At 26.5% G+C, this 66,108-nt stretch overlaps 4 protein-coding genes across 5 annotated transcripts; 2 read left to right on the top strand and 2 right to left on the bottom strand.

The window, feature by feature from the left end:
* Positions 1–6,462: 6,462 nt before the first annotated feature.
* On the bottom strand, positions 6,463–26,392 carry LOC107456834 (regulatory particle non-ATPase 6). 2 transcript variants are annotated; one of them, XM_043056848.2, is made up of 12 exons: positions 25,976–26,392; positions 23,397–23,489; positions 21,879–22,003; positions 21,341–21,412; positions 19,511–19,568; positions 18,428–18,539; positions 15,789–16,016; positions 14,537–14,660; positions 13,767–13,892; positions 9,817–9,852; positions 9,234–9,285; positions 6,463–6,701 (listed from the first exon to the last, which is right to left on the bottom strand). In XM_043056848.2, the coding sequence occupies exons 1-12, from the start codon at positions 26,061–26,063 to the stop codon at positions 6,559–6,561; spliced, it is 1,257 nt and encodes a 418-aa protein (XP_042912782.1). In that variant the 5' UTR covers positions 26,064–26,392; the 3' UTR covers positions 6,463–6,558. The 2 variants fall into 2 exon arrangements, with proteins under 2 accessions (XP_042912782.1, XP_042912786.1); XM_043056852.2 differs by lacking the exon at positions 25,976–26,392 and adding an exon at positions 25,756–25,863.
* Positions 26,393–26,552: 160 nt separating this feature from the next.
* LOC107456835 (Peroxiredoxin 4) lies at positions 26,553–34,625 on the top strand. Its single transcript, XM_016074800.4, has 6 exons — positions 26,553–26,991; positions 27,514–27,631; positions 28,474–28,590; positions 30,675–30,797; positions 33,186–33,351; positions 34,443–34,625. Exons 1-6 carry the CDS (start codon positions 26,784–26,786, stop codon positions 34,494–34,496), a joined length of 786 nt encoding a protein of 261 aa, XP_015930286.2. The 5' UTR covers positions 26,553–26,783; the 3' UTR covers positions 34,497–34,625.
* Positions 34,626–40,214: 5,589 nt separating this feature from the next.
* On the bottom strand, positions 40,215–50,420 carry LOC107456832 (uncharacterized). Its single transcript, XM_016074796.4, has 4 exons — positions 49,775–50,420; positions 46,366–46,513; positions 44,489–44,934; positions 40,215–41,255 (listed from the first exon to the last, which is right to left on the bottom strand). Exons 1-4 carry the CDS (start codon positions 49,956–49,958, stop codon positions 41,080–41,082), a joined length of 954 nt encoding a protein of 317 aa, XP_015930282.1. The 5' UTR covers positions 49,959–50,420; the 3' UTR covers positions 40,215–41,079.
* Positions 50,421–50,473: 53 nt separating this feature from the next.
* Positions 50,474–55,668, top strand: LOC107456833 (novel acetylcholine receptor chaperone). The gene is made up of 3 exons (XM_016074797.4): positions 50,474–50,716; positions 51,588–51,723; positions 55,362–55,668. The coding sequence occupies exons 1-3, from the start codon at positions 50,606–50,608 to the stop codon at positions 55,619–55,621; spliced, it is 507 nt and encodes a 168-aa protein (XP_015930283.1). The 5' UTR covers positions 50,474–50,605; the 3' UTR covers positions 55,622–55,668.
* Positions 55,669–66,108: the final 10,440 nt, after the last annotated feature.

Raw genomic sequence — 66,108 nt, 5'->3', positions numbered from 1 at the left:
TATATATATATTTGGGAGCCGCTGGTCTTTGACATGAAAAAAAAATGAGAGATAATCTAAAGAAATAACTAAAAAGTTAGGCACATTTTGAAATATTCCACATATAGCGAATTTTAGGGTTTTTTTTATAATCACCAGAGGAAAATAACATGCAAAGAAACACATAGCTCATTAAAATATAGCTGCAAATTTAAACTAGCAGCAATATTTGCAACTACGTATAAATTATTTTTTATTGCTATTTGCCTATATTTCAATTCATAATTTCGAATAGCAGTAGGTATTATACTCATGTAAACTGGTTATAACTTATTTTTCAATGACAAATGGCTGAAAATTATCATAATCACGAAAAATGAATATTTTTGAGCTTATTTAAGAAAATAAAGCTGTCTCAATTTTTTATGTCACTAAAAGCAGTGTTAAAATAAGAGAAGAAAAGTGGATATATTTGGCTTCATTTTTAGAACAGTTATTAAATAAATAGAAAAATATTTATAATTTAAAAGTTATTACACACTAAAATTTTACTTTAATTCTGCTTTCCTTTTAAGTCTAAGGCTCTCAAAACTATTTAATGAATTTTCTACCACAAATAAAATTAAAACATTTATAAGTTGTTTACGATTTTTATGAGAACTTTACAATTTATTTAATCGCCATACGTTATTCATAAACTGTATCAATGTGGAAAGCTATGTGCTATTCTTTTATTCATAAACCGCGGGAATACGAAGAAGGTTAGTTATAGCTAAAACAGTGAATCAAGAGAAAAAGATATCAATCCGAACATCTTTTGTTCTAATGATCGGATTATTACGGACTAAGTACCAATCTAATGGAAAGACAGTTTAATCTCAATTATGAAAATTAATTAGAGATTGTTGTTGATTAATTTAAAATAATCATACCCTAATAAGTACTTTCTCAGAACAATCACAATTTTTTTCGGGGAATTTAGATCAAAGGTTATCAACAGGCGGCCCGCGGGCCACATCCGGCCAGCGAACTAAAATATATTAGTTGTCATTTTTTTTGCTGACTATTTTCGTAAAGAATCTGTATGGGTTTAAAATACTTTTCTTTCGTTAAAAAAAAACCTAATTTCTTCGTTTCTGTGAAATTTAACATAACCAACGGAGCAAAAAAAATTATTTCTCAGGTAAAAATCTACTTCTTATTTTAACTTGTTATTCAATACTTTTGTTTTGTACAACTTGATAAAAGTCTGACAGTAATATTTAATGTTCCTTCAAACATAAAAGAATTCTATATATAATTTTGATAAAGTTGTGGCCCGCCATTTGACTGGTGTTTTTAATTGCGGCTCCCGGCCTCATGTAAGTTGGAAACCCCTGATTTAGATGAGCCACTATCTGGAAAATGTGATCCTAATAGTTTAGCTAGAAGAGTAATCGAAATTTTACATTTTGTACAGTTCGCCTAATCTTCGAAACTTTTAAAACGAATTTAAAGCTTTTACCAGGCAAGTAAAAAACTCGTTTATAAACTCAGTGCATTAACGGGTATTATAAAAAAAAATAATAATAAAGTGTCAAACTTATAATAGCGATTTATAACGTGCTCTTTATTTTCCTAAATAAATTTTTTTTTAATAAATTTAGAAGAGTATTCGAAATTTTAAGCCCCTGAATAATAATTTTACATTTTGTATATTTCGCCTTATTTTGGAAGCTTTTATAGAGAATTTATAGCTTTTAACTACGCAATGCATAATAGAAAATTATTTAAAAAAATTTCTAATTTACCTTTATTACAGCGATTTATGACTACGTGCTCTGGATTTTCCTACATAAGATGTTTTTTTTTTAATATAACACCTGTATTTTTTAAAAAGAAAGAAGCTAAACAATTAATCATAGGGTGCATGATATTTTAAAAATATTGCAAAATGTCCAACTTTGTATTATTAATTAGATTTCATATTTAGACTTAACGTGCTTTAAACAAACTAACGTTTTTCTACAAGTATTTCATGTAAAAAATGAGCATTTTCGGTAAATAGGACTTTATTTTAAAAATGAAACCAATTATAAATTATGAAAAATTATAAAGAAAATGGCAAAATGTCCAACTTTATGTTAACAGCATGAATGCCTTGGACTTGGCATGTTTCAAATTAAATAAGATTTTTTTCACTGTAAACATTTCTTGTATAAATGGGTATTTTTTGGAAAATAAGCATGACTACCGTATTTTGANTTATAGCGCGATCTGTGTGAAGTCTCAGAACAATCACAATTTTTTTCGGGGAATTTAGATCAAAGGTTATCAACAGGCGGCCCGCGAACTAAAATATATTAGTTGTCCTTTTTTTTGCTGACTATTTTCGTAAAGAATCTGTATGGGTTTAAAATACTTTTCTTTCGTTAAAAAAAAAAACCTAATTTCTTCGTTTCTGTGAAATTTAACATAACCAACGGTGCAAAAAAAATTATTTCTCAGGTAAAAATCTACTTCTTATTTTAATTTGTTATTCAATACTTTTGTTTTGTACAACTTGATAAAAGTCTGACAGTAATATTTAATGTTCCTTCAAACATAAAAGAATTCTATATATAATTTTGATAAAGTTGTGGCCCGCCATTTGACTGGTGTTTTTAATTGCGGCTCCCGGCCTCATGTAAGTTGGAAACCCCTGATTTAGATGAGCCACAATCTGGAAAATGTGGTCCTAATAGTTTAGCTAGAAGAGTAATCGAAATTTTAAACGCTTAATAATAATTTTACATTTTGTACAGTTCGCCTAATCTTCGAAACTTTTAAAACGAATTTAAAGCTTTTACCAGGCAAGTAAAACACTCGTTTATAAACTCAGTGCATTAACGGGTATAATAAAAAAAAATAATAATAAAGTGTCTAACTTATAATAGCGATTTATAACGTGCTCTTTATTTTCCTAAATAAATTTTTTTTTTTTTTAAACTAAACTAGAAGAGTATTCGAAATTTTAAGCCCCTGAATAATAATTTTACATTTTGTATATTTCGCCTTATTTTGGAAGCTTTTATAGAGAATTTATAGCTTTTAACTACGCAATGCATAATAGAAAATTATTTAAAAAAATTTCTAATTTACCTTTATTACAGCGATTTATGACTACGTGCTCTGGATTTTCCTACATAAGATGTTTTTTTTTTAATATAACACCTGTATTTTTTAAAAAGAAAGAAGCTAAACAATTAATCATAGGGTGCATGATATTTTAAAAATATTGCAAAATGTCCAACTTTGTATTATTAATTAGATTTCATATTTAGACTTAACGTGCTTTAAACAAACTAACGTTTTTCTACAAGTATTTCATGTATAAAATGAGCATTTTCTGTAAATAGGACTTTATTTTAAAAATGGAACCAATTATAAATTAGGAAAAATTATAAAGAAAATGGCAAAATGTCCAACTTTATGTTAACAGCATGAATGCCTTGGACTTGGCATGTTTCAAATTAAATAAGATTTTTTTCACTGTAAACATTTCTTGTATAAATGGGTATTTTTTGGAAAATAAGCATGACTACCGTATTTTGATCTGACACAAAATTTGGGGGCAACAGAAAAAAAAAACGACTTAAAGCTTTGAACTTAACTTGCTTTTGTTTATTTGCAGTTTCAAAAGAAGTCCGCATTGCGAAAAGTTAAAATATTCATAAATTGTCTACTCTTATATAAACGCTGAACTATAGATTGTTTAGTGCAATATATGTTGCGGACTTCGCAAGTTTTTTTTTTTTTTTAATTTGCGGGTTAAGATTTATTAATAATTTTCTAAAAAGATTTCTAGACATATAAGGTTATTTTCAAAATTTATGTCATACTCATTTCAATGTGAAACCAATTTCTAAAGAATCCCGCATTTCAAAAAAAGTATGTTTCTAATGTTAAGCGTTACATGGGCTTTAGACTGAGTTTGGGATTAAGAATTGTTTTTAACATTTTTTATAAATATTTTTGGATATATATAAATTTTTATAGAAGATATGACTTCTACATTTCAATATGAAACCAGTATCACGAGTACCGCAGTTCGAAAAATAATAAAAATTAAACAAAATTCTTAAATGCGTTTTTTAGGCAAGCTTTGGACTCAGCAAGTTCTGGATTAAATAAGATTATTTTTAAAAAAATTGATAAACAGTTTTAGAAAAATATCGGTATTTTCAAAAGATATAAAGTCTATATTTTAATATGAAACAAAAATCCTCTATTGCAAAAATGTTTTAATTGTCCGAGCTTTTATGCTAGCACTATTTGTGCTAGCATAAGTGGGTTTAGGATTAATTACGATATTTTTTAGTTGCTATAAATTTTTCCAGGTATATAGATGTTTTCAAAAAATGACCCCACATTTTTTTTAAAAATTAATCACGATATACAAAAAATTATTAATGTCTAAAGTGTTATGATTATATTAGCATAATTTTTTTTTTCATGTGGCCAAAAGAATAAAAAAGAAAAAGCAAATAATGCCAAGTGTATATCAGTGAATAGTAATGGATCCAAAGAGGTGCAAAAAATTTACAGGAGAGAATTCATCATACTTCTAACATTCAAATATAATTAGTAAACATTTTTGTTGGTCTGAAATTCTATGTCGAATCCTGGAAGCCAAAGTTGCTACTGATGCAAGAAATGTTTTAAGAAAATAATTTTGGCATATTATTAATAAATTTTTGTTTTTTGCATTGTTTATACAATTTTTAAACTAAATGTATACAAACAGAGGCTAAAGTTTGTAAAATCAGCCATAAGTAAAACATTTATTAAATGCATAATAATGTTAGTACTCATTTATTGTATATTATATTGTTTCTAGAAAACATTAAACAATATAATTACAATAAATATACATTTATTGTAATTATATTGTTTCTAGAAAAATCTGATAAAATTTAAAAGCGCTAAAAACCTTCTATATTGTGATATTTTTCAAAATAATTGCAGAAAAAATCTGATTTCAAAATAAAAACATCGATATATTATTTTTTATTTTAATTTTAAAAAATTTAGAACATTGTTTTTTTTATTTTTTAACTGAACTTACATCAATCACCTTTTGGGGTAATGTTAATATAGATTATCCTATCAATAACCTAAGAGCAAAAATAATTCAACAATCTACAGTTCATCTGTCAACTTCCTCTAAGAATCAAGAACTTTTTACGAATTTTCAAAACCAGTAAGACTCTTGAACAGTTTATATCAATATGTATTTCATTATGCTCGAAATGTGAACTTAAATGTGAAAATAATAATAAGAAAACACGATTTTCTTAAATTATCAAGTAAAAAGTTAATAGTCAGAAGCATAAGTAAATAGTCAGAAGCATGAAGAAAAAAACTTATGAATAATTAAAATAAATTTCAGTTCAACATTTTCTTAAAAACAGGCATCATAATCATTACTTTTTAAACATAGACTTTTTTGAAAAAGAAATTTCAGAAACATTTTAAACTTATCTATTCAATTTTTATAAACTTAATAATTTTCAATTAAACTTAATTTGTTTCAATTTTTAATATATTTTTTTTTAATCTAATGGATTTTGAGATACCATTTTAATTTTCTCAGTTATAGCGCGAATAATCAGAATCAGCAATAAAAAATAGGGGCTTATATTTAAGATTTCAAAGTTACCCCAATCGCACCCCTGGCGGGTGGAATGTCGAGTTTTGCATCATTGGAGAGTATTTTTAACAAAATATTGAATCCAATGCATATTTCTCGAGATATTTTACCGTTTCTAAACTTTTTTTACATTCTGTTCATAATGCGGCACAGGTGCACAGAAAGACTTTTTTTTATCTTTCCAAGTTTNTTAAAATAAATTTCAGTTCAACATTTTCTTAAAAACAGGCATCATAATCATTACTTTTTAAACATAGACTTTTTTGAAAAAGAAATTTCAGAAACATTTTAAACTTATCTATTCAATTTTTATAAACTTAATAATTTTCAATTAAACTTAATTTGTTTCAATTTTTAATATATTTTTTTTTAATCTAATGGATTTTGAGATACCATTTTAATTTTCTCAGTTATAGCGCGAATAATCAGAATCAGCAATAAAAAATAGTGGCTTATATTTAAGATTTCAAAGTTACCCCAATCGCACCCCTGGCGGGTGGAATATCGAGTTTTGCATCATTGGAGAGTATTTTTAACAAAATATTGAATCCAATGCATATTTCTCGAGATATTTTACCGCTTCTAAACTTTTTTTACATTCTGTTCATAATGCGGCACAGGTGCACAGAAAGACTTTTTTTTATCTTTCCAAGTTTAATTTAGTACATGATGATAAAGTAACTTTACAACTTTTTCAAAAAATCTTTTGTCAAATGTTAACATTGACTTTTCTAGCACTAAATCAAAGCAATCATGAAAATTTTTTTTAATGTGTGTTCTGTAATTGGATAATTTTTAATAATTCAATGAAGTTCTGAAAATATGCATTTAATACAAGAATTTTTTAATACAGTAAATTTCCACAAAAATTAAACAGAATATAAACAAATTCGGACTCTTAACTAGTATTAGGATATTTTGGTAACTTTCTGGTACAATGCATCTACAACTTTTCCTAAACTTTGTATTGTCTGTAAAGCACTATCATATGTTTTATTTACAGCAGTATCTTCAAATATAATCAGAACTCCCTCACCCTGATCTAATATACCTACAAAGAAAACAAAAAAGATAAATTAATAATAATGTTCTTATAGACAACAAAATCACTCACATCAATAATAGAAACAAAATCACTCACATTTTTAATAATTTCAATTGACATATTTTAAATAACGCAACTTAGTAATTTATCACTTTTAATGTGTTTTTACTATTAATTAATTTAATGAATGTTTGTAAAAGCAGAAATATTTTCTTAGAATACTACATGTGGAAATTAAACTTAGGGAAACTTAGTTTATCTGGAACCGTCTTTCTCCCCCCCCCCAGGAAGGATTTATTCGATTAACAAAACAATAATGAAGATAAACAAATTTGTGAAGGGTCCCATTAAAAGAAAAATTATTTTGTGAAAGGTCCGTTTTTATGAAAAGATTTTTCTGAAGGGTCTATTTTCTTCTAAGACAACAGTTTTATTTTCTGAACAGTTATACAAATAACATGTCGTTAGAACTGAAACTACATATTTATGAATCAGTTCTAAAAATAATGTTATATATATTGAAAGAATAATTACTATTAGTACCAAAGTAATGTTTATACAAGATGCAGTTATTAATTTTCAGGACTGACATTATTATGCGAATTAACATACGCATTCAATATATTTTGAAGTAAATTTCACATGCTGGCATGTACTTGTATAAGTTACAGAATCAACTTTTAACAGGACTGTACACCATGGGAGAAACATTCCATTGAAAATTCTCTTTCACTTTCATAAGTAATTTAAAGTAAGAAAAAGTGAGTTTAGACAAACCTAGAAAAAGCCACGAAGTTTTAAATACTGAAAGGAAATTTTCAAAACATCATATTGAAACAAATTATTAGAGGATAAATTAGAATTACATAATGGAGAAGATTTTTTCCAATAAATTGTTTGCATTTTGATATTTATATTTAAAAAAAAAAATCAGCAATTGAAACTTTATAGCTCATTTTAGTTTTGCCTGAACGTACTTTTTCTAAAGTTTAAATTAGTTAGGGAGATGAAACAAAAATGAAATGTGATGAAAAGTTTCTTTCACAGTATATCGCCCTTTTAAGGATCTTATTCAGAATACTGCTTAAATCTGATCAGTATTTTCCAAAATAGAATTTTCATAGAGTAATTCCCTCCTCTACTAATTTTTGAAGAGTGCAACTTAAATAGAGGAGTGAACTTCTGAATTGAAACTATGTTTCACTGCCATACAATATACTATGACAAAAATGTTAATTATGCAAATTAAACATTCTAAAACTTTTGATTGAATATTTAACCAGAACCATTATTCTTATTTCTTTATTTTGATTTATTTATTTCTTTCTTTATTTTTTTAACACTTCAGGATGATTACACTGAGGCTTCAAAAAAAAAATTTTTTTAATTTATTAAACATAATTTTTCAGTGTATTTTAAACTCATGCCACAATTGACACCTTCATTGGTAACATAAAAAGGTATCTTTCTTAAGACAATTTGGAAAGGCCCAAGAAAAGCTCACTTTTTAGAATTAATTCTTATTTGAGTTGCATAACATCTTTTCTACAAGTAGCTGTAGTTATTAGCAGTGTTAGAACAATAACCATGTCTCCTTAATTTAGGATACATGAAAAGGGTCTCATTAGCTCAAATTAGAGCAATTTAAACTAAAGTAAAGGGGAATATTTTCACTTCCGGTAAAATTTTTAAGGGATGAAACTCAAATCTGATGCTTGAAATACACGTCTAGCTGCATATTGTTGACCTCTGTTTCTGATTTAGGGGTTTTCTTATTATCTTGATATCCAAAAATCAATTAGCAATTTTTTTTTAGTTTAGAGAGCAATCTTTTGAGTTTTGAAGGCAGTGGGAATTATTCTGTTACACATTTCACTGGTTGGACAAATCTCTATAAAATTCTTTGTTTCCAAAGCTGAAAAATTTCCTTAAGTAAGAAGGTTGAAAACAATCTATGGCATTAAGGATGCCAAAATAGAAAAACATTTTAAAATAGAATTTCAAAAATTGCTTTTGAAACTTTTACAACATTGCATAGAAGTCCATTACAACTGATGGTAGTTATTTTGAAACTTTAAATGGATATGTAGTTCTAATATTTACAGGAGTTATTGAATAAGTCATTGTTGACCGCACGCTGTATACGAAGTACAGACAAAGAAAGTAAGTGTGTTTTAATGTTATATCGAAGTAACTCTTAAAAATCTTATTTTACGTATGCAGTTGCACAATATCAAAAATTTTAATTACCTGAATTTTTTTTAAAAATTAACTTAACAAATAAAAAAGTCTTTAATATTTTTTAAAACAGATACTTTACATTTTTTCCTCACTTTACAAATGACTAATATTTATAAACAAATAAGTTCTCAAATTTCCAGATTTGTTTTTTGATATAATTTGACTTTTAATTTAAACAAAAATGGAACAATACTAGTCTTATATTCTTCAAATAGTATTAAAGCTGTACATGAGAACGCTTTTTTAATAAAAAATTTTTATTTGGTAAATATGAATTAATACAACATTTTTACTTACCGTTACATTTTTTATCCAATATCATTTGAGACAGCTTTTTTTCAATATGCTCCTAAAAAAATTTATAAAAAAAGTAATGAGTTAGGTATTCAAAAATAAATCACAATTTTTAAATTGAGGATGATTTCTAATACATAAATTCATACAAAAAAAAAATAGAGTAGTATAAAAGAAACTGGGTCTTAAAAAAATCTTTTAAGATACACAGGCTCAGTATAAGTATAAAATTTATTCCAATGTCTAATCAGTAATAATTGAAAACAACTTTCTTTTTCAATTAAAGTTGATATTTTCATACAAATAAAAAATTACTAATTATTTTACTTATGAGATTTTTCAAAATATTACCAATCTGCCAAAACTGAAATAAAAAACTAAAACAATTACTAAGATTAAGTTAAATGACATTCATTTACATGAACCAATTTCACTGCATAAAAGAATGAATAGTATTCGTTCAGACAATATAAGATTTTATAATAGTTTTAAAGATAACCAACAACTAAAAAACTGTTCTGTAAAACTAGAAAAGAAAAATTCTTACAAAAAAAAATTTTTTTTTAAAAATAAAAGGACAACCTACCAAAGGTAAATTGATGATCTTTGCTATATGTTGAACCTGAAAAATAATTAACGCCAATGTGATTAGGAAGTAAAAGTAACTGATACAACCAAACAAAATAGAATTAAATAGCAAAATGTGTAAATGTAACTACAGGGTGTGACAAAAAAAGTAGTTTCAAAGTGGCCACCTTTTGCAGCGATGCAGAGACAAAAACGCTTATTTAAATTTTCAGAAATAGGCCACAAGACTTTAACTTTAGAAAATTAAAGCTTTTGCACAATAGTGTACAGAACAAATAAACGATTTCACACTGTTGTTTTCCGAATGAAACAACCCTTAAATAACAAAAAAAAAGCTTGCTTGAAATTGTAAAAAATCCACAAAAACAATACTTAAACTAAAAGATATATTCAGGGTATCTGCTACATTTTAGATTTTCAAATTCGTGACTTACCATGACTAATTCCAGGAATGTTTCATGACTTAACGAAGTTACTATTATCTCTGACAGAAAAACAAAAATTTAAAAAAGCATTATAATAACATTTCACTGAAATGATAGGTATAACCAAAACTGTTATACTCTGCATCTTCATATTTATAGATTTCAAATTTAAAAAACAGAGTAAAGAAGAGTTGGAGCAATAAAATAGCTGAAAAAAATATAAAAGCAAATAATTTTTTTTTTCTTTTTTTCTGCAGAATTACATTCTAAAGATACTTTTCTTGTTCACCGGAAAGGAAAAAAATACTCCTGATTTTTCTGTTCCAATTTCAGGATAAAAAAATTCGCCAATGACTGGCTTGCTTCAGCTAAAATTTTAAATTTATAAAGTAAAAAAATTAACAATAATAAAAATTCTGAAATCACAGAATTTTAAAAGATAATTCGCTCTAGAAATGTTTTTCCTTTCATTTCTTGAAAAAACACCATAATTTTTAAAGAACACAATAAAAACATTTTATATCTTAATCAAATATGACTGAGTGAGGATTTTGTTACAAATTCAGATATTCGGAACACTAGGGGGTAGATTCCATTTTAAAAATTAGATTTTTCGGCGACCTAAATCCATGACTTTTCTTAATTTTTTTTTAAAAAAATAGTTAAAATCATAACATTTCATGACAAATTTTGTTCAATACCGAAATTCATGACTTTCCACGATTTTTCAGGTGCGCGAATACCCTGTATATTATAAAATATTTTTTAATTAAAGTGGTAGATGAAAAGAAATGAACAAACTAAAAAGAAACTAGTTAACTTCTATTCTATGATACAATAACTTTGTCCAAGGTTTTTTGTTGCACCTAGTATTACATATGAAAAGGTTAGGCTTATTTCTTTTAATATTTGGCACATGTATAAGGTAAGAAGTTCAAAAATTTCTTCTATATCTACCTTTTCTCTAGAAAACGACAAAAAAAGAAAATGCTTTGTGCTGAACATGTGTGTACTGTGCAGATAATAAGAACATTACTCCACGAATAACTTTTTATTTGTGGATTAGATTGGAACATACTAAAGTGAAATGCTAATGGCTTGAGGGGCTTACATATAGGATACTATAATTTAATTTATAAAAAACTAAATTTCCCTGAATTAAGAAGCTTTTTTCATGTATTTAAAGCTCAAATTAAAAATTCTGTTTGTGCTTTTAAAAAAAACTTGAGAAGTACTTGTTAAAGTTTGATTAGAAATAAGTAAAACTAATTTCATGCAGCAAAATATTATTTTACAAAATATTAAATGCCTAATTATAAAGTTAGTTAAAATTCAATTGATTAGTTCCTGAGAAATGAATATTCACAAATAGAAAGTTTTTGAACTTACATACAACAGAAAGTAGTTAAACCCATTTTGTACATTCAAATTTTAAATTTTATCATTTAAAATTACACTGTTTAATAGGATTTACAAATGTTAGCATCTCACAATTATTATTATCTAATATCTATAGTTAATTATTATTTTATATCAACTTTTATAACATGATATATAATTTCATTAATATGGAAATAATTATTAATTCTAATTCGCTTATTTGCATGATTAAGTTTTATAAATAATTTGTAATATTTTTCAGTTTTTTGCAAATTTGTTTCAGAAAGTGCAAGAAGTTTAAATAACATTAAAGGCCCCAGGGTTTCAACTGACCTCCAGACTGAACTATTGGATATACAAAAAGTGGACTAAGTATTGCTGCTATATCAATTTCATAGATGCGATATAACTTTATTTATTTTTTACAGAATATCTACCATATAAAACTTTAAATGTGTCAAAAAGTTTAGCATATTTTGAAAGATCATAATCAAAGCTTTCAATATCAAGAACCAATTCAATATTAATGGAAGTATTGTTAATATCTATGTATTATACATAAAGTATGAATTATACATAAAGAGGAATAAATTGAAGCTTGCTAATTTTCTTTTAAAAACATTAATTTCAAAACATTTTGTTTCAAAGCTACCATTTATCTTTTTAAATCAATATGCATATAGTGCAAACTTTATTTTTATATTTATGAAGAAATCCCCATAATTAAATTGAATTTAAATCAATTACTTTTTTAATAAAACCCATTTTTGTTATTCAAAAAGATCTTTTGATTACTGTAGATAAAGCAAGTTTTGAGTGAATACAATTATTGAAATTCATTAAAAACAATGTTTAAAAATGACAAATAGTGAAAAAAAAAATCTTAAAACTCAATCATGCTTCTGTGTCATATAGGCACACCTTCGACATTAGGATAAATGACAGGAATTGCAAAACAAAGATAATATAATTCAATAGAGGATATAGTACACTATATATATTGTACATAGCCAGACTTTTCAACAAAAAATAAGAATCTTTTAAGTACTTTTTAAGCACTCAAGAAAAAATTTTAATCACTTTCCAAAAAACAAAAAAAATTCATAATAAGGATTTGTGAAGTAATAAAAATTATTTTTTCTGTTGTTTAAAGTTCTTAATTTATAAACATAAAATCAATAAAATTCCAAAACATTTTCAAAACTTTAATAATGATAAAATAACTAGTTTCTGATAAATATTGCAGAGAAAATTCTGTAAATCAGGCATTTTTTGTAATTCAGAACAGTAATCGACATGGCAAAGGAAAAAAAAATCTCTTTTTACGATAGAAAAAAAGCCCTGTTAAGAAACTCCAAATAAATAAAAAAACACCTTTAAGGGCTTTAAAAAAAAACATAAATCAAAAATAAGCACTTTTTTAAAATGTTACGCACTCTGCATCAAATTATGTCATCTGTGTTTTGCCATTCGCGCCATTTATCCTACTGATGAAGGTGTTCCCAAGTGACAGCAAACTTCAATTAAGTTTAAATGAAAATTTTACTTTGTGATTTTTAAATATTTTTGATCAATTTTAATTTTATCATGTATTCCACAGAGAGACAGCATTCAGAGGAAATATTGTTTCTCAAAATTAATATAACAATGTTCACAATACTTCGTTCAGAGGTTAGATGAAGTTCTAGATTTGTTGAGTTAATTTGAGTTGGTTATTTGAGGAGGTTGAAAGATGGTTTCAAAAAGTAGAAAGTGAAAATGTTAGAGTACCCAAAGAAGGATAAACTTTTTACGATAATAAATTTTCAAATTATTATGATTGAGCAATTCTTTTTCCTCACTTAAATATTAATTAGTAATCCTTCACATATTTTTTTTTCTTACTTAAATTTTTAAGATAGTCATCACAAAACATCCTTAGTAAATAGATTAGACACATGCTTTGAGAAGAAGGATGCATATTGAATTAGAATATTGGTACTAGTACAAAATATTAAAAAATAGAAGAGCTAATTTTTACTTTAAAAAAAAATACCAAATAGAATGCAGTGATTTCCATTTTGTTTTAAAAATCCAGCCTAAAGAATTCTTTGATACATTTTGTATAACATAAAAAGCAGAAGTATACTTAAGACATTCTCACCTGAATCCTAGAGTAAGGCTCGATGATTCGACACAAATTTTGTTCAAGCATTGTGTCATACAGAGTATTCAAATGGGATTTAATTATAGGATCGTCAACAAGTTCAGACTTATATTTTACAAGGGCCTGAAGAAAGAGAAACAATTTTTTTTTACATTGAGGTCTGTAAGTCTTTAATACAGTTATAAATATACAGTAAAGAAAATTCTACTAATTAAATAAAATATCAATTAAATAAAAAAAATTACTTTTCATTGCTTGAATTTTTTCTTTTCACACGAACATTAGGCAAAAAAAAAAAACATTTGTAGATAAAAAATTAATTCCAAACACACACTCACACTTAATACAAACAACTAAATTAATGCCAATTAATTATAATTGATATTTAGTTGTGACCAAATAAGTGAAATATATTTTTAATAACATTTTCTTTTTTAAAAAATTTGTTGCAGAGAAGCAACAAAGATCAATTATTGTGGTTTTTGTTCAGAAATACCTCAGGAAACTATTTAAAAAACATCTTTTTTCATTGAAAAATGTCTTACATCAAGACTTACATATAAAGACTATACAAGTAACAAGATATAGAACAGTAATATAAATATATCAAAACATGTCTTTTTACATTTAAAAAAATGAATTATTCCAACTAACAATACATTCTTTTAGAAAGCTCATGCACAAAATATTAATTTGATTTTGATAATTTAAAAGAAATGACAAAGCTTTCAAAAAAATTGAGCACTAAAAAAATCAAAGCAACACACCTTTTTAAAATCCTCCATTGATCTCTTACGACTAGATGCTGCAATCGCTTTCATTGCATCAATGTTTGGACCAGCATACTTCAAAGCTAATTTTCCCATAACAATGGCATTCACTTCATCAGAACTAAAATAAAATTTTAATATAATAAAATTTTAAAATAAAATTTAATTTAAAATAAAACTTTGTTTCCATTTTTTCTTAAAAAAAAACACAATTCATAAAAAATCGAAATACAAATATGTATTTCAATTACTCTTGAAACCTTCCTTATATTGTGCAGTTGGAAATATAATTTTTTTTTATATCTAACAAAAAAGTTGCAATTAAACTAAAATGTTTTAAATGTCTTAAAATTCTGCTTGACACCTCCTATAAATTTAATTTGAGGTACTAAATTTCAGTTAAAGAATTTAAATACTATGCAAAAGAATCCCTTATATTTTTTCAGACAGAAAAATGTCTAACACTAACTAGTTTAAAAAAAGCAAATAATTGACCTTACTAGAGTTGAAACTTATTCTCCCACTGAATTAAACATAAGCCACAGAAATTTCTTAAAAGGGGACTATATTTTTTTGAAATTTAACATCAATTTCTATTAAATGGTTGATGATTGAATGATTAGTTTCATATATAAAGCCAAGAAATGTCTACAAATCCCCTAAACATTTTTTTAGTTTTTGCATTAATAAAGTTTTTATAAAAATAAATCAAAAGTAAATTTTTAACTGTCCCCTTTTAATTTTTTACTTTGCCTTTTTGATTTTTTTTAATCAGTTAGGGATCTAGATCTGCCTAAGAGACAAATATAATATATGTCTTCCAAGAATTTCTTTTTATTATAGCATGTTATATAGTGGACTGTAGTAGAGAGGAGGTATAAAAGATGATATAATAAAAGGGATGGTAGTCAACACTTCTTTCAAAATATGAACATTGCCACAAGACAATTCTTTTACATAGAAATAAGAAGAAGAAAAATTTTCGAATTAAGACTTTATCTTCATGGAATGGAATTAGGCAAAAAGAAATTAAATTCCTAAAAAAAAATATAAGAGAACTGCCTAAAAATCACTGTTCATCACTATATTTTTTAAGTTCTGACATTTTTGCAACATTCCTTTCCCTTGCGATACAAAAAAAAAAAAATCACTTTTGACTCTTATCTTACAGAAACAATAAAAAATTTATGAGAGGCCCATTAAGAGTTCATGCAGATTGAAAGCAGCAAATTACTTACACAATACTTACAGATTCAACATAATTTTGGCCAAAAGCATGTACTTCAAAGCCACCACAGCCTTCGGATTATCCACCGAGTCATATCCCTCAAAAGCTTCGTAATAATAGGAGTAGGCTGTTTTAAAATCTTTTTCATCAGCTGCATGAAGAATTCCAGACTGCAAATCTAGAGCTGCTTGCAATTTGGGTGGGCAGTAAATCCCATTTGCGGTTGTTCTTGCTGAGGTCAATGCGGCCCTGTCGCAGAAGAAACATCAAATATTGTATACAAATGTAGTGTAAATGTGAGTCACCATAATGGGAATGATGTTTAATAGACCAAAATAAAAACAATGTAATAAAGAATATAAGATGAATCATTGAAAAAAAAATACTGCATAATATCATACATCAGATATTGTTTACTTAAGCCCATTTTTAAAAATTCATATAAAATTTAGCCAAGTAAAATAAAAAGTATTAGTGATTATTATTTATCACAAAAATGTGTTTTTTAGTACATGAGTAAAACATTTCATTAAAAATTTAATGACAATTAAAAAATAAAATTTTAAATGTTAAGTCCAACTGCTTCTTTGGCCTAGTCATATTTTTTGGCTTAGTCGTATTTTGAACTGAAATTACATTGCACTGTATACATTCAACCCATTGATATGGGTTTACTTTGATTAAATAAAACTGACAATTAAAAAAATTGGTTATTTCAAAATAAGAGTGCATAACAATTTGAACTTACTAATAGATCAAAGACGAGGTTTGTAGTTATTTTGTAACAATATAGGCCTGCACCAAATTAGCTTTGAAACATAAGTAAAGATTTGACGACTTATTTAACTCGCAATTTAGTAGCAAAATAATTAGATTACGTTCCGTAAGTAAAAGCTACTTCTAAGCCAACTTGAATACAATTTTTGACAATAATCAATAGAAAACATAAAACTATAAAATCAAAGTTACTTCAATAAATAAATGTACCAGTTCAAAGGTACATGAACATAGTACAAAAATGCCTCTAGCGTCCTAAGATGATATTTCTGGCTGTAGATTGCCACGCAATTCTCAATCCTTATTATGCACCCTACCTTTTCTTAAAGCTTGAACCAATATTAATAGGACACCTTGTAATTACTAATGTTACTTTCAAACTCATTTTTAATTTTCTAGAACATATTGAACAGTTAAAAAGTTTGCAAAATTAAAATTCTTGTATCATGGGCGTCACAGGGGCCAAATTTTTGAGGGGGGCAAACTTAAATTCCTCATTCCCACAATCTCAATAATTTTATGCATGAGAAAAAAAAATTCCTAAAATAAGCTAAATACTAGCAAAAAGATTAATGATCTTTATCCCTTCCTTCATTTTTAACTTTAAGGAATTTAAATCGATAATAATTCAAGAAAATTTTCTTTATTTGTCTGAAATACTGAGGGGGATTTTGAGAGATTTCTAAATATTGAGGGAGATTATAATTGTGTTAGCGATACCACTTTTTTAACTCCTAGGACGATATATGAGCTCACAAAAGAATAAAATATAATTTTTAAGCAACTTCTTGCATTTTTAAAATTAAAAAAAATCACCTCAACTATTAGACTTAGAAATAAAAAATAACACAGCTTTTCTGAAACACCAAGGAATTCAACTAAAGATTAGTCAGGTAATGGTATTATAAAATTTTTTATACTTTAAGTTGACCCATGAATTCCCATTTGTTAAAAACAATTTTATAGTCAAACACAAAACTCTGTCATTGAAAAATAAAAACGACATAATTATTAATAACTTAAAGAAATAATCACAGATTTTTTCACCCACATATCATTATAAAATATAATTAATAGCTAAAATAATAGGAACTCTTTAATATTTTAAGAAATGTAGTATTGCCGATTCGTTGAATAGTATCAAAAATAATATTTTATGGAACTCAGAAGAGGAAGACAAACTTAAACCCCTTGTAAAATGAAACCCTTACGATGATAAGCAAAAAGTTTCCTGACAAAATTTTATATTGCCTTTGTAAAAAAGTCGTTAACAGTTTATAAGTTGACCNACCACAACAGAAAGCTCAATGCGTCTCATGGCCGTATTCGCTCCACATTTTCTGGACTTGTGCTGGGTCGTCCGGCTCCACTTTTATGCCATACTGATCCGGTGCTCATGAAGCTAGTGTGCCATGCACGGATGGAGGGTCTCTTTGGAAATTTGTCCTGAAGTGCCGTTGAACCTGTGTGTCTGATTTCGTCTCTATGAACCATGAGACGCATTGAGCTTTCTGTTGTGGTGTCCACATCCTCACTTATAAATTTTCAGCCTATTGAAAGAACACTTTATTAGTTGCAGTAATACATGCAAAAGACAGAATAAAAATATCTTGTTTATGTTCGAAGTTACGAATTTTTGAAGTTGTAAAGATAATTTTGGAACACCCTGTATTTTATGGAACTCAGAAGAGGAAGACAAACTTAAACCCCTTGTAGAATGAAACCCTTACGATGATAAGCAAAAAGTTTCTTGACAAAATTTTATATTGCCTTTGTAAAAAAGTCGTTAACAGTTTATAAGTTGACCTCCCAAATTTTATAGTAATTTAGGGGTACAAAAGTTCACAAATTGTATTAATGCGAAAATAAAAGTTGTTAAATACCTGGATTTGGGTAAATTACTCAAGGCATGGTAGACTTTGCTCTCTAACAGCTGAACTTCAACTAATAGGTTCTTATCATCCATCTTTTTCAATTCTTTCAGCAAACTGCTCCCTACCATCACAAATTATTTCCAATTACAACCAATGAAAACAATTTATTTCCTATTTATTACAACCAATTTTTTTTTTAGATCAACCAAAATAATAATAGTTACACTACATAACAATAGGGAGGCAATCCATAGATAAGAAATTAACGGAAAAAAGAGGCAATAACAACCTTCTAGAAATTGTAGTCAAATAGAAATTGTAATAAACTAATTAAATCAGGATATTAGTCATTTGATTTTTTTTTCAGTCATTGTTTTACATCATTAAAGTGGAAGAGTAATAATAAAAAAAATTCGTAATATAATTTCAAAGAAATTAGAATAGTGAGAGCAAAATATATAGCTGATCATTAACTGAAATGACATTAAAAAAAAAGGTATAAACTATAAATATCAATCAATTTTCTCCTTTCTCCTACAAGTTAGTCAATTAACAATTAGATTATTACAACATCTGCATTTTTCATTCAAGTTTTCTTTTTCCTTTTAAAAAAACTAATAAAAAAATAGAGAAAAATTACTGAGACTCCTTTGAAAAACATCTTTAAACGTAAAAAACAAAATGCAAAGAACAAAAAGTAAAGAATTTTTTTCAGATATCCTATGATAGGCTATGAATTATTTACTTGATTATGGGATTTCATTTTTTTAGTATTGTATAAATTTCAACTTAAATTTGAACATCATAAAATTTTCATTCATAACGAAGTAATATTTTCAAATTTTGTTATATATCTTAGATAAATATATGTCAGATAAAACTGAAATTTTGCAATAATTATATCTATCTGACTCACTTGGGGTTGCAGACTAATTCAAATTTATGAAGATATTGCAACAGATTCACTATGAAAATTCTGCTACATATAAACACATACGTATATATTAACTTTCTCTGATAGCCTAATTGTTTCAATTATAAATTGGTCATCTAACGATTAAGCTCCCAAAAGTCTAAATTTTATAAACTCACCCAACTGTAAAGCATCAGCATACTTCTTGGAGTCATAATATAGACCAATTAATCTAGCCTAAAAATATAAAAAATTTATGAAATATTAATCTATTTATCAATTAAAATAAAAACAATACTTTAAATATGGTGTAACTTTATCTGAGAATAATTGTTATTAAATATGCTATGAATTTTTAAAAAAAATTAGACTTTGAATTGCATATAAATTCATATTCAAATTATAAATAACAGAAACATGAAAAATAGCAAAGAAATAATTATATAAAAAGTTAAACATTAACATTAAAAAGTCGGTATTAAAATAATTAATATTAATTGGTTAGAACTTACCAATGAAAGTTTTAACTAAATAATACAAATATCAAAAGAGGCTACTATTCTGATAATTATAATATTAAGAAGGAAAATTGTTTAACACATACAGAGATTACAAATTTTGCTTCCTTTTTACAAAAATGGGAGGAAATATTTCATTTTTTACACAAGGAATACTTTGTCCGAGAATTATGCTGTTGTTTTTTTTAAAATTAAAATAAGCATTTCCTAACATAAACTTTTATTAATCCACTTAAAACAATTATAATTATTTGCGAGACCACAAAAATAAGATATTACTTGTATTTTAATATTTCACCTCCAATATTTTACAAGTAAATTAATATTCACCAGTTTAATAATTTACATTACAAGAAAGACAATCTCACAGAAAATGATTAAACTGACATAGAATAGAAAGTATCAAAACTTTTGATTCGTGACAAAAGGGATGGGAGATGACAGGATTTAACAGTAATCTATCAAATAATATAATTACCATGTTGATATTTAATTTAAATTAATATTATCCTTAATCAAACATAAAAGAAATTAGTCTTATTATCAGTATTATCCTTCAAAAAATACATTTTTAAATAGCAAAGGAAAAAAATTTGCACAATTATCATTTCATGCTTCCATTTCACCATTCTTATATCTTCCTCAACAAATATTATTCCCTCCTTCCACATTGACAACATTCCACATCCAAAAGCCCATTTTTCAATCAACTCGTTATGGAGCTCTAATTTCCAAATACAAATGAGCCAGTTTTCTCAGAAATTCTAAATTGTATATAACGCCTAACTCATCTTCAAAACTCAAAGAAAAAGAAAAATTTAAAAAGTGTAACAGTGATTCGGTAAATACAGTTTGGTTAGTAATATAAGAAAATGTTGCACAAAATTGAAAAAAATAATTAATTTAACTGCATACTGAAGAGCCTTATCTTCATTTTTAAATACATATATATTTCTATGGTTAAAAGACTGCGCAAATGACATAAAGTTTAACTTGCCAAAGCATTATTTTTATATTATCTCTATATTAAACAAAATTACTGGGGGGTCACCACTGTTTCAGAAAATTTTTGACGAGCATTTCTTATATTATTGTTCTCACTCTCACTCAAAAACTATATTACATAAATCTATGTTATTTATAACTTATACTTCTTTAAAGTTGCTCTTGATGCTTCTTTATTATATGTAAATATAATTGCCTGGGCTTATTTATGATTCAGCAAATTCGAAATTTTATTCGGCAAAATGGAATTTCCCCCTCTCAAAAATATAAGTTCACAGTGACCATGCTATTGATGTTAATATTAAAAAACTTTAGAACAAACAATAATTATTATCAGAAAATAAATTCAAAATATCACTTTTACATAAATTTTAACTACATTTGAAAAGAAAAAAAAAATTTTTATTTTATACATTGCATTCATTATAGTTTTAATTTAAATTTAATTTTAAAATACAATGAAATAAATATTAAAACACAAAATACCTCTAATGATTGCCTTAAAAAGGTCCTTTTCTCCTGTTTTGCCCACTCAATACATTCTAAACATAGATCCACCTATAAATTTGAGATATTACAAAGATATTATTTAATTACAATCTTTAAAAACATAAAATGAACTGCAAATTGAATGAGACTTCAAAAATATTTCCAAAATTAGGGGAAAGAAAATTTTCCGATTAAATAATGAAATGAATATCTATAAACAAAATAAAATGAAGATTTTTGTATCTGTAAGCATGACAAAATAGTCATAAAATTTTAGATACAACAGGGCAACGATATAAGAGAAACTGAAAAAAAAAAATCACAAAATTAGGCTTACTCACAGCTAATGCCAGGCAAGCCAATATATATATAAAATTTATTGCCAGCACAAAGAAACATCACTGGCACTTGGCAAATTTAGTTGAAACAGACTTCAATATGGAAACATCCCGATGAAATTTTTTTTTTGAATCTTATGAATATTAAAATTAATTTAAACATAATTTTATTAAAAATAGATCACGTAAGAAAGTACCTCCATTCCAGTGCCAGCTTCCATATCCAGAAACAAATCAACAAGCGCTCTAATTACTTTTGCAGCTTTTGCCTTGCTAATTTGGTTCAAAAATGGTCTAGTTGTTTTAATTAGATTCGCCAACTCTGCAAATGAAAAAAAAAAAAGAAACAGTTGTAAAAAATATTTACTAAATACATTAAAGAAGTTGATTTCAAACTTTTTTGTTTACCACACATCTAAAGTAGCTTATACAGTGATAGGATTCAGCTGATAGGCATGCATCGATTCTTAAAATTTAAATAGTTTTGTATAACTCAAATAATAATAAATTACCTCAAACAAATTTAAAATATTTTTCAAATTTAAATAAATTTAAAAGCGAAATAAATAAACAACTTTTTTTTAAATATTTCACTATTTGTTTTCTCAAAGAAAAAATTTCAATCACTAATAAAGATTAGCAGTTCTTTATTTTCAATCCATCACTGAAATTATGTCACTTACTTTCAATATTATACAATGTCTAAAATGGGTGCTTTTTTGTTGGCCGCGAGTCAGCTAAGAGTCGACAAAAGATGTAGACATCTGTCAACTTATTTTTTTTAAATATAATTTATTTTTTATTTAATTTATTTTTCAATCATATAAAAATTTAAATAAAATAAAAAAATTATTGAACTTCCTTGTGTATGGCTAACTGAAAAGTACCCTAAAATGATTGACTTTTAAAAGTTCAGTTCACAAAAACTATTAAACCAACTGAATTCAAAATTTGCTTTCACCATTCAAAATGACATAGCTTAAAATGAAGTAAAAATTTGTACACCACACAATCACAAAAATTTTCAACTACAATATTAATAAAATAATAAAAAATTATCTTTAAAAATTGTATTCTGCTTAACCTATTTAAAAAATTTTTAACTGCAATCTTAATAAATTAAAGAATAAAAAATTATCTCAAATTTTACTCTGCATTATCTGTCTTAGGATAAATTAACTTTATGATTTGATTTACTAAAACATTTCTTGAGACATACGTCAAAATACGCAAAAGAAAAATGAACATTAAAGAGCCCAACTTACAATCACTCACTTCACTAAATTGTTGGGTCCATATTTTCTAGATTATCGTTGTCCTAGATATTTTGAGGATCAAGAATTTAAATTTTTTGAAGGGAAAAAAATAATGTGTTTTTACTTGGGGTGTATTTTCTACCTGATTTTGAAACTGAAAACATTATCCCCACAAACCAAATAATACTTAAAGTTAACTCCTCAAACATTTACATTACATCTTAATATATGATGTGAATGTCATAATCATAAAAGCATTAAATTATTAAAAATCAAAATATTAGTACACACAGTGCCTTTTTTTTCTCTCTTTCCAGTTTTTAATATTTCTTTCTATCTTATTTTCAGCACAAATTATCTACTTTTTTTCTAAAAGGTGAATAAATTATTTTTAATAACAAAAAAAAACTAGAACAAACTTGCAACTAAAATCTTTTCTTTTTTTTTATAAATACATACCAGTAGCTTTACCAGATTCACTGAGTTGACGAGCAAGATCTAGGATATTTTGCTCGGTGACCAAATTTTCTTCATCCTTTTTCTGTTCGATTACTGGAAAAATTGCAAAATTTTGAATGATGGAGAAAAATATATAACACGAATAATAAGAACTGGATATTTAAATTTATATTTAAAAGTTGGATTCTTTTGCTGTTTTAACATTTCATTTGCATAAGTAAATTAAGAGTTGTAATTCAAATTAAGGAATACAAGAAAGAACTGTCAGCAAGAATAATAGTGAATAATTATTTTGAAGTATCAAAAAGAACAAATTAAGGTCTGTATCATTCAGCCATCAGGAGATAGAATAACATGAAATCATATGGTAGGCTCTAAAGGCACACATAGAGTGTATTCTGCTGTGCAATAAAAAAAATTTATGTAAGAGACAAAAAATTTAAAATTGAGATTATTATATATTTTTGAAAAATATGCAACTTAAAGCAAAAATTCTTTTTTTCCAAAATAAATTTCATTTTAACAGTTTTTTGGAATTCTATTTTATTGTCCATAACATTAGAAATTGACAGAAAATGGTTGTCAAGCCAATTTTCTCAAAATCTATTATAAAGCATTTGCATTCTTTTTTCAATTAAAAAAATTTTTCTGGAATAAAAATTTTCCAAACCTTAATAAAAAAAGCAAAAGCTAATGTTTTGAAGAAACTAATTCATTTAATTTTAACAAATGTTTTACTTTAATCTTTAATAGAGACACCATCTAATTTTAACTGATTTTCTTAATTCTACTTGAAATATCAAATTGTGTTGATATAACAAATAAATTATATCTTATAACAATTAATAAATATCATTTTACTGTGAAATTTTTGTTTATCAATGACATTCCAGCGTACTTCTACATGTTTTTGGCCTAACATTTGTGTGTGCAGAAAATTTTTTGGTTTTATACTACTTTGCTGGCATCAATACTGTTTACTGTGCCACTTAAAAGAAAAAAGGCTGAACGAAAAGCAAAACAGAGATTTAGGGTTACCTTATTCAAAGAAAAATTCAGAATTTAATACAGTTGAACCTCGATCCAATGTTCCCATTGTTCTCCCACAAATACATATGAGAGAACAGAAAATCTTGTTTAATTGGTCGCATCACAAATGCTATTCTTACAACATTAATACTAGTTAAGATTGGTTCTGAAACTAGAAGATTCTCACATCTATTGTTAAGAAATTTTACCGGCATTTACAAATAAAATGTAATACATTTTATTTTGAGAAGAAAATAAGTAGCTAACTCACAATGCGAATAATGAATAAGAAAATGAGGATTTGGAAAATCACATTAAACATTATATTTGATATTTATGAATCAGGTACTGAAAATGTTGAAGCAAGTGGTTTGTTGATTTTAAAAACTGATGAAGTACACGATGATAGCAATGAAAGGGGTGAAACAAAACCACAACTAGTGCCAAAATTTTCAGATGGCTTCGAAAGAATTAGTAACTTACTGTAAGTATTCACTCGAATTTACAAAAAAAAAAGAGAACATCTGTTATAAATGTTTTGTTTCAATTGCGAAGAGAAGACAAACAAATTATGATATATTTTAAATAAATTATTGTATGCATTCATCTTTTTTTTGTATCATAAATATTATTGTTGATGAAAGTACCTACATGATTTTTTATTTTTTTTACTTCTCGTAAATTTAATAATTTTCAATTTACTTTTCTTATTTAAGTCATTGTTTGATATTTTATATTGATACAAATTCTCTGGTTTACAATGGACAATCATATGATAAACGATTGATCGAGGCTCTACTGTTTTAAAGATTGTCAAACTGTACTTCGTGCATAGTGTTATAACTTCGGGTTTCTTTTTTACAAAATTTTAAGTTAAAAACTTGCTTGACATCTTATTTTGTGTATTGTATTGAGCAAGTTAACAATTAAACCTTTGTCAAAAAATAATTCCAATTTTTTACTCAAAAAGAGTTATATGCATTATATAAGGAGCATTCGAAATTCTTGAAATGGGGTCAAAAAATACTTCATATCACTTCACATTTATTTTCATAGTAAATTAAATTGAGTAATTTTTCTTATTGTTTCCTAATTCGTGAATGAAATTTCCAGTGACATTTTATGTTGAAGTTTCTTCGAGGTGGTTTCATCATTTATTTTAGAGTACCGGAATTGTTATCGTCACCACTACAAAAATATGCTGATTCAGTACTTTAAAAACAGGTTATACATAATAGAATACATAAATAAATTCCATAGAAAATAAGAGAGAAAGAGAAGAGTCAGCTTTTTTTATGATTAACAGCAAGTAACTTTTTTCTTTTATTACTATTCATTGAACCAATTTTTTAATTATTTTCTTGCGATTCCTTTATCTACCAGGATTACTTTCAGTCAAGACAAGTATAAATAGATAATTTCATCTGGAATTTAAAAACATTTTTATATCAATTATTAATACCAAAATGTGCACTACAACTATTCACGAACAAAAGTATTTAAATGAATAATACTTCAGATAGTTCTAGAAACACAATTCGAACATTTACCTATCTTCTTTAATTGTTCTATCTCCACTGGTTTCTTAACAGACTTTAATTTTTCTGATCTTCCGACAACTTTAGTAGCTCCTGCCATTTTGAAATATAGACTTTTTGTTCAATAGAATTTCAAATTTTCTCTTATTTTATTAAATTCAATTCACGCACAATAACTCCGTTACGCGAACTGTTTTGTTTATATTTTATAAGTAGCCCTGTAGCCAAAAGATATGCTGAAAAATTTTTTTTTATTAAAGTCAAACTCAAAAACAAAAGATAGGGAAAATGTTTCAGTTTTTCGGTGTTTAAAAAATTAGCAGTGTGTTTTTAACCATTAAAAGTTAAAAATTATTCTTTCCATAAAAAATGCGTAAATATAATATGGAACCTATAAATGGGCGTTCGTTTAAATCCTTCATATTACAAAGCATTCTCAATGATATTAGCAACTCATTCAACTGTTTGAGTTTATACCTGGCAATTCATTTTATGACTAAATTCAAATATTGGTAACCTAAAACAGTCTGGCAACCCACTAATTATTCGAAAACAACAAGTGTCAAATTTTTAAAATCGTCTGCTGCAAGTGTAAAAATAATTATTTTTGTTTATCACTAAAAGTTCTACACGGAAAAGCTTTGATCTTCTCTTTCTCTTTACACTTGACATTAAAAAAGTCATTATCTACATTATTTTCTCCCCGGCTTTTCTGATCCAATCAAATTGTTTATAATTTATTTTCCTTCTAAATGGATTTGATACGTTGATAAAAGTTATAAATTTTGTTCTTAAAACAGCTGTTAAAGCCCATTATCTTATGCTAAATCAGTCGTCGTGTACTTCTGTTTGTATCAAAAGCATTTACCGGTATACCGGCAGTATGTTTTTTCAGATTATACTTTTTGCGGTGTTAGCTCAAACTTTTGCTGATGAATCTTGTTATTCTTATGGAGGCGGGCACGTTTATCCCCATGAAACAACAAGATCAACTGTTGGACAAAATTATGCTACAAGCAAAGCACAAAGTATTTTTTTTTTACGTTCTATAATTTTAATGTCTGCTTGCTATGACAATTGTTACACTAACTTTTTTTCTATTTTTACAAGCTTTAATCTTATTGCATACTGTACCTTCATTTGAAATGATATTCCCTTTAATTTTTACTCTCTCTACACTGTATATTTTAAATTGCATGAAACTTGTTTGATTTTTAAATACATTTTTATGAAATTAAATCTTTAAGAAGGTGCATCTGGTAGCAATAGAAAGTTATGCCAGTCTTAAGGTTTATAATTTAAAGTTTATTTTTTATTGTAATTTTCAAAGCTTTGTAGATGCTTCTATTGTTATAAGAAAATTAATGTCAAATGTGCTAAATTGAATTTAAAATTTGTAGTGTATATCTTTAAATCTGCAGCCATTTAGTCCAATGCAGCTAATTTTTTCAACAAGCTTTTCTTTTCATTATAGTTTTAAAAGGTATTTATTAAAACTGTTGTTAGTTGAAAATTAATTTTAAACTTATTTTATACTAAATGTTTTGCAGTTTCCAAACCTGCACCTAATTGGGAAAGTACAGCTGTTGTTAATGGAGAATTTAAAGAATTAAAGTTGCAAGATTTTAAAGGAAAATACTTAGTGTTTTTCTTTTATCCTCTTGATTTGTGAGTATATTTTAAATAGTATAATTTTTGATTTTAAAATTATTACATTTTATATGTTATTTAATTCAGAACTTTAGATCAATATTTTTTTTTATTAATCACTTCCAAATATTGTTACTTCAAATTATTCTCAAAGTGAGTGAGTTGAATGCAGTCAACACTTTCTTAACAGTGCAGTCACATCAGGCTACATTTCTGTTTATGATATGCAAGGTACTCGTGACCATGATGTGGAAAGATAATTTTTTTTTCCTTTGTCAAACTTAATAAACTGCACCATTTGTTCAATGTGCTTATATTATACAAATGTTTACTTTTAGCAGACCACTAATCAATTTTTACTAAATAATTATAATTCAACCCTAAAAAATTTGGTTATTTTTTAATTAAAGAATGTTAAAAGAAAATTGATTGGTTTTGCATATATGGATAATAAGTTTTCAGTTAATTGTGATTATAATTTTTTTTTAACATTATTTTATAAATTTGATCAATTTTTGCTTTTAGGGAATTCTAGTTGCTTTATCTGTTAGTTGTGAATATTATTTAGCTATTTGAAACTGTAACCTATTTTTTATGTAATTATTTCATTTAAAACATTTTCACTGTTTGATGAACAAAAGCATCTTTGTATAATTCATTTATAAGAGCTTGCTTTTCTAACCATTACTTAAGTATCGATTTACTTAATTACTTAAAATTGTTCTTGAGGCTAGCAGAGACACAAGTCAATAAATCTAAATTTAATTTAATTATCTCTGATATTTCACAATTGTAAATAGACTTGAATTAAAAAAAGAAACTTGGGCATTTTATTTGAACAATGTTTTATTTCTTTTCAGCACATTTGTATGCCCGACTGAAATTATTGCATTTAGTGATCGTATCAAAGAATTTCATGCAATAAATACTGAGGTGGTTGCTTGTTCAGTAGATTCACAGTTCACTCATCTGGCATGGTAAGGCACTGAATTGGTAACATTTCTGTTTTTATATTTCTCATTATCTAAGCCTTGTTATAAATACAGTTTATTGTATCACAAGGATTCAGTTTTAAAAAAAATTGTTGTGATAAAAATTGGGTTAATTGTTTTTATCTTTGCAGAATTGCGTATAAGATGTTAGATTAATTTTCAAATACTATTAATTAGGTATTGCTTATTTATTTTCTTTAAGATTTCTTTATTGAAGGCTTAATTGAGACCATGTGTAATTCTGGAGTTATTTTGTCACACAAATTTAGGCTCTACAAAAGTTTCCAACTGGAATATTTTACTCTAAAATTTAAAAGATAAATTTTAAAAAATAAGAATTTAGCTAATATTTTAATTTTGAGGAGCTTTTAGCAGGGTAAGAAATCCCATTGTACTATTTATTGAGGAACAGAATTTTTTAAATGTATATTTTTTTTTTTTTTTAGAATTTTATTTTCTTTTATTTGAATTGTAAATTTCTATGTAAAGAAATAGCATGCTGTTATTTATAATTGAAAAATTGGGGGTATTTCCGTATTGTGATCTGCCATGCCAACTACAATTATCCAAAATTGTTAGAAGAAAGCTTCTTTCTTTGACGAAATAAACAATAGAAATGTGGAAATTGAGCTGACTGAAATCGCTTGTGAGCAAAAGAGGTGTATGGTTGGTTTAACTTCAATTTTAGGTGCTTTCCAAAGATCATCCAATCTGTTTTTTTCCACTCAGTGCAGATTAATTTTTAAATTTGAACAATGATGTGTTGTTGTTCAGTGGTGCAAATTTAAACTCATTAGATGGGCTGAGGTCTGTATGCCTGCCAATAATTTTCTTTAAAAAATAAGTAAACAAAATTAACTGATTATTATCTTAAATAATTTCTTTATGAATTAATTTTTATATATTTCTAAGAAAAATTTTTCATTTGATGTTCACGTAACAAGTTTAAATTATGATTAGTTTTAAACATGTGCTTTTATAGTTCAAACTGTCTATAACAATAACTTCTCAATAACAATATTTTATCTAGGTCCTTAGGTCATTATAGACAAGTTTTACTGTATGGGACATTTTATGTTGGAAATGAAAATATTGAGATAATTTGTGTATGTTCATTCAAGTAATGAAAAAACTTATTTTTTTCAACTTGACATTTAAAATTTGCAAGGGCTATCAACAAATTGAGCTATAGACATGTTACTTGATTAAAAACTTCATTTAAAATTTACTAATTCATTTGAAATACATTAAATTTTATTTAAAATGCATCCATTCAAAATGTACTAATTGGAAACAGTTGGCATGTTTCTAGTGCTCAAAAACAGACACTCATTTTCAAGACTTGCCAGACATGCATGAGAAGAAACAAATGTGATTTGAAATATAAAACATTGCCAACAAAAAATAAAGATGAGAAAAACTAGAAAAAACCACAGTAGCCAAGAGAGGATAAAAGCAGAACAAGAAAAACCGCAGTGTCCAAGAGTAGCAAATCAGGGTAAAAAGCATTTCCATGCATTATGGAGAGGTGTTCTGTTTTTTATCTTTTGTTCTCTCTGGTCTACTGTGATTTTTCTAGTTTTGTTTCTCACTATTTTTTTTTTTTTTCATTTTTTGTTGGCAACTTTGTGTTTTATATTTCAAATCACTTTTGTTTCTTCTCATTCACATCTGACAAGTCTTCAAAATGGGCACCTGTTTTTGAAGGCTTGAAATATGTCTACTGTTATTTCAAGTTTGTATATTTTTTAAATGAGTGAAGTAACATATTATTGCTTCAGTTTTTTTGGGATTATTTATTTAATGTAGACATTATGTTTATAGATGATTGACATCTAACTTTAGTATAAGCATTTTGTTTTAATCTAGTCTGGCTTAATTGAATAGTTTTTTATTTTTTTTATTTCATCATATTTAATTACCTTAAAGTTTTTTTTCCCCTTTTCCTTGTACTTTTACTCCTTTTATTTAAATCATTTTAAAATTTCGAAACATTTGTTGTCAAAGTTGGTTTTATTTTAAACATATTTTTCTTTGATACATAAAATTTTTTTGTTAATTTCTTTTAGGATAAATACTCCGAGAAAAGTAGGTGGACTTGGACCTTTAAATATTCCTCTATTATCTGATCTCACTCACCAAATTTCAAAAGACTATGGAGTTTATTTAGAAGATTTGGGTCATACACTGAGGTATATCTAGAATCTTTTTTTTTTATATATAATCTAAAATTTTTTGAAAAATCATATTTTTTATATAATCTATGGATTAAAATATAAGATGTTGATAAAGAAAATTTATGTATATTTAGTTTGTTTTTTTATTATATTTTGGACAAAAATTACTTTCTGACAGTCTGCATCTAATTTGGACTGTACTTGCAACAAAAGCTTAATTTTCTCCATACTTTTATGACTGTAATCTGTTAGATCTATAAATTTTTTGATTTTAATATTGATTGATGTCTAATAAAACCTTTAAATAATATAACTTATTTCATATTCATTATTCCAGCTTTTTTTTTAAATGAATAAAATTAATTTCGTATTTTTTTACAAGATAATATATTTTATAAAGGAATGTTTCCAAGTTTTCCAAAACACTAATTTGCATTTAACTAGAATTAAAATTCACAACTTTCTTTAGTGAGATTCATTGCAATTTTTTGTTATGAAGTGAGAAAAAGTACATGGTTATTAAATTTTTTCTTATCAAGATATTATATTTTAAATCAGAATATTTCTTTTAATTGAATTTATGTGCTTTAAATTTTTCCAATGTGAGGGAATTTATAGTTATTTTTTCTTTTATAATGTTTAACAAGGTCAGAATATTTTATTACAGTGTCTACTAATTTATTATTATTGGTAAAAGAAAGAAATGCAAATAATAATTTAATAGTAATGCATTTATTGACTAAAACTTTTCTTTTATATTTTAAAAATTTCAAATGTGAGTAAAATTCTACAAAATTTTGATCAATCCGTGTTATTTACTCAGTATGTTACATTGGAAAAACTTGTTTTTTGTTGCTGGAAAGCCATTTGTTTAATGTTCAGAAAAATCTAGTGCTGATACTCAGATTTGTTTTTTAAGTCTTCTAAATAGTAGTTCCAAATAAAAAAAATTTATTTCTCATTTCTTTTCCATTCCGTTATAATTTTTTATTAAAACTGAAATGTGCTTTGAGTTTATTAAAATGTATCTTAATGTTTAATTAAATGTAATGTTAATTAAAATGTATTCTACCTAGCATAGTTTAACACTAGAGAAATCTTAATTTTATTCCAGCTAGATGAATTTATTTAGTAGTAAACTAAAAAGAGTTTTTATGTTCTGAATTATGTTCCATAAGCATTTAGTACAATTAAAATTAGTTAATCAAAATTAAACCTGAATTAAAATAGACCTTAATTTGAAAATTCAATCAAAAGTGTAACTCAATTTCTTAATTAAAGATTTGGGTACCTCAAATTCACTTCCTTTCTGATTTACATTAGGACGTTTGAAAAATTGAATTGATAGTTTAACTTTGCTTACTTTTGTTATGATTTAATGAATTAAATATTTAACCAAATATTTAATATAGATTAATTAACTATAGTAATAGGATTAAAATTAATGTTTTGAAATAAATAAAGTTAAAATAAAAATTACTCAAACAACAGTATAAAATGCTTCTACTAAATAAAATTTTCATTTCTAAAAATTTTTTCATTTAATATTGTTAACATATGTTATATTACTGCATTCAAAAATGTCTTACATTTAATCTCACTTGGTGGGGCACTTGTGGCTGAACCTTATCAGTCATGTCATTTATGTTTGGGTTGTAACTTATTTTTTTTATTAACACTCACAAGATTCACTTAAATCTGAAACAAGGCTGTTTTTACTATTGATAATAATATCTAGTTTATTATTAAAATACCAGCTCAAAATATAGTGCAAATTTCATGATAGTTTGAAATTTAGTTTGGGTTACTCTTTGCATGTACTTTCCAAGAAAAAGGATATGAACTTCCATTGTAAAGAGAGTACTATAAACAACCTTATATGACCCGGAAAATGTCTCAATGACACCAAAAATTGAACACGTTTCTGGATCTGCTTATAATTGCCTCAAGTATTAAAGATATTTAGTTTTTTTTTTCTTTTGAAATATTAATTTTAAAAGAAATTTAATGCATGCTTCTTGTGTGCCATTGAAATAACTATTTTTCCACTCAGTGGCATGCTTGCCATTGGTTCGCTAGCTCCGATTTAGGCCATTTCTTGAACACTAGTTGCATAAGTCTTTGATTAAATACATATAACCTAGATAATAAAAAAATTTTGTTCAGCTAATATTATTTTTCTTAAAATTGACACCATTATATTGTTTTATGTTACATGTTACATATTCATGACACATGTTACATATTCATATGTAACATTTCAATAAAACAATATAATAGTGTCAAAAAAACAATATAATGTATACAATGTTTCATATTTCAATTCATTTTCAATATTATACAATTCATTTTCATATTTCAATAAAACAATATAATGTATACAAAGTAATGTTTTGTAAATAGGGGATTGTTCATCATTGATGAGAAAGGTGTGCTGAGGCAGATTACCATGAATGATTTACCAGTTGGTAGATCTGTTGATGAGACTCTGAGACTTGTTCAAGCATTCCAATATACAGACAAGCATGGAGAGGTATGTCCAGCTGGATGGAAGCCCGGTGCAGATACAGTAAGTTTTATAAATCTCTTAAGGAATCATGGTCTGTTTTGCAAACAAAATCTCTTTCATGAGCTACTAGCAAATATAATTTTTACATTTGGTAGATTTTTCTGATAGTAGATTGAGATTCTCTTTGTGTGAAATTGAACATACGAACTCAGCCCCATTCAATAGACTGTTGCTTTTTTTTTTAATCATACAATTTTTCCATTTTTAATATTCTGTGCCACATTTAATTTTAAGAGTGTCACAACCAAAATTTAGGGAGGCACTGCTCTAGGCTGAGTAATTTAAATAAAAGTAAACAATAATAAATTTTAATCTAAAAAACTAGTATTCATATTTTCAATTGAATTTTTAAACTTATTTTATTTCATTAAATAATATTGTATTATTTGAAATTTATTTAATGGGACCCTTCGTTTAAAAAAGTTACATCCCTGTTTATTGTAATAATGTATTATGTATGTGTGGTTGATCTATTGTTAAAGCTCACATTATTAAATTAATCTACTGTAAAAATAGTACTCAACTAAGAGATAAATTCTGGAAGCAAAACATGTGTTTTTTGTAAAACAAACTTATTTTTGCTGTTGTAATTTAATATAACTTATATTTTAATCCTGAAATGAATAACATACTTTTACAGGAATGTTTAATTTATTTTATGATAGCACTTCAGGAATTTATCTTTGTTAGATACCTACAAATATCCTTGACCCTAAATAGCTCTAGTGACTTTTTTATTTTTGGTAACTTCCTTATTGTTCCTGTCACTTTGTCATCAACAGTTTTGTAATTGTTGAAATTTGCTAACTTTAGAACATGTTTATAACTTTTTTTTTTTACCTTTTGTTTGGTACAGAATAAATTAGTTTAATTAAATGCCAAATTCCACTTTCAAATGACCATTATCACTGTTCCAGTATATGTTAGGCTTATGCTAAAGATAAAAACATCACATTGTTCTTATTTTATGCATTAATGTTTTTAATCCGAGTTTATTAAAAAAGAAAATGTATTGAATTTTTTTTAATTTATATTTTTAAAAAATTTCAAATTACTATAGTATGAAATTAATTTTCTTGTTTATTTTTCAGATTATTCCTAATCCTTCTGATAAACTGAAATATTTCAGCAAGTTCGATTTATGAGCAAAAAGAACAATTCATTTGAGAAGTTGACTGAGTCATTTTTTTTATTTCTTTTTTATTTTGTGCATTTATATTTCACTTTTATGAAATGTTCATTTGCTCAAATAAATATTTTCAAAAAGTTAAAAATGTGTCATTTATAATTTGGAAGTGATAGCTTGTGAAACACAGTCACAGACATAACAGCAACCAGAAGAGTTGCCAACCTTTTAAATTACAGTAATATAGTGCTCTAAGGTAATATCTCTACTCATCTATAGCACTATATACGGTAATGCAGTGCTATAGAAAGAGTATTCTTGAATACTAAAAGCTCATTTCAATTTATTTTTAATTTTATTTCCTTTCAGTACCTATTGGTCTTACTAAATATATTACTTTGAATATTAATAAATTACATATATAGACATTTTATAATGTGAATTTGATATCTTTTTTTTAACTTTTGAGAGGTAAAAGAAATCCATTCACATATTGACGTTTTTACAGTGAATTGAATATTTATTTTAGTAAAATTTTTATTCCAACTTTGTATCTAGGAAATATTTCTTCTCTTTTGTAACTTTTATTTCTTTGCAGACTGTATGTATCCATTTAATAAATGGCGAAGTAAATCTTATTGAAATTTATGTAGCAATATGTTTTTAAAAAAAATGTATTGGAACAAAATATATTTAATGTACACATTGTTGTGACATTTAGTTTGAAATTGCAATAGCCCATACAAAAAAATCTCTTCACTTTACATAAACTTTTCTTGTCAGTGTTTGAAAAGCTCATGTATATAATATTGCACCAAGAAACTGTAGTTTTTGATTTCTAAAAACTGTTATGGGAAATATAGTAAAAGAAAAAAATTATAGACGAAGTTTTAAATCATAATTTGTCTATATTTTAATCTAGTTATCTTCTACAATGCTCTTATTTCATTTAAAATATGTTATATTAATAACCTCTGATGCTTGACATTTCATTATAGAAATCCTAGAATTTATGAGCAAAAAATACCATGGCAATAAGTTTTGTTGCTGGAGAGGAAAACTTTTTTTTTTTCGTCTTCAAAAATTTTCTTACAATCCTATAATGAGTCTGGTGTACTTGCCTGACGCCCTTTTTCCTACAACTCCTTTGCTTAAAAATAAATCACAAAAACCCTGACTAATAAATTGATCAGAATGATCATTTATTTTTTATTAAAACTACTGTTATAAATAATATAATTAAATTGTATAAACAATAGTGAACAATGACTAAAATAATAAAAAAATATTTATAAAAATTACAACAAAAACTTTCTTTATTGGGGCATCCATGCATATTCTTTCCTTAGTGTCCACACTGTCTGGCAAATGACCAGATTCATCTTTAGTATTCAAAGGTATTATTTTGTAATACGATTTAAAATTGATCAATATCTGTTAAAGGTAATAAAATAAGTAATTCTTTTTTAAATTTTAATTAAAATCTAAAGTAGTTCTAAGTAAAATAAATTTAAACTGACTTAAGAATTTTTCATTAAATTGAATAAGGTAGGGAATTTTATTTTTCGTTTAAATAATGGAGATGCTATGTTTATTATTCCCTATTGTAGATTTATTTGATTTTAACGTATGGAAATATATATCTAGTTACATTTGAATAAAAAAAAATTAGATGCTAGAATCTTAATTGCTATTAAATTTCACTTACATCCTCAAATTTATAGACAATTTTGTTTCATAAACTTTAGAATAGAAATAAATAATTTTGATTTATTTCTTTTTAAAAAAGGGGGGAGGGGCACATAGACTTTTAATTATTTGACAAATAAAACACAGTTATAAACCTTCAATTTGTAAGTTCTTTCTTTTAGGCTTTTATTATAAAATAAATGTATGCATAACAACTTAAGATGAAAGAATTTACATCTTTTTTTCAAATGCTTAGATTGATGCCTATCTATTAAAATTTTTATATCAAAAAAAAAAAAATTTAACAAATTATTTTTGAGCAATAAATTGTAAGTTGTGTCAAGTTTAACTGCTAATTTTAATGCATCACTTATCGAAAATGTAAATGCAAAGTTTTCAATTATTTTAGGTGACAGCACCCTTAACAGAGTTTAAGGGGCTATAGTCTAAGGGCATTAAACATTGTTACAAAACTTCAACTATGATAAGTAAATGTATGAGTTATATAACATAATTTCACTTTACATGACCCAAGTTAAAACGACACGTTAAAAAAATCGCTACATAGCTTTATCTACTATTATTCCATAGATTCCATGTTTTAATGCCAATTATGACATCCACACTAAGCATCCAGTATAGCTACCGAAAGTCATTTTATTCAGAGAAGCGAAGAATTAATTCAAACTATATTTATTTTTTTACGGTTACTGCACAATGTTAAACACCTTAAATCTCTTTGGATGTCGGGAGAGTGGCCACCAGATTCTTTACCTAGATTGTTGTGTGGTTAAAAAAATTATGTAGATTACTTAACATTAATAGTTGAAAGTAATTAATACACCGCCATATAGAAATCAGCATGAAGTCCAGTTCACAATCAGTGCAATTTTCTTTTCAATGCATACAATAAATTTATCAATCATAATTTTCTCATTTAAAAATCTAATTCACACTTTTTCTATGAAATATTAGTCCCTTTGGTTTATCTTCATATTATTCATTGAAAATGTCTGCCTTAAACCATAGTATTATTTTTAAGGCATTTTACACACAAAGAATTATTTTAAAGGGTCCTTTTAGGTATATGCTTTTTGAAAAACATTTTATAGAGTGGTAGACAATTAAAAATTAAAGCTTTTTGAATTTTTGGCAATTTTGCCAACATTTAAATAGCCTGAGAGAGCTGGAACAAAGTAGTGTTTCATATAAACTTAGTGTTCATTTACATGAAGTTGTGTCGAAAATAACTTTAAATCAAATTTACAAAACATAAACTTAGCCACCACTAGAAGAAATGTTCCCAAAAAATGTAGAAAGTTGGCAGTCCTGTATTAACATAATTACCTTCCTTGATTGTTTTATTAAAATTAATCCCAGTCTTTAACTATCAGTAGGGTTCAATATTTAGAAATGACAGAATTTAACTCAGTTCAAAATGAAAAGTTGAAGAATTGCAGAATTTATGGCATTGTTACAAAACTTATGTTATAAAAATACACATTGCAGTAACCGCATAAATTTATTTGAAATTTTTATTTAAAAAAGAAATCTTAACATCACTTGCCCATCAATCTGTTAACCAGATATAAGATTTTAATGAAATTTGCATTTAGTCTAAAAGAATTATAATAACTAGTACTATGATTAATCTTTTTAAAATTCTCACAGATAAGCCACAACAAAACTCTAGTTCAACTTTATTTATACAATTCAATGCATTATACTTTTATTTATAGTACATATTTTCACAATGCTAAACTAAAACTAACAAATACATAAAATACAATTTAAATGGCAGGTACAATTTTCAATTAAAGTCATTATGGATGTTATAACAGTTAAATCTATTTTCTCATTAAAAAAATTTAAAATTTTTATTTTTCTTTGCTTATTCCATATGCACCACACAGAATTTATATCACAATACAGTTATTGGTGCTTTACATTAAAAAAAAACTCAATATTTTAAAATCAAAATTCACTATACCTGCATCCAAAAATAATAACAAACTATAGGTTACAATGAACATAAAACAAGTTTATAAAATTATAATGTACAGTGCACAAAAAAATAAACGAACCTCCCTGAATAACTTTTGATCTAATGATCAGATATTCACTTTCTAATGGATCTTCACTTTCTTAATGGTTCGAGGGGGTGACCTCAAATATGCTAACTAACTAGAACAGACAATATTTTAAGCTATGAAATCAGACACAAAAACCTATTTTCTCTGAATAAACATACCTCTCATTCGAGGGAATTGGATTTCTGACCCCCCACCCCCCAAAAAATATAGGGAGCAGTTGCACTCTGGAAAATATGGTAATAATATTTTGGTCATGAGAGTGCTCCTAAGTTTGGACCCCTTTATGTTAATTTTACTTTTTGAGTATTTCACCATATCTCGAGGAATTTAAAAGCGAATTGAAAACTTTTTACACACAAATGCAATCATAAAATTTATTTATCCTAAGATAATTCTATGCAAAAAATAACTTAATAAATCTTTATTTCATTTAAAATTAGCCAAAAAATTTTGCATTGTAAGGTATACAATGTGTTATATTATTTTAAGGAATAAAATTTTATATAGCAAAATACAAAGTATGTATTTTTCTAATTAGATCTCTCATTACCAATTCGACTGATTTAACTTAAATTTTGTAAAATTATATTCTTTAAAAGGAAATATAGCGAAATACGCAAAAAAAAGTAAAATTAACAATAAAAGGTCCAAAATTTGGATGGCTCTCCTGACCACCTATTGGCACCATATTTACCAGATAGCGGTCACCCCCTATATTTTGGGGGTCAGAAATCTGAACCTGTTGAAAAAAAAAAGGTATATTTAATTAGAGAAAGCACGTTTTTGTGTCCAATTTCATAACATAAAATATCATTGCCACTAATTAGCATATTTGAGGTCACCCCCTGGAACCATTAAGAATGAGTTCTAGAACATAAAGGTTCGATAATTAGATTAAAAGTTATCCAATGCAGTCTGTTTTTTATTTTGAGCACTGTATATTACAACTTATAGCAAATACAAACAGAAATTATAGGATAATTAGTAAGACTTGCAAAAAGTAATAAGATGCATAATAAGTGCTGCTTATCAAATACTGACATGTATAAGCTAAGGATTTTTGAAATAATTGCCTTAAGATGCTGCTGATAGTAGGAAGTTCTTTTTTTCATAGAAAATACTCAACAAATAGAAGTAAAATCAATCAAGTGAAACACACATTTTTTTAAATCTTTCCAAAAGATCATTTAAAAAATCAATGCATATATTACTTATTTACATGTAAAGCATATTATAAAATAGTGTTACCATGTATTTCTCCGAATTTCACGCACACAACAAAAAATAATAAAATGAAAAAAAATATTTGCTTGCTAAAAAATTGTCCTAAACTTTATCGAAGTACTTTTTTTCTTCTTCTTCATTTAACATCTCTCACTTCAAAATTCTAATATCTTGAAGGTAAAAAAACAATAGCTTTGTAATTACGAACAAATGAAGAAAAAGTTTAAAATGTTGTTTAATGTGTGTACAAAAATTCACATAAAAAATATGGCATGATCTAAGAAGACAATAATAAAGAACTTTAATGTGTAAAAGAAAAAAAGATAGGTTATTTTAATGACCTTAAAGAACATTTAAATGAATAATACTGTTGCAAAAACTTCCTGTGTAATTTTGTATGTGTTATCCAGTCTATAAAAGGTTTGGTGAGATTAGCGGGTTACAAAAAAAAAATATTTATAGACAAATATTTAATAATGTATGCAACAAATATTTTTCTATTATATGACAAATTGTGTATTAAATAACCAACAGTGAACAGACCCTTTCTAGAAGCTGTGTACTTTTTTCCAGAAATACTGCATTTATTTGAATCTTAGCTGCACTTTTCATCCTATGCTAAGCTATTGAGAATCCGGTTCGGCTTACAATCGAAGGGAGAAAAATACGCTGGGTGGTTGAAATTGAGTTTTCGGAGCATGATACTCTCGGTTAGACCAACAGCAGCTTCATGAGCGGAGGAATAGTCACTGACAACAAAAATTTTATCATTGATCAATGGGGTAAGAGAGCCAGGAAGAGAAATTCTATAATACTACTAATTACTATTATACTACGATTCTTTCTCCTGCAATGCATGCAAGCAATTCTCAACTTTTGATACATAATATCTGATTCTGTTCACAATAATTATTATATAATTTTTTTTTATTAAATAGTTAATTTTATATTATTTGCTTTTTTTCCAACTTTTCCCCACAATTACTGTAAATTATGGGATCTCACGTCTGTTATTTTGAGAAGTCCGAGCACTTAATTTTCTTCTTTCTGACATCTCGTGAAGGGGATAAGGATGCAACAGCAATTAATCTTCTTTCTATTCCTCTGAAAGAACAGTAGAGACAAAAAGAACTCTCATATTTTATTACGGTTTTGCCGAAACGGGATATCCTTTTTACACTGATTTTCATTTTTTCACAATATGTAGAGAACTTGGGGCACAACTTTGAATCGATGGCAGCTTAGATTCGAATAAATCTGTTACCGTCAAAGAATAATAAACATTGCTTTTTCATAGGAGTGACAAAAAAATTTACTCAATATTTTTTACCCTTTTCCAGCAAACTTTTTGAGAATCAATAAAGTATCTACACAATAAACTTCCGATTAAAAATACATGGCATTTTAAATAAGCAAGTTTTTTTTTTTTATAAGTAGTACTGTTGTACGACTAACTTTTACAAAAGAGATAAAGATACATATATAAAAAAATTGCTTTCGAATTGACTGACTTTTTTTTTTTTGCACCTTTAAAATCAAGGTGAATCAGTTACTATCCCATATCAACATATCAAGCAAAAATGTCCTTCAAACATGTCATGAGTCATCTTCTTCCTCCTCTTCATTTGTTATTATGTTGAAAAATACAGCAGTTAACTCTTGGCAAATTTTGTTTTGTCTTCTAAATGGCAGCTGCTTTAGAGTGTTGCCCATAAAATTCATCAAGTGATCAATAGTATCCAGCTCTTTTTTATCTTTATACAAGGATAAATCTGTAAATTGGAAAAAAAATGAGAGCATTAACTAACATAAATTTCATTCATTGATTAAATTAGTTCAAATCTATTTCAATACCATGTTTGTATATTAAAGATACATAAGATTTTAAATTTATAAAGTAATTTTTATAACTATACTATGCTCCACTGCATACAAATGTAAAAAAAAATTTCCAAGAAATAATTTTTGATTTAATAAGTAGACTTTCCTATACTATAATGCTTTTAAATAATCTCAAGGAAAAACATTAAATATGCTAATTATGAAGTGCTGCTTAGAAATTAATGTACAAAACATGGGATGGTGGACGCAATTAGTAAAACATTCTCTTAATAAGAGCTCTACAAAACCTGAGTACCCAATCCCTATGGTGCCTGAAAATCTTACTTGACAACCAATATTTCAGTAAAATTAAAATTAAAAAAAAAAGTCTGAAAATCTGAATATTTTCAAGAAGAAAAAAATTATTTTTAAACATAACATTCAACTAGAACATTTATAAAACCTGCATCTTCTATGAAATCAACTTGAAAAATTAAAACTTAATAGATCTTTCATCTATTATATATAATTCTCTTACGTGGCTTCCAAATTTTGGATGTATTTCTTTTCCGCCGGTGGCAACGTTAGCTTTGTTTTGAAAACACCAAAGCATTCTGCCTTTTAATGATGTGTTTCTGATCTAATATATATAATTCTCTTACGTGGCTCCCAAATTTTGGCTGAAGTACTTTGTACAACTAAATAAGATTCTTTTCACAACAGTTAAATATTTACTTTATTTTCTTCATTCATAGAGAAAACAGTCGGCAAAGAATTCTGTTAGGTTAAAAAACATTTCGCTAAAAAAATAACGAATTCTAAAAGAAATAAAAATAAACAACTTAAAAAATAAAAATGCTGTTGCCAGCCATAGAATTTTTTGAAAGTTAACTTAGCAACATAAATCAAAATGACATAGAAGCGCAACTAGATCAAAATTATGATACCTGAGCGCTTGACGTAACAAATCCTTCAATTCTAAAAGTGTTGTATCGCCAAATGCCCAAATTAACAATTGTGTTCTTAAAGAAATTCTATAAAAAGTTTTAAATAAACAACCTACTTCTACAACTGCTTCTTGAAGAACTTGGCTCATTGATTAAAAATATTGTTTTAATTTTACAGTACTAACTTTACTTCTACTTTCATTATTGCTATGACCCTCTTTCATTACATTTTACAACTTCATGCTAAATTTGAGGACTTTAAGTTGTTTTGTGGTTGAATACTGACATTTAGAAATGTGTACATAAAAAAAATAATATTTAGAGGTTAAGAGTTGCCTCAGAAAAATTTGAATTGTTGACATTGAACTTAACAATGGAAACAATCGTTTTTGTGAAAAATTGAATTGTATTGTTGACATCTAAACTAAAAATATTGTGTTTCAACTTAACAATACTACCTTAATTTATACTTTAGAATCGCCTCGGAGAAATTTGAATTGTAAGCAATGACTTAAACAATAAGTTTTATTTTAACTGACAAATACTATATTATAATTTTAACTTTTTCTAAGACTATACTCATTTTCTTACTCTTTTCTTTGTTTTTTATAAATTTTACTTTTTTGTGATAAAATAAAAAACTTATAGTTGTTCTGCTTCTGAACACTGATGCAAACACAAAATGATGGGCTTCATTAACAATCAAAAATATATACATTCATTTTTCAAATTCCATATTGTTAAGGTGGCGCCTTTCAGAAAATTAAAAACACAAAATTATCTTCATCAAAGCCGATGCATTACATCCGGTGTTCAGTGGCAGACTACTATTTCATATTGTTTTACAACACATGACTTTAGCCCTCTGGTGGGAAAGAGTTTAAAACATAACTTACAACAGTTACTTTTCTCAACAACTGAAATTTAGAATAGTGTGATTAAGAAAAATATGTGAACTGTTTGCAATTTCAAATTAATATTGAAATGTACAGGTTTAGAATTTTCTACAGTGAAAAGTTTTCGGAACTTCAGTATTCAAAAAAGTATACAAAAACTAGACGTTAAGAACGTATCCAATGAGCGAGCAAAGCGAGCATTGGATTGCGAAGCAATCTAAAATTAACTGTGAAAGCAGTTGCGGGGGTTGGAGAGCGCCAGCGAGCAGGGGGCGAAGCCTCATAGTATGATATATTACCTTTCATATACTTCTTAAACCTTTAAGATATGTCATGAAAGCATCCAGAACTCTTAATAGATATTTGCATTAAAAAGTATTGCTTGAATTATATCCTCTTTGGTGCCTCTGTAGCAGAAATTCAGCGACATCATTGCAGAACATTACAAAGTTCTAGTAGAAAGTTTTTTTTAAGTAAGTCTTCTTTTCCGAAAAAATTTACATGTGAAATTTTAATCATGCATTTAGATAGTCACTTTTTGGCATGCTCAACTTACACCGATAGTATCGTAAAGCAATATGTTTTTATTGCATTTTTGGCAGTTATTGGTATTGATTTTTACATGGTTTTTTAGTTATCCCAATATATTTCAAACAATATGGAAAACTTGAGTATTTACTTATAAAGGCAATGATTCTATCGATTTTTTGGCTGCTACTGCTATTGATTTCTCCACAGTTGTCAAATACAATATTTTTTATACGATGCTAATTAATACAAGAACCTAATCTCGAAACAAAACACGCATTTGAGTAACCCCCTTTTGAGGACTCCGATGAGTGTGATTTCGTCGCCGATCTTTTTTTCTGCAATTACTACTATGGATCTCATGATTTCTAATTATTTTTCAATTATTATGATTATCTACAAAATGGGAAGATAAAAATAGTTAGTGCGTTTTCTCCCCCAACAAAGCGTGAGAATATCACCCTTCATATTAGAATAAAAAATTATTACATGTTTAATTAAAAAATTATATTATATATTAATATATTTTAAATTAGAAACACATATTTTGTTATTATTAAAAGTATCTTGCAGAAAGATATTAGTGCTCGAGTTTTGTCACAGCTAGTGCGAAAGAATTTGGTCACAGGGTTTCATACGCAATGGTATGTGCACGCTGTATACACATAAAAAACACACTATAATGTGTTTCATTTCAAGACACAAAATTTCAAACATATAAATCTTTAAATAAAAAAACAAACTTTTAAAAATAAAAAAAAAGGATAAACCAAGAAATAATGCAGATTTAAGTTAAAAACCAATGATATGTACCTATGCTATCGTCATCATCAAGTACTCTTCCATTTCTAGAAGATTTTCGAGGAGATGGCTGGTCTGTTTTAGGCAAGATCTTAACATATTTTCGAGGAGAACTCTTTGCTGGTGTGTGTGTACGAGATTTTGGACCAGAAGGCTTAGTAATAGTTGCTTGTGGCTGGTCTGTAGGCATAACTATCCTAATGAAAGTACTTGGCGGCATCAAAGCAGTGGATGATGAGCTTGAACCATGCAATCCTGCAACACTAAAAGTTGCTGCGGAATCTGTTGCTGATGAAATATTAGTAGAAGATGGCGACGAAACTTTAAAAGATGTTTGTAGTTCTTCCGCTGATGAGTCTCTTTCTTCTTTCATATGTTGATAATCTTGAGATGATTCTTCTTCAGCGGAAATGCTCTCTTCATTCATAACTTCATCCAGTTCTTGAGCAAATGGCTTACTAGAACAAAGAAAAAAATATTCTTGATTAAATGTACGTATTTTCTATTGTCAATCTTAGCAAATTTAAAAATTGTTGTACGAATATTGTTTGCGATAATAAACTTTTGCATTTTCCTGATCAGTCCTTTAAAAAGATGAATCTGATATTCATTCCTCTACATCAATGTTTCCCAAAGCGTGGTACGCATACCCAAGGGAACAATTTAGCAGGGGTACACGTTCATATACAAAATATCTTGCAACAAACAGAATTCTCAAAATTGTTTATTTAAAAGCAAAACTAGCCATGGAAATTTACAATTCCGTATTTTTCTATTGGCTATTTTTTGCAGAATTAACAATTAATAATTAGTGGTGTCAACAGCCAGTTGCGATTTTTAACTTTTATACAACTGTTTTAAAGTAAAAAATCATTCATTTTTTTATTAGTGGTACTCAGCGTTACGAAAAATTTAGAAAGGGTACACAAAAGTTATAAGTTTGGGAGACACTGCTCTACATCATCACCTTCCTCTCCTCCTTCAATGATGCCATCAATGAAAAAGAAAACTGAGAACAAACTTATCTTGGACAACACTATACTTCTACAGTCTGTCTATGCAAAAAAACTCCTCTCGCCAATTTGTCTAGGAGCAGCGGCGATAAATATGGTTATGACTATGGATATTTCAAACAGGCTTTGGCCATGGCAGCAAAAGAAAGGTAATCATTTTCCTACAGTATGTTATAAAGCTCCCCTCTTTGAAATGTGCTATTACTTTTTCCAATAGTTACAGACAGCCTTAGACATTGTGTTGAGAGGAGTTCTTTATATAGACAGACTATATGTAGAATCTTAAAATAAATATCAACTTCCTTTAAACTGTACTAGCTTAATCAATTTTAGAAAAATCTTGAACAACTAAAACCTAAATAGTAAATCTTGTATTTTTCGAACTATTGAGTTCTGAACAATATGCAAGTTAAAAATGGAAGAAAGAAAGTTGGCATTTTTTAGAAACATCACAACTACTTGAAACTAAATCGCTACAATAACTCTAACAAATCTTAATCAATTTGTTTCCCGAATTCGGTATGCATTACAACTACTTCGAAATTGGCAAAATATTTTAATCTTAAAAAATCTTAAACAAGTAAAAGTATGATTATTAAATGTAAATAGGAAGAAGAAAAAAAGACCTCAGATGTAAAATGAAGGAAATGACCTCAACTGACAATTAATAAAACAAGTTTACATTTATTATTTCTCATTGAAACTGATAACATTATACATGTTTACTATAAAAGTAGTAAAACATCTTTAACTTTTTAGTGTTATAGAAAACATTATACTGAGATGAGAATAAAAAATTTTTGTACCAAACCCTTTAAATAATTATAATTTTTAATAATTTTAGAATATTCATTGATTTATAATGTTATTACTTACACATCTTCTAGGTGTGGGTCTAAAAATGTACACAAGTCATAGTACAGCCATCTTTTAATGCGGGCTGACTTAGGACCTCGAATTTTATCCCTTTTTTCCTTCCTGTATCTATCTCTTATCACCTTCCAGCGATTCATACAATCAATACCTACGTTGATAAAAAAAAAACATATAAACATTAATATAAATGCAAACTCTTCATTTTGCAATGTAGCTAAAGTCTTAATATTTACTGGTGATGAAATAGTCTAAATATTAATTTAACACAGGAATATTCTCTAGAGTACCTTATCTTTAAGCAGCCTCTACTTAAAAAATATTTGAGCAGAGAAAAAAAATTAAATACAATAATTCTTCATCTAATAATGAGCTCTTTATGCATGGGCCTTTACTATGTTCAAAGTTTGAAGGACTCAAACACCACTTGGAACAATATTTATTTTAAATAAAATCATTATTTAATATAAAACGGAAAGCAGCATGGATCTCAAACACATGCGACAATTTTTAAACAATAACTACCTCTTGTTTAATTGTCTTGTATTTAAAAGTTTAAACAGCATTAACATAAAAATTAAATTGCATGATAAAATATATTTTTCATCAAAAATGAAATCTCTTTAAAGATCCAATACTGATTTTTAAAAATAATTTCATTTTTAATAAAATGTTTTTTTGTTATTTTGTATTGACTATCAAAACAAAATATTGAAAGAGTTTAAATTAATTACATTATAAAAAAACTAGTATGGTTTAAATGAAATAGGTTAATGGATAAATTTCAACTTAAATATAAAATTTCTAGTTTTATTTTTTAATTACTTACATTAAATTTTCAAAATTAATATAAATGAACACAACCTGGTTCAATGCTTAGTTTTAACATTTTTTAAAAATTTTTCACTTCTTTTTGGTGTTTAATCAGCATTATTTCGATTTCATCTAGTTTATAAAAAAGTTGATTTTTCTCTTGAAAAATGTCTAAACTTTAACTAAAGTGACCTTATATTACACAATGCAAACCTCTTTGTAATACTTTTTTAATGCAGTGATGCAGCTCCTCTACTAGGTACTTAATAGTTTTTTCACTTAAACTTTCTGCTGCATTGATTAACTCTTGTAGCTAGTTTCAATCCCTTCGTCACAACCTCATCTTAACGAAAGTTGTTTGAAAATCATGGATTTTTTTAAAAATATTTAATTTTTTATAAAGCTTGATATTAATACCACAGGGATAAGTTTGGTTAAAAACGAAAAGAGGTAAAAAAAAATGTGAAGAAATATGATGTAACATTTCAGCAAAGAAAAAAAATATGTAGAAAGCATTTTATTTGTGCATGGAAAGTAATCAACGAATGTTATCATTGCATTTGCATTAGAGGAAAGATAGTAAAAATTTCTGTTTCTCCTCAGACATTATAAAAAGGCAAACTTTCTTTGAAGAGACTTCTTTTTCAGTAATAGTAAAAAACTTTACATGATGGTGGACTCAGCATTTACATTAGACAGTGTTTTCATCACAGAAATATGGTTGAGAATTTCTCACTCTTTCTCAAAAACAGGGTGAGATTTCAAAAAGTTAAGTGAGATTTCTAAAAATGAAAANAAAAAAAAAAAAAAACACAAAGAGACTTGGGAAAAAAATCATTTCTTTAATTAAAATACATTTTTAACATCTTCTAATTTTTAAAACATTGAATATTTTTGCTGCACATCATATGGAAAATGTTCTACATCTACTTTTTCATCAGCTATTATCATTAGGTTGCTCAAATGCAAATTTTTTGCGTTTTAATCGTTTCCGCCCACATTTGCTTCAATTTTCATTTGACTGTTTCGGAGTAGAAGATATTGCCTTTACAAGGTATTTATCCATCTTACATTAATGCGCAAAAAATTTGAACATCTTACATGAAGAAACCTCACCTATGCGTTCTGAAAGAGGTTCCGTGATTCCGAGAGATGGTGTTCTGTTGTTCTTAAAGGTTCTGAACAATACTTGTAAATAGGGAAGCTAGATAATGGGGCAGATGTTGAAAATATGTAATGAAAGATCCCGGAAGAAAAGTTAAATGGATTTTATTCTAAATGAGAAACTTTTTTCAAAATGCTAGAAATTCTCGAATTTTGAAATTGGTTTATAGAATGCGCAAATTTTTCGCAGTGATCATTTTTTAATGTGAGAAAGGAAAAAAATATGTGAGACTATCGCGTTGTAGTGAAAACACTGTTAGAGTAGAAACTGATACGAAAATCTTCCCCTGACTCTTAATAAAAATATAAGTAAAGTTACTATGAAGAAGTTAATCATTATTGTTTGAGACAGTCAATTTTAGTCAACCTTTTTAAAAAATATATATATAAGAAATGCAACCTTAGGAGAATAGATAAAAACAAACATCATAATTAACAAGATACGAATTATTAAATGGGTTTTTTCTTCGACTTTTAAACTTTTTTTTCAAATTGCCCTACTCTAAAAAAATNTCATCAGCTTTTATCATTAGGTTGCTCAAATGCAAATTTTTTGCGTTTTAATCGTTTCCGCCCACATTTGCTTCAATTTTCATTTGACTGTTTCGGAGTAGAAGATATTGCCTTCACAAGGTATTTATCCATCTTACATTAATGCACAAAAAATTTGAACATCTTACATGAAGAAACCTTACCTATGCGTTCTGAAAGAGGTTCCGTGATTCCCAGAGATGGTGTTCTGTTGTTCTTAAAGGTTCTGAACAATACTTGTAAATAGGGAAGCTAGATAATGGGGCAGATGTTGAAAATATGTAATGAAAGATCCAGGAAGAAAAGTTAAATGGATTTTATTCTAAATGAGAAACTTTTTTCAAAATGCGAGAAATTCTCTAATTTTGAAATTGGTTTATAGAATGCGCAAATTTTTTGCAGTGATCATTTTTTAATGCGAGAAAAGAAAAAAATATGCGAGACTATCGGTTGTAGTGAAAACACTGTTAGAGTAGAAACTGATGCGAAAATCTTCCCCTGACTCTTAATAAAAATATAAGTAAAGTTACTATGAAGAAGTTAATAATTATCGTTTGAGACAGTCAATTTTAGTCAACCTTTTTAAAAAATATATATATAAGAAATGCAACCTTAGGAGAATAGATAAAAACAAACATCATAATTAACAAGATACGAATTATTAAATGGGTTTTTTCTTCGACTTTTAAACTTTTTTTTTAAATTGCCCTACTCTAAAAAAATATATATCTCAATATATATTTGTATAAGTAAGAAAAATCTTTATTTAACATAAATATACAATAACATTTAAAAGGAAATATATTTAATAAACAGGATAAAAACATGTAATTTCTTTCACCTCAATAACAAACATTTAATATTGTTAATAAAATATAATATTGCTAATATAATAAAATATTACCTTCCATGCCCAGTTTTCGACCAATTTCCTCCCAAGCAGCCTGACGATACTTGGACCGTTTATGATTCATTTCATTTCTATCATACAAAAAAGAATACCTCTTTACTTCGTTGATCAAAATACAGTCTTTTCGCTGCTTTGAATTGAGATTATTCAAGCGGGCAAACGAAGCGATATTCATCATTATGCTCTAAATTATATGGCACTAGAACTTTAGCCAATGACTTAACTATTTCAGAAGATTTATAATAAAACTGGTCTTTCAACTATGTTGTATTCTGCTTGTTTACCTCCTCTATGTTTATTTTGAAAAAAATTGAGTTTCGTGCAATTCAGCTTCACCGTTGCCTACAATAAAATGTTCACATTAATGTTTTAAGTGAGAGTCAACCATGAAAGTTTCTAAGCGTTTCCCTTATTATACAACCAATCAAAAGCGTTGATTTAAAGGTCTCGTCGCCATTTTTCTGTAAACGTCAAAGCATCTGCAGTAAGGACGCGATTGGTATTTTAGAATCAGATGCTTAAAAGTGACCAATCAAATAGAAGACACAAGTGCCAAAAGATGAAAGCAGTATAATGAAATAAACGCCACGAGAACATCTAAGAATTCTCTAAGTTTCGACTTCCTTTCCTAGGTAGCGCTAGTAACAATAGTTAATAAACGAAAAATTGTTAGATCCTTGTTTCACAACTGCAACTAGATAAAAATGAACTGAACGGAAACTAATAAGCTTGTCTGCTTGTCCTTTTGTGCTGAGTTTTTGTTTATACCGTTTATATTTTTGACTTCATATATTTAACTATTTGGCTTATTTATTAATAGATAAAATGGGCTCATTAGTTTTAAAAACACTTTCAGTATTTCTAGGTTTATTTTTTATACTTGTCGGATCAATGAAAATTTCTCCGACCATAAATAAAGAAATGCACCGTGAGATAGTATGTTTTATTCATTGATAAATACTTTTATTTTTCTGACTTTATAAATTAAATTTATGTATAATAACGATACTATAGGTGAAGCAATATTTTGTGTATAATTTTCTTATTTTCTCTTTGTTTCATAAACTTTAACTTAAGATAATTAAAAATAGTCATCATGAAGTTATCATTATAAAATAAATGACTTAATAATAAACACTAAAACGTAATAGTTAAAGAAATTGTTATTGGTGACTTAAATTATGAAAAATAAATTTATTTTCTGTTACGGTGGTTTTCAAAGACAAAATATATTTTGTGAACAAAATCTAGGCTATTTGTATGCATTTTAAAACATATTTTCTCAAATTCAAGCAACTTAACGTGTTTTTTGAATATTTAAAATACCTGTTGTATTTGTAAATACGTTGTTTTAATTGAGATCAGTCGTTTCCGAAATGTCTGAATAAAATTGTTCTTTTGTTCTATTATTTCTGCATTTAATATAAATTTATTGTTACTCCAATATTTAAAACTATTGTGACAGTTAAATGATATTTTTAGATAAAGTTTGCTGTCTAGTAGAGCCTATCCATAGTTTTTTTTTTAAGCTCATCTTTTCTGCTGATTTTAAGAAAAAAATAATCTTTTTTTTTTCTTGTCTTTAATATTTTAATACCTCCTAAAACCTAATTCTTTATAGATTGCAATTTTATAAAGGTGTATTGTACAAATCAATGTTCTTTATAATAAATATTACTCTTAACTCTTTATTTAACTTTATATAATAGATGGATTCTCAAAGTATCACGTTTATTTTTAATTAATGAGATTAATGTATGCACAATTATTATGTTTATAATATTCTATTTTTAAATTTTTTGTTTAGAGAAGAAATTTTGTCCAGTATGCAAAAGTTTTTCCTCTGGCAAAAACAATTGGCTTCAAAATACCTTCGAAATATTTTCGTATTGTTGTAGGCTGGATGGAGGTTCTATGTGGCTTAACACTTGTGTTTATCCCAGGTTTGTGACATTTACAGTTTTTTTGTCTTTTTTTTTCTAATACTTTCAAGCTCAATTCTCAAATACATGTTTTCACTTATGTATTATGTTATTCTTATTGCTCGTGTTATAATCTTGTGTTGTTGTCTTTTCTTTTGAATTGATAAATAAAAAGTTTTGAATTTTATTTATCAATACAAAAGAAAAAACATGAAATAATCTAATGTGAGCAACTATGATTTTCTAAAATAAAGCATTCATTGAAAGTTGCATGAAAATATTTTAGTTCTATGATCAAATAAATTAATGAATAAATTATAGCAAATATGTAAAATACTATATACATAATCTTGGAATTTTTTTTTAATTTTAAATATTTGAATTGCAGTTCTGAATATTCACATGTTTTAATCTTTTATACTGTCACTGTGTAAGAAAAGTTTTATTAAAAACTACTTTAATTATTTACAATTTAACTCTTGCTTTGAAAAGTTTTTTTTTTTTTAGTTTGTCACTTATCTTAAAAATCCTTACAGTCACGCAGGGTTCATACAGTCCTTAAAAATTCAAAATAACTGCTTTTTTTTTTTTTTTACAGAATCTTAACTATCTATAGACAGAAAAAAAAGAAGCCAGTTGCATTAATATAAAATGTGGGGCGTTTGAAGGTCCAGTCCAACCCTTTCAATGAGCATATCAAGAACGACATTATTGATTAATTTTAGGGGGGTTAATCTCACTCTTTTTTCTTCTAAATGTTCTTTATCACAAATTATTGCAGGTTTTTTTTTATTGGAGAGAAGAGTCATTTTTTTTCTTTCCATTGCTTTATACATATGCTTTATGACGGAACAAAAAATGCTAGATCAGAAGAGTAGAATTAGAACAGTGGAATAAATATTGATTTTTATTTTGAATTATTGATTATCTTGATTCACCAATCTGCCATGTAAATGCGTTTCACTTACCATAATTCATATTTGTTTGACACGATTTGAAAGTCTCACATTATGATTCAAAATCCCGCCATTTAAAAATTCTGCATTGTGATTCATATTCACACAATTTTAAAATCTAACATTACCATTTGTAATCTGTGTCCGTACTTGGTTTTATATATATATGTATACACATTTATCATTATATAACCAACAACTTCAAAAGGTTTAGTTTCCTAGGTCTTTCTGAAATTTCTATTTTATTAATTGTTTTATATATTGAGTTCCATAAAGCTTCTGTTATTTTTCAATTATTTATTACGTTTATTTTTTAAATTTTATTATGAATGAACTATTTTATAAATAAAAGAAAGCATTTTTCATGTTTTAGCAAAATATGTGACTTAATGGCCAAACTAACAGAATATGCAGTGCATACCTAGACAAGTATAATAAGGAAAATTATATGAATCGTGAAAAATGTTTCTTATGCATTTTCTTATATAATTGTCTTCATGCATTGTTTAAAAAAGCTTGATTTCTATTTGTAATTTGGAATAGGGTTAAACTTTTTTACTCTAAACTAAGCAGCTTTAAAATTACAAAAGTCATTCCAATCTGCTCTAAATGTTTGAAATAGTTTCTTTAAATTCAATTACATTTGTTTCTTTGAGTAATAAAATACAAAACACCCAATGCATTATAAATGAAAAACTCTCCTTTGAACTCTTTATGTCGGCACTGAACAGATATTTTATGTGTTTCAAAATGCTGTAGTTTTTCTGTAAAAAAAATTTTTAATAGAATGATTACAATTATTCATTCTCTTTAAAGTGTCCTAAAATCGTCATTAAAATATCTATGACCATAAAGTCTTATCTGCATAAGGTTAGCATAAGAAGGACACACTTTTTTTTCTTAATGATTGTCCATTTAAATTTAATTTTGTGTGTGTATATATATTTGTAAGGAATTTTTTGCACTATATACAGGGCTGTCTTAATAGCAAGCAGGGCCCACTGGCAAAGAAATGTTTTGGGCGCCTATAACATGCCATACTGTTTAAAATCAAACTTAAAAACTTCACATTCATAAAATAAATCATTTTTAAGATATGCAATAATTTTAACAAACTTAAACACATTTTTATTACCTCAGAAACTAAATGCACATAAAATAACGTGTTTTTAAACTATGCATGATTTTAAAAAATTGAGATGCTGACCAGTCGCACTCGTCAAGTAATAAAATAAATTTCAAAACCAAAAAGCTAATAAAATAATTAAATTTTAAAAAAAATAAGAGTGTAACTTATAAAAAAATTCAAAAGGTATGAATTACTTTGTCAAACTGTTAAAGTCAGATATTGGAACATCTTTCAATGCGCATCAGGCGTAACCAGTTGAAAGGTTACTCTCCCATATTGCTGTGTAATTCTAAACTCTTTCAATTATTACTTAATTTAACTACTTATAAACGCTAAACAGAGTTGGTGGTGGTCAAGCATATTTAGAGACATAATCATTTTAACGTAGATAAAATAGATTTTGATTGACTTTTTAAGTTTTTCTAGTGATAAACTATTCAAATTATTGGTGTTTGTCTGATAATCCATCACTACTTGTAGGAAGAAAATAAATTCACACTTTTTACTGGAGAATATATTTATTTTAACAAATATATAATGCAATGCTGTTTATTCTTAGTATTTTTAATAAAATTTATAAAAAGTCGAATTCTTAAGGGCCCATGCGTAGAAACGGTACTGGATATATATATTGTTAGTGAGCTTTTCAAACCCCTAAACTTTTACAAAAATCAGGGGGTTGATTTATTCACCAATAATAAATTCAGACATTCGTTGATTGTTGCGTTATAAATGATGAGATAGATAGGAATACTCTTTATCAATTTATCCCTTTGAAAAACTATTTTTACTATGTTATATATGGTTAATTTTGTATTTTCTTAATATCAACAGTTTTTTTTATCTATAAAAGCAATACTTTAAATAACATTCTGAAAGAAATTAAGATTATAAAAAGTTTATATAATTTAGTGAAGAGTATTTAAAAATATAGTTCTATGCAAACTTTTTAAACATACCATAAAGCTACAAATTAAATTTTTCCTGAACATCATCTTAGTCAGATTCAATAGCGTTATGCATTTTTATTTGAGGGCAAATGTTTCATATACAGAGAGAAAAATGAACGAGGAACTTGAGAAAATTTTGCAGACTTTGATTTTGTTTTAAGTTTTTTAATTTTAGAAATTTTCAGGTTTAGTTTTATCAATGTTTGACTTTATACAATTTTGACACTTAGCAGAAATTTGCCATCTTGTTATCAAAATCTGGGATCGAATTATAAAACAGATTGACTTATAAACCAAAATATACAGTATGTAAAACTTCCAATAATTTGAAAGTTTTCTTTTTAAAAAAATGTGTGCCCCATCATGCTACTCCTGTGGCTTTTCTGGCTTTATTGGAGTGTTATTTATCCCTGTTAGTACTACATTTAATATTTTAAACTTATAATTATTATTATATCTTATATTCTGTATTCATTCATAATATCTGTATCCATTCACCTGTATTCATTCATACGCCTGTATTCATTTATAATGCAAAGTTGTTTTCATTTATCTCATTATTTTGTAAGTTAAATGTTAGTTCTTTTATACGTTTATTTTTAATTTGAAAACTTTTTTTTTTAGGTGTACTAAAACTGGTTGCTAATATAATTCTGCTTTTTTTAATGCTTGGTGCTTCTTACACACATACTATAATTGAAGATAAGTTTGAAAGAACCGCTCCTTCAATTGTGTTTGCCTTGATGCTGAGTTGTCGAATAATCGTTCATCTTCAAGTGAAACGAAAAGAAAAGAGAGCAGCTTTGGAACATGGGAGAGAAAATTCACACAGGGATTTATTTAGAACTGATAGCATTTCAAACAAAGAAACAAAACAAGATTAACTTGTTTCTTTCTTTTTATTTATATACTATTAAGTTACAAGTATTATGTGATATTTTATTTGTTATAATTTACAAGTTTTTTTTTTTAGCTGTTTCCTATTATTGAAAAACTTATACATTTTATTTTCTTAGCATTTATTTCAAATTTAGCCTATTCACTTTGATGTGTCATTTTTACTTTAATTACTTTTTATAATTTATATATATATATTTCCTTTTTCTTTTTTTACAATTTTATGTATATGAAAAAATTTTGTTTTATTTATTCAGTTTAAATAAAAATGTTATACATTTTGAATTTAAAATATATATATATCTCTATATTATGAATCGAAAGGATGAACCATACAATCATCTAATCAGTCAGCTAATTTATTTTTAAATTTCAAAGTGTAATATTAGATATTTAAACATTTTGTAATTATTGTAGTGAATATACCTAGAATTTATCTGTGCCAACTCATTTGTATAAATGTTGAAAATGATTGATTATTTAGGTATGTTTTTGTTAAATTTTTGAATGTAAATTTACAATTTTTTTTTAAACCAATTATTCAAGAATTTTTAGGTTGTTGCAATTCATTCTTTAAAATTATTCTATATTTAACAAAAAAGTTTTCAGAGAGACATACTTATTTTAAAAGTAAATTAACTATTTCCCTAACTTGCATTTGTTTTGTAATGGTTTTTTCTCTTAATACTAATAATGTAAGGAGAAGACATTACATCAAAGAATAAAATTAATAAATGATCGTTGGATTGAAAATGAAAAACAATTTCAAAAGTGCTGTTGATCCTAAAGGAAAACCAATTAAAAAAGTTCTGAAAATTGCCCTTAGAAAAAAAAGCAATTAAAAACAATAAGACAAAAAAAGTACCTGAAAAATTGATGAAAAGGAAAATGTGTTGTGCATTTAAAATGCCATTACAGCATAGTGTGAGTTCAAAATATCAGCAGTGTGTGCATTTATTTTTTAAGTCTCTCAGGANTAAAATGCCATTACAGCGTAGTGTGAGTTCAAAATATCAGCAGTGTGCGCATTTATTTTTTAAGTCTCAGGATTTTTTTTTTCTCCTTTGTCCCTACTGGTAAAAGAATTATATGTGAGTAATTTTTTGTTATTAATCAATATTTATATTAATTTGAACAAAAAAAATATTTACTTAGTTATTTTACTGTATTAAAAGAATGAATTTTCAAATATCATTATTTTTAGTTACTTTATAAATTGATCTAAGTTTTTTGAAAAGAAATATATTTAAAATAATTTTAGGGACTGTTCTTTCTGTATGCTAACATTTACTTACGAGTGAGATCCTAATTGGGGAAATATCTTGAATGAATTCTTAATAAACATCAAGTATTCATTCTTAATACAAAGCATATTCATAATCTTCATTTCAAGTGAGCAGTATATCCTTCATATATGGGCCGATGTTTAATTAATTGTAACCACTTAATATTAAATTTTTTTTAAATAATTATTTTATTTTTGAAAGGAATGTAAGCGAAATCTTATTTAAACAGAGCTTTAAAATCTATCCTCTTAGAGTTTTATAAATTTATTTAATGCTAAATGTTTTTCTTATTTGAAGTAGCAAAAAAAAATCTTAGTTCTGTAGTACTACTTTTGAAGTTTTATTGAATTGCATAAATTAGTTCTCTATAAATTATTTTGCTTTTGTCGCAATAGTGAATAAAAATAACTAGTGCCATATAGAGTCCAAATTAGCATTCAAAAAAACAAAAAAATATTGTAATAAAAAGATTTTTACAGTCTCAGATTCTCATATCCAAATTTGTGGAAATTTTATGTTTCTAACTTTAGTTTATGAAAACTTGAGGCAGAGATAAGTTAAAATATTGGTTTATGTTGGAATTGTTAAATGAATCTAGTTGAAACCTTTACATGAAATTAAAATTTTGTAATTTAAATAACTTGATAAAAATGGAAATGGTATTCATGTTATGATCAACAATGTGTAATAAAATGATCCGCCACCATCTTTTATTTATTTTTCAGCAGAAATAATAAAAGCTGCTCTTTCGATGCAAATTTACGAATTTTTTATTTAAAAACTTTATCATTCATTTTGTTTTATCACATTAAAAGATGTGAACAACCTTTTTGCAGACATATAGGAATCTTAAGAATTATTAGTAGATATATAATTTGCTAATTATAATTAAATTAAATTACATTACTGTATTATTACACTCTTTACTTGATTTTTTTTATACATTCCTGTGAATAAAAAAAAATTTCTACATTTCCTCCTTTTTAAATTAATGTTTGATTATTATAGAAAAAATATTATTCTTTATGTTTCAATGTGAAGAATATTATAGCAATTTTATAATTTATTTTCTTTTTAACGAGTAATGCATATTACATTTATATTATGAACTTTATATTGTATGTATATAATTAGTTACTCTTTTTACTGCAGATTTACATATTTATAGGCTTTGTGAATGTTTCAATGCAAAATAGCCAGACTGTCCAAACTGCCAACTTCCTATATATTTGTTTTATTTTTCAAAAATTACAATAAAATAGGAATCTAATTATTGCTTGCATTTTAAATCAATATTCAAGTATGTTTCATGCAGACTTGCATTACTTTTGAGGTCTTTTTATAAAGGATATAAATTGTTTCGATTTAAATTAATTTTAACTCAATAATTGCAATTTTTCTCTAGTGAGACTTTAAGTATGTAGATTATTTGATAGAAGATTATTTGAACAAGAAATAAATTTATGATTAACATCTGTATAATATTTTCATAAAATTGAACATATTCACAAATAAAATTAATATACATAGAAATGTGTGAATATGCTTATTGCGTGTTAAAAATTCATCATATTTATATATCTTTAATGTAGTTATAAATTTTAAAATAATAATTAATTAATGCACATAAATTAGGCTAATCTAAGGCATAAAACTTTGCTTTGTTTCCTCATTTGAAATTTTTTAATATTTAAAATATATCATCGATAAAAAATTGCACAAGCTTGCACTTAGGATATGTTTATTGATTAGTGCTATATCTTAATATACAAAATTTGACTAAAAAAACATCCATTCTCTGAATAACCATTTCTGTGTTTAATCTATTCTAAATATTCCCAAATATATATATATTTAGAGAGAGAGAGAGAATATGAGGTTTTGAACAAAATACATAAACTGGTAATTAAATTATTTTAGAAGTTTATTGATTTTCTTTATATGTACAGTATGATGTATCATGCATATTTTCGTGGTTTAATATTTAGTATTTAACATCAAATCATCATCACCTCTGATATTGAAAAATGTCCCTTAAAAATGTTGGCAGAAAGTCTAGTGTACATTTAAACTGTAGAAATGAAATAAAAATTATCTGTATTCAATGTTTTTGGCTTATGTAGATAGTATTTCTTTCATTGTTTGTTGTCTTACCTTCAATATATTCATGCGATATTTAATTGTATTATCATATCAATGTTTTACGTAAAAAATATCTTTACAAATATACCAGATAGATATATATTAAGCTGAACTCTATATCTGATATGTATCCTTATAATTTTTTCGCCTTTATTTATACATGTTTGTTGTAAGTTATTTTACTTGTTTTGTTTACTTTTTCAGTCATTTTTTTAAACCAATAAAAGCTGCTGAAATAGCTTCTTTTTATTATAAATTGTATGTATTCATCAATGTTTCAGAAATACTGGGATGGTTAGAACACAGTTAATTCTGTAAAGTTAATTCTGTATCATACCTTCTCGTTTATATCGCAGCTGCCAACACCCAACTCTAATTGATTTTAACTGTTTATCCTGGTTTTTCTAGATTTTTTCTAAAATTGGGAAAGTTTCTGAAAAAATCTCTATACAATTTTTCTATAAATTTGAATATTTATATAAGTACAGTTGGACTTCTATTTGACGAACTTCCATTTTGCAAATTTCTGTATTTTGCGATTTTTATCGAGGAACCTAAAGCATTTTGGAAATTTCTTCGTAAAATAACTTCCAAAGCGAAGTCAATTTTCCATTTAACAAACTTTTCTTTGAGATCCACTTTCCCTATTACGGAAAATATTTTAAAATTGTCTATGCATTTTATGGGGAAATGACCTTGAATTGATTTTTGAAGCCACTTATAGAGAAATCAAGGAAATCCCTTTCCCTTTTTGTTTTCATTTCAAACGAAAAACTCAGACAAAATCAACGAATTTTATCAGTAGCAATTAAACTTATGAACGCATGTGGTAATGTATGTTTAAAATTACTTCTTTAATAAATGCAGCTATAATTTTATCCATAAATTTAGTTTTTTTTAGTTGAAAATGTATTTAGCTTGATAGTGTACTGGATAATGTTTCTTGCTTTTCATGCAGATTTCTTTCATAGTTAAGATTTATAAAATAAATAGTAGATACTAGTTTACAAGATAAAGGTGTATCAATTGCTATTTTAATTATGTTGAGTGTTTATGAATTTAAAACCTGTTTTGTGTCGTTTAAGTATTTCAAAAGGTGATTTTCTCTTTAACGAATTTTCCATATAACGAACTTATAATCGGGATTTGGTGGCTTTGTTAAATAGAGGTCCGACTGTATATTGTTTCTGAATAATATAGTAAGCATTATTTATAATAATCAGTTTAAAACTTCTTTTTTCAATATTCTGAAGTTTTCCTTTTTTTTTTTTTTTTTTTTTTAAATTCAGAACTTTTTTTTTTAAAATTAGTTAAGGAATATGTTGTAAACATCCAAAACGAATTATTCATTACTATGCAAAACTATAATTACAAAAATGTAACGAACATGATAAAAACACTTTATATTGATCATTCATGTTATCTGTATAATGTGAATTATCAATAGAAAATATTGCAATTAATTTAAATTTATATTCACCAAATATTTCTAATGTGACAGTGAACAGTCAATTTTCTAAGCCAGATGCATACAGGTACCTAGCTGGTTACGAAATTATGATAGGAAAAACTTGTTCCGAACTTATGTTTTTGACGTTTTCTAATGCTACATGATTGCGCTAAATCTCTCTAGTGTTAAATTCAACTTATTTGCCCTTTTCTGTCCAAGTCTTTTGAAAAATATTGGCTTAAAATTGCAGTGTCCATTTTCTACATGTTTTTATAAATGTTTTTAGTTTGGAAATTAGCGTTAAATATTCACAATTATAGGAGTTATACTACAAACGTGCAATTTATTTGCATTCCATTTGTTTTCTGCTTGTTTACATACAAAATGCATTTGATTAAGAGGGCAATGAACATAAAAAATTTTTATTATTTTTAAAAAAAAAGTTTGTCTAAACAGCAAAAGAAATTAAATTTTACCATTTGGTATTGACGTTTTTATCAATAAAAGAGTTATTATAAATAATATAAACAATTATATTAAATACTTTACGTTAATTTGCAGAAAATTTAAATTTATTGCTAAAGAGATTATTTTTCCATTTTGTTTTTTCTGCTTGAATTTCTAAATTGTATTAATTTTCCTGAAAATTTATTCATAAAATTGTTAAGGATTTTTTTTTTTTTTTTTTTTAAGTAATCATAAAATTTTTTGATGCAGTTTGAATGCATAATTTTGCAGGGGGGGAAATGCATCAAAAGTATTTTTTTCTCAGACACAGCTAAAGTTGAAAAGTCGATTGATATTCCTATTTTGCTTCTATAGATAAAATTTTAGAATTTTCTGTTGACATTTTAGGTACGAGAAGATGATTTTTTTTGTAAATTTTTTTCGTTGTTACAAAAGATTTGTAAATAGAAATTTCTTCAAAATATCATTCAAAAACCATGCCATAATTTATGAAATATATTTATAAATTTCATATGGGCTTAAGTATATAAATAAAAATTCTGGAATTCTAACTTAAAATTTCCCTTGAAAAAGTAGGGCAAAAAGGACCTATGAAGTAAAAATTATAGAATTTTTTTTACTCAAACTAATGTAAAATTTCTTAGTAAGTTTTAAATATTGTTGGTTAGAAATTTGAAATACATGTCAATTTAAGGGAATTACCATTGATACCTGCGAAAATATATGAAAATAAATCTCAGAATATTCGAATGGCACGGACATATTTTCAGGTGTGATAATTTAAATTTTATAAACGTGGAGGATACCACAAAAATCATTCTCTTTGGTTTAAGATGAAAAATTCTAATGGGCTGTTTGAAAATCAGAGAGATTTTCTCCTGGATATGTATCTAAATTTTGACCATATCAAATCAAAGAATTAGGAGTATGAGAAAAATTACTATAGAACTAAATAGGGAAGCGCAATTCCCATTTAATTATTCTAATGTTATTTATATATAAATAACTATTATTTTTTATTACGAAATTGACAAAATAATTTCCTAATTATCATTTAAAAAAAACAAAGGAAAATTTCAATTAAATGAAAAATTTTCGTTATAAAAATTTCCTGTAATCATTTTAGTTATTCATTATCTTGAAAACCATTCCAAGATTTTGTTTTCTTACAATTCGAATGCAACCATTTGAGCGGAACAAAAATTAAGAAATAATCCTGTTTCATAGTTTAAGAGCGAATTTTTTTTTATATAATGGGCTTAATTAAATAGAACAAGAACTCACAGCACTTCAAATTTCTTTTATTCATAAGATTTCGACATTTATTTTACTATTTGTATGAAATTTGATAGACCTCTACCCTCACCATCTCTTGGGTTTTAAGGTCAAATTTTGAGTTCTGTTTTCTTGATATTTTTTTGCGTTTAACGAACTTTTTTTAATTTAGTAACATATGGATTTGTTAGATTAGGAGAAGTAGAACTTGATAATTGAAGTAAGTTTGCATCCAATTTTTACGATTGGACATTAGCTGAATGGATTAGCTTGTGCATCTTCAAGCTTACACAATAACGTGATAGGTGGAAAATCAGCTCTTCCTAGACCAGAAAATAACCACTTGACACATGGGAAGTCAAAAAAAAAAATGGCGACTTAAGTAAGTAATCGGTCACTTTTTCCCATCATTTTATTTATTTATTATTTGAGAATCGTTTAATGAACAATGCGGAAAGACTGGAGAACAGAATTTTCATTAAACTGTCCAATGTCTCCATTCAAAATTTTGATCCTTCAGAATCTANAAAAAAAAAAAAAATGGCGCGGTCACTTTTTCCCATCATTTTATTTATTTATTATTTGAGAATCGTTCAATGATCAATGCGGAAAGACTAGAAAACAGAATTTTCATTAAACTGTCCAATGTCTCCATTCAAAATTTTGATCCTTCAGAATCTACCAATTCGTGATGGAAAGATTCATGTGGAAGGAGAGTTCATTAGCAGTTCACGTACTTCAAAATTGTAATGTATACATTAAATGTATTTTGCTTCCTCAAATATTTTAAATAAAATTCTTTGAAGTCAGTATGTTTTACGTCATGGAAAACAGAACAGAATTTTCATTAAGCTGTCCAATGTCTCCATTCAAAATTTTGATCCTTCAGAATCTACCAATTCGTGATGGAAAGATTCACGTGGAAGGAGAGTTCATTAGCAGTTCACGTACTTCAAAATTGTAATGTATAAATTAAATGTATTTTGCTTCCTCAAATATTTCAAATAAAATTCTTTGAAGTCAGTATGTTTTACGTCATGGAAAACAGAACAGAATTTTCCTTAAGCTGTCCAATGTCTCCATTCAAAATTTTGATCCTTCAGAATCTATCAATTTGTGATGGAAAGATTCATGTGGAAGGAGAATTCATTAGCAATTCACGTATATTTCAAAATTGTAATGTATACATTAAATGTATTTTGCTTCTTCATTAAATATTTTAAATAAAATTCTTTGAAGCCAGTATGTTTTACGTCATGGAAAACAGAACAGAATTTTCATTAAGCTGTCAAATGTCTCCATTCAAAATTTTGATCCTTCAGAATCTATCAATTTGTGATGGAAAGATTCATGTGGAAGGAGAATTTATTAGCAATTCACGTACATTTCAAAATTGTAATGTATACATTAAATGTATTTTGCTTCTTCATCAAATGTTTTAAATAAAATTCTTTGAAGTCGGTATGTTCAAAGGAGGAAGTCAGTATGTTTTAACAAAATTTTGTCATATATTTATATTATTTTTACTGTAGAGCTATCTTTTTATCGTCGCAGTGGAATATGAATTTTTTTTAAAAATAGTATAATTTGATTCGAGCAACAACAACAAAAAAAAAACAGTTTGCAAAAAGTATCTATTATATTAAAAGAACCTATCGATATTGGCAACCAATTATTACGTTTGAGGAAAACTCGTATTAGAGTCTACCGGCCACGGCTACTAACTGAAAATTTAAATTTTCAGATCTTGTTCTGCTCGAGAGTATTACACAGTGATGATGGGCTTTGCTGTACTGAAAAAAAAAAGTTTCCCGACCCCACGCGTAGTAGACAAGAAGAACATAGAAAATTATAGTGGAACTGAAGAAAACGATGGGAAGAAGTATTATTGAATGGGGTGGAATTTTGAGAAAAAAAACGGCTCTTGTCCAACCGAAGTTTCAGATTTTATTTTTTCTCAGCATCAAAAATTGTAAATTTCGTTTTCAAATTACTAGCGGATGTAAATAATTGCTTGCTATATTTGTGTATAATTTTATTTTTACCATTTCAATCTAATGCTTACTTCTGAAAATTCTCAAAGCGTAAAATCCAGAATCGGCTTTCAATGATATAAAAACCGTTCGTCTCCCCAGATCTTCAATTTTAAAAAACTTCTATAGAATTTTTTTTTCGAACTTTAAAGAAACAAAATATGAAAATTGTGGTTTTGAATCATTATTTTTTTAAAACTACACATTTGTCAGTTTTTATATTTTTGTTAAAATTTAATTTTTTTATTGTTCAAGCTGAAGAAAACCGATTTGAATTATGCTAAAAAAATTCCTATCTCGTAAATTGCTCAAAAACAAAAGAAATTGTAGAAACTCTAACAATAAACAAATGTATGCTATTTAACTATCTTTCAAAAACTGCTGACCTGTATATGTAAAATTTGGCTGAAAAATTTACGACATAATCTAAAATGCTGCAAACTTTACATCTTAATCTCTGACCTTATTTTACATGTATCGAATGATACTGCCGAATCAAGCATCATCCATCATCAGTTTATTAGTGAAAATTCAATCAAAGGGATTAAAATCATGGGCGCTGTTTGCGATATACTAATAATTTTGGGAAATTATTAGTACGTCCCCCTTCATATTTCAGACAGATAAAGAAAATTTTTATGAGTCATCATCGATTTAAATTATTCTAAGTTGAAAACGATAAATTGATTTATCTGTTTACAAATATTTAGCAAACATAATTTTCTTTTTTATTATGTGTAAAATTTAGAGAGCTATTGTGATTCTGTATTTTAATAACGTCCCCTTCAAAAATTGGACCCCTGCGACACCCGTGATTAAAAAAGCTAACTTAAAATTTTTCGTCCCCGTCTCCACCCCTTGAACAGTTGAGAGAGATCAAGAGGCTCTATAGTCGCCTGAAATGATGCTTTTTTACGAATATGCTATTTTCAGAACTGCTATGATTTTGCTACAGTTACCGTCCTTGGCCCAATTATTAGACGCACTGTAATACTCGATGTAAAATCTTAATTATCAGGTGATACTATACAGCTTTATTGTTTTTATTTGACTGAAACCGGCTTACACTTGTTTAAGTTAGTGTATAAATTAGACGATATATAATATAAATTCGACCACTGGATAAATTAGACGATATATTATATGAATATAGAATATTTATTATATCAGGTATTATATTTTAGTATATTATAAAAATTAGATCAAATTATTAGACGCACTGTAGTTTTTTTAATAATGACATGATTTGCACGAGTTTATAGGCAATACTTTTTTATTTACACACACATGTAATGGATTTTTATTCTGGAAATATTTATATACTTCCTATTTTTATTTATTTTAACGTATTGCATTACAATGAAAACCAATTGATAGAGTAAAGATTTTATTCTTTGAGTTATAATGAGGTCCTAAACTTAAAAATTGCACAATTACTATGGCTGCGATTCTTCCAAAGCTCTCAAATAAACGTTAAAATCGCTCTAAATTTGTAATAATATTATATGTTTGTTTAAATATTAGAAGCACCGAGAAAAGTGATCACATTATTTCAATCATCTTGACATGTTTTACAATAACTAATTAAAACGACGGCATTTTAAACTCATCGAAAATTATACTTGTTACTGTCTTTGAAATAAATACTTTACAAAGCACCGTAAGAAAATATTCTTTAAAGAGGAAGTTGAAAATTATTAACTGTATAAAAGAATTGTTGATAATTACAGAAAATTGCTCTTACATTTTAAGTCTTTTTCGTACATTTGGATTTTATTAAAAATAATTTTATCGGACCTGAACCAACAAAAGCGGGCCTT

This window comes from Parasteatoda tepidariorum, chromosome 4 (assembly GCF_043381705.1).
Source record: "Parasteatoda tepidariorum isolate YZ-2023 chromosome 4, CAS_Ptep_4.0, whole genome shotgun sequence".
In the NCBI taxonomy this organism is placed as follows: Eukaryota; Metazoa; Arthropoda; class Arachnida; order Araneae; family Theridiidae; genus Parasteatoda; species Parasteatoda tepidariorum.
This window is presented reverse-complemented; position numbering and strand designations above follow the sequence as displayed.

Coding starts and splice junctions, on each gene's coding strand:
- LOC107456833 (XM_016074797.4), top strand. CDS start 50,606: ATGGGCTCATTAGTTTTAAAAACACTTTCAGTATTTCTAGGTTTATTT. Junction 50,717..51,587: donor AAGAAATGCACCGTGAGATA/GTATGTTTTATT, acceptor TTTTTTGTTTAG/AGAAGAAATTTTGTCCAGTA. Junction 51,724..55,361: donor AACACTTGTGTTTATCCCAG/GTTTGTGACATT, acceptor TTTTTTTTTTAG/GTGTACTAAAACTGGTTGCT.
- LOC107456835 (XM_016074800.4), top strand. CDS start 26,784: ATGCTAAATCAGTCGTCGTGTACTTCTGTTTGTATCAAAAGCATTTAC. Junction 26,992..27,513: donor TGCTACAAGCAAAGCACAAA/GTATTTTTTTTT, acceptor AATGTTTTGCAG/TTTCCAAACCTGCACCTAAT. Junction 33,352..34,442: donor GGAAGCCCGGTGCAGATACA/GTAAGTTTTATA, acceptor TTTATTTTTCAG/ATTATTCCTAATCCTTCTGA.
- LOC107456834 (XM_043056848.2), bottom strand. CDS start 26,063: ATGGCAGGAGCTACTAAAGTTGTCGGAAGATCAGAAAAATTAAAGTCT. Junction 13,893..14,536: donor CAATGGAGGATTTTAAAAAG/GTGTGTTGCTTT, acceptor CTCTTTCTTCAG/GCCCTTGTAAAATATAAGTC. Junction 9,853..13,766: donor AGCCTTACTCTAGGATTCAG/GTGAGAATGTCT, acceptor ATTATTTTTCAG/GTTCAACATATAGCAAAGAT.
- LOC107456832 (XM_016074796.4), bottom strand. CDS start 49,958: ATGATGAATATCGCTTCGTTTGCCCGCTTGAATAATCTCAATTCAAAG. Junction 46,514..49,774: donor TCGAAAACTGGGCATGGAAG/GTAATATTTTAT, acceptor TTATCAACGTAG/GTATTGATTGTATGAATCGC. Junction 44,935..46,365: donor GACCCACACCTAGAAGATGT/GTAAGTAATAAC, acceptor TCTTTGTTCTAG/TAAGCCATTTGCTCAAGAAC.